Here is a 72,089-nt window from a genome sequence, read left to right as displayed (position 1 = left end):
TTCATTTTCCTCGAAAATATCATTCTTTGGATACAAAATAGATTTTATACTAATTAATCACAAACTATCTTTGTAATTAACCCAATTAAATCTAAAATATACTTCAATAACACATAAATATATGTATAAATATAGCACTATCGTACATATCAAGTGTTTGTGTGATTCTTGGTCTCATTCCCGTTGTTGGTGATTTATTAAGGTGTTCGTATGTAACAACACATTTTAAGTATGTTGTTCTCATGTAGATACTCTTTGTCATGTGTGTATGTGTTTAACATAAAGACTAAGGTTAGAAGAAGTGAACCATTCTACTTAAAATGAAATTAAATCACAATTTTATCATGTGACACTTTACATAATTTGCTAATGTTTTTATCATCATTTAGTTCAAAACGCTTGGGCAATGATGAACTAGAGGATATGAATATCGTTCAAGATATGTCCCTTAGTTGCATATGAAACCACCAAAATTAGCCTAAAACAACTTAGAAGTTCCTTATCTAGTATATGTATTATTTGTTGTTGGTTCCTTTTGTTCTTTTAATTTTGCTTAGTTGTTTGTTTGAATTATCTAGTATATGTATTATTTGTTGTTGGTTCCTTTTGTTCTTTTAATTTTGCTTAGTTGTTTGTTTGAATTATATATATATATATATATATATATATATATATATATATATATATATATATATATATATATATATGTCACACCCCAAAACCATGAACGGCGAAAATGTTCTGGGGCGGAGGACGTCATGTACAGTATCACAACAATGAATAGTAGTAAACAAGCAACAACATCATCCATTGCATTAATAATATAATTTCATACATGTGTGTTCTGTCAAAGTTATAGACACCAAAAATATACATATCAAAATAAAAGACGAGTCTTGAACGAACTCCATCTTCTCAAAAGCCTGGCACCTGTACCTGTCTATTGGTGACCTGAGAATACAAGTTATTTTGAAAGCGAGTATTAGCTTAAAGCTGGTGAGATCATAAGTATATTAATGTATGTGTTTGTATGAAAGCATTTGTAAGATGTTCCGTAAGATGTTTTGTACAATGTTTTGTAAAATGTTTGAACTCTCCTAGAAAACCCTATGTTCCCTACTAACTGTAGCCTTCTACCAAGGCATCTAGTGTCTGTGCGTGTGTCTCTTGTTAGAGTGTGTGTTTTCCCAATTCTGACTATCATTAACCAAAAATATAGTTTTTACATTACCGTGCATCGTGTGAATATTCGCGAAGTGAATGTAATGGGAAAATATTATAGTACCGTAGTATTTGTAATAAGTGACTACCGTTGTACTAACTACCTTAAAACAAAAGGTGTTCAAAGTAACATGTGATCGACATGTATCCTGCTACCGACTCTAGTAAAACGACGATGTAAGACGCTGTAAGAAATGACATTTGGCACCCGTAGACTTGCAAGTCCCACTGTAGCGAGCAACAAGGTGTAGGATAGTCAATCCAGTATAGATCTATACGCAAACTCATACGCTCCCCAATTAAGGAGATTCGGGATACAAAAACGGTCATGGCAGGAAGTGCCATGACCTGTCTAATGGTTCACATAACTGCATGAATGTATATGTAATGAATGTATTATCTGTAAGTGTACTCTTTCTCTGTCTAGCCTGTATGTACTGTATTGTTCTGCATGTGCTAGCTGTAATGTATGTTCTCTCTCTATCTAGCATGTATAGTAATGTACTGACTCATGAATGAACTAACTCATTGTATGTTTCATTGTTCTAGTAATAGTATTAGTATCCTCATGTGCTACCCCTATGGTAACTTACTAGTGATATAACCGGTATGTATGAACATGAAAGTATACCCTTGCTACCCAAGGTATTCAATGGACTGGAAGAACCTTTATGACTATATATGTACACATGATATATAACTAATATTTAAACGACCTTCGGAAGGATACCCGATACCTTACCAGACCACATCCTAACGGGGAAAAGGAAATAAAGCGAGCTGGCCTTCCTAAGCCTTTTAAACATGTCTTATATAACTATACATACATAGGCATGCATTTGATAATAAGTATAATAGAGCTTAAGTAAATGTTTTTGATAAGTATAAGAATTTGTAAAACAGTTTGAACAGTAAGAAAATCACTGGTTTTGTAGTTATTAATAACATGTGATTGATGTAATAACTATAAGTATTCAACTTGTATCCCCCCCCCCCCCCCCATAAAGCATTTAAAAACATTTAAACCATTGATTAAGGGGTATGAACTCACCTGTAGTGAGTGGTACGGATGAACTGAAGATGTAGGATTGCTAGGTGTCAAGTGAAGTCTTGAACACACTCTATGATCCTAGTTAACATATATATATATATATATATATATATATATATATATATATATATATATATATATGTACCCAATTAGTCTTTAAAAAACTAATAAACAAAGTCAAGACACCCTAGGACATGCTAAACACCTTATACAAGTGTTACAAGTCTCAAGGATTGCATCTAAGTGTTGTAGGGAAAGGCTAGTGTGTTTGGGGTTCAAGGAACACTCCATTAGGGAGTTTATGGTTTTGTGGTCATAACCAAAAGGGTTTATGGTCGTAAACCCTTGGGTTTACGGTCGTAAGCTCACCCCCTTTGTGACCATTTGTTGTTTTAAGCTTTAAGAGTCCCTAGAAGCTTTTCTACTTGATGTAGTGACCATGGAAGGAACTAGGGCACCATTTCACTCCTAAATGGATTTTACGGTCCCTTTACCATTTTCCTTTGAGTTTACTACCGTAAACTCATAAGGTTTATGGTATTTGGGGGTTTTCAAGTCCTTAGCTCATCATGGTAATAGTCTAGGTTAGATTCTAGGCATAAGGAATAAATATGGGGCATTTATACCCTTTTTGGGGTGTTTACGGTTTTAGGAGATCCCCAAACCGTAAACACGTATAAATGAGTGTTTTCTTGTTCTTTTATGTGATAAACACTTCAAGGAATGATCTAGGCAAGTCCCTAAGGTATTGTGAAGCACCTAGACACCCTAAAGCACCCTTTGGCACTATACTTGGTGTTTACAGTTTTGGGAGCCTCCCAAAACCGTGAACACCTTGTTCTTGGTGTTCTTGGGACATTTCCTTGATATTAAGATGTATAGCAAGCTTTAAAAGGCTATAGGATAGAAGTACTTACTTTGTCGAAGCTTGAAATGAACTAAAAGTCCAAGAACACTAGTGTGTGTTCTTGGTGTTTTGGAAATCTAATCAAAACATGAAATTTGATGGATTAAAGGATGTATAATTACTAGTTGTTGTGATATAACAACAAATCAAGCCAAGAAGTACTTACGTTTTCGGGAAATCAGGTGAAAACTGGGATGATAGTTGAGAGTGTTTGGAGATTACTCTTTAGGGTGAAAATGAGAAGTGATGTGTTTTGAGGAGTAAACTCATGCTTAAGCATGAGTTTACGGTTTTTAGGGTAGTTTACGGCCCAAACATAAAAGTTTAATTGGTTGGGAACTTCTAAGCTACGAGGTATTCGCGGTTTTGAAATTTCAAGACCCGAGACGACACATTCTTTCACCCGTTCATTTAAAGAATAATTATTATAATAGTCAAACGAACTTTAAATTTGTTAAAAACAAATAGAACTGAAATTGACTTATGATTGACTTTTAAGGTTTGACCAAATGAAAATTTCGAGTTGTCACAATATATATATATATATATATATATATATATATATATATATATATATATATATATATATATATATTGTAACACCCGACTTTTTAACACAAGATACATAAAAAAAATCCATTTATTATTCATAAAAACACATTGGTGTATGCTTACATTAATAATCTAATATTCTAGGGTCCGTTTAGTGTTATTCTCAGAGTGACCGTTGTTTGTGTTGGTGGGATGATGGAAAAAATAGTATTGTGTCACGATCCTACAGGCCCATACTAGGATGAGGACAAGAATGGTGTTGTTTTGTGAGTCTTCCTGGGATGAGGACAAGAACGGTGTTATCCTGTGAGTCTTTAGGCACAATATGTGGAAGGAGTCATGATGGGATTACGGGCCTACGTTAGTATGCAATATGCGGGCGGGACCCGACTAATGCGATTAGATGAGAGTACTATAGCGTACTGATGTGTGGATTATGAGTCTGATGAATCGACACGAGGTTGTGAGTTTCTAGGTGTGAAATATAGGAATATAGTAATAGCCTAGGTGAGAGAATAAGTGGGTTTGGAAAACCCATAAAGGAATTATGCGAGATGTATATAAAGTGTTTTCCAAAACGAATTTTGAGGAAGAAATCTGATTTAAGTGGGTGAGAGTTATAGGCTTGTTTTTTGGATATGTTTTTGGGGGTTTTCAGGAAAAATCAAGAAGAGGGTTTGAGGAAAAATCCTAGCTCTCAACGCGCGCAACGGAGTGTTGCGGTGCGTGTCATGTCATTAAGTAGGGATACGGTGTTATGTGGATTGCAACATAAAGCCGTAATAACCCAAAACCCTAGGTCTCGATCCTCGATCCCTATTTAAGGAATGTGATGTTTAAGGTTTGCTCAATTCACAACCTCCATTCCCCAGATGCAAACCTTAGCCTTGTGAGAGTATTGTTGAGCCATTTTGTGAACTTTTGGGAATACCTGATAATAGGTATTTTAGTAATTTGGTTATAATCTAATTTTAAGATAATGTTTTTAATTTTTATATAGATCAATTATCATTAAATTAAGTATTCTGGTATATATGTGAGTTTATAGGTTTTATAAGAGAATACATGTCATGTGAAGTTTTACAAGGACATAGACGTAATTATAAAAACTTATAAGGGACATAAACGAAATTCTCCCTTAAAAGTAATACACTAAGTCAACTTTTTTTTTTTGCTTTTTTTACTTCACCCATTAAATCATTCTATCCGGATCAAGTAAAAAACAAACAACCATGTATAGTTGTCAAGATTAAGAGCTTAACTCATCAAGACTAATAACTCAAAAAAAATAAAATAAATAAACAACCCATTACTTTTGTGCCAATACATATTCAATCAAATTATAAGCTATAATACAAGTGTTGTATTGAGTTTGTGTTGCATATAATTAAGGTATTAACAAGGTCAAATTGGTAAATTAGACAGATATAACACCTTCTTCTAGAGGATAGTTAGCCATATCTGGAGACAGAAATCTCCTGCAAGCATGCAATACTGATGAGTGAAAGCCCTTTGCATTATCCAGAAACACAAAGTGACCAGCCTGCAAATCATAATCAAATATATAAATACCATAAAAAAATATATTTCTATTAAAATATATAAAAAAAATAATAATAACATCCATTTGTGTCAACACATAAGGAAAATAGAAACCTGTGGGACCCGTATAATTTCACACGGGACATTCATATTCTTCCGTGCTGCCTCCGCCCCCTTGTAATCCATCCAATCCTGGAAACCGTATATAAACGTCGTTGGCACTTTCCACTCTGAAGATCTGCAGCCAAAACAAAATAATAAATGTCATTTTTACCCTCGATTGGTGGTGGCGGGTGTACTAAGCCAAACCAAGAAAAAGGGTAAAATGGTCATTTACATATCATATTCAGACATTTCATTTGGTCTGAAAGAGAAACAAATGTTTCTTTTTTTCTTTTTTCACATTAAGTCTTGTATAGACTATAGATAAAGTGGCTGAATGGATAATGACCATTTTACCCTTGTTTGTGTGTATTAAGTTCATCAAGTCAGAAAGAAACACACACACACACGGACCTTTGTAATAGAGGGCTCCGAGCAAACGCCCCAAATGAAAAAATATGCTTCAAACAGAGCTCTCCACTGGCCTTTGCAGCCAAAGTATGGTACACATAATCTTCAATAAAAACATTAATAATTACTAAATATTAATATATATTTATTCCAAAATATTTTAATATGTCAAAATGGTAATTTGGTCAATTTTCGATTACCTGTGAGTAATGCAGACTCTTGCTCAGCCAACCCTTCACCTTCACCAAATCTTGCACTTGTGTATTTACGGACTAAATTTGGACCAAATGGCCCTAAGCCTCTGAAAATAAAAAATATAAAAAGAAATTAAAGAAGTATCAAGAAAAGAAAATGACAAATAAAAAAAAAAGAAAAAGATATTTACCTCACAACCTTCATTGGAGTAAAATTAGACTCCCATAAATGATTCAAAACAGCTCCTTTCCATGTTGCTTGGAATTTTGTAAGTCTTTCTGATTTATGTTCGGTTTCTGATGTAAATCCAGCGGGTCCCACCAAAATCAGATGTTGTACGTGCTCCGGGTGCTTTTAATATTTTCAATAATCAGTAAAAAAAAAAAGTATATTTTGTTTTTTATTGGTATATATCAGTAAGAAAACTTACTTTGAGAGCATATTTGGATGCAATGTATCCTCCAAACGAGTGCCCAAGCAAAACAAAGTTGCTGAGGTTTTTGGCCTTTCGCCATTCCTCAAAGGAATCAACAAACCAAGCTTCAGTTTCTACAATAGAAAAAAATATCTTACTTAATGACCATTTTACCCTTAATGTAGAAAAAACTTATATGTGGGTGTTTCCATGTAGAAATAATAACTTAATAGAGAAAGTAGGGAAAGAATAACTTATCCGAATAGCTATTCATGGAAAAGAAAAGTAATAGGCTAATAAAAACCTAACCTTCTGTACTTGTGCAAGTGAAATCAGGCCTGCTAGATGCACCCCAACTGCCATACAAGAAACAAAACTGCAATAAATAAGCTAGAAAATTGAAACTATATAGAAGAAAATGAATCCCTACAATAATGTGCAGAATTTGGTCAAAGATTATGTGAAGAACTGACCCTAGCTGATCGATTGCAATCACTCTGAAGTGTTTGGCAAGAGTGTCGAAATTTTTAAAAAAGAAACCTTGAGAAGCTGCATATCCATGCACCATTACAAGAGTAGGAGAATCCTGTTTGCTGTCAAAGGTGATGGTGTTGATGAATCTTGATTCATTGCTAGCAGAACGAAACCACCTGACCTTAGATCCTGGTGGGCCAGATCCGATATCAACCAGCTCTTGAGTATATGGTGTCCTGGTATTGAATCGAGCACAAAGGACAACAGCTACATTACATTACTATCGATACTAAGAACTTGCAGATTCATAAAATGGTTCCTTTTCACAATTCAGATTGTATACTGTTGGATAAATAGAGATACACTTGCACTACTCATGTTTTGTCAGTAAATACTTAACCAAAGAATGTCTGAGATTAGAACTCAAGCTTCCATTGTTGGAGATATGTGAATTTGCAGACTTTTTTTTTGCTTATAAACTGATCTCCCAGTTTACACTCAAGCAAAGGCTGCACACTCGCCAATGGATCTAATTTAATTGAGATACTAACTACTACAATTTAGGTATTCTATTCCAGGACGAGGGATGATTCAGAAGTAAAACATACCAAGAGAAATTTTACAATTTTGATACGTGAATGATAACAATAAAGAGGGAGAATTACTTGACAAGAGATAGAAGGCGTTTTTCAGCGGATATAATGTGATCCGTAGATGTGGGAATCCAACGAAGGGCAGAAGGCCATAGCGATTTCTTCGTTGTTGACGTTGAAGTTACAGTGGCGGCTGTTGCCGTTGCGGTTGCCGGCGCAGATGAGTTCAATTCCTGCGCCATAGCCTTGCCCAGAGAACTCGACTCCGCACGTCTCAGACCAAGTCTAAAGCTCATAAACTGGTTTCTGTTAACTGTTCTCGCTTAACCGATTGGTTTCCGAAACAGGAATTGAAACGAAGATCGGAAAAAGGCAATCTTTCGTCGGAATTGAAATACAAGTGAGGAGGATGGACAGGTTTGCCGGCCGCCCACGTCAATGGCGGTTGAGAGCGATCTGATTTTGACTATAATCTCTAGAAAAGGAAGGGGAAACGAATCCGAACTTCTGCACTAAAATTTTAGTAAAAAGAAAGGCATATTCTTGGAAAAGACGTAAGCGCTTATTCTGATACGAATCAAACTAATTATTATTTTAAGTTACAATAATACAGTATTTTTTTTATAACACAAAAGTATAATATAAAGTGAAATTTATATTATTCATCCAACCATGTTTTTTTTAAGGGCGGAATCAAGCTAGAAGGTGCTAGAAAAGTTACAACATATAGATAACTACCAATTTAAAGAATTAAACATCTATCTATATTTCAATTAATTGAAAAAGATTAATTGAATTTTATCGGCCTTATTCGTTGGGTTGCTCTTGAAACTCTAAAACTCTTGAAAACTAAAGCCGCAAGTCACACTAAATGGTATCTATAAAACATGTAGATGCATTTTGCGATATAGAACCTTCGCTACACATTCGCAAGAATACTTTATTTTCGTGTGATTAATTTAAATTGGTTTCAACCGATGACGAATTTAGGCGTCTCTTGGGGGTGCCGGACCACCGCTCAATTTTCCGCTGCAGTGTATTTTTTTTTTCTATTAAGGTGCAACCACTAAAAAAATATGTGCACTTACCTATGCAAGGTGCAACTACATCAAAAGTTCTTGCATCTGTCACTATTTCAAGCATCTCCATCAAACAGTAACTACTGAGTATATGCAAGAAAATAATTTTCACACATTCTTGGCGTTTCGTTCAATCATTCATAGTTTCGTTCAATCCTTCATAATATAAAGCTTCGTGCGGTTCTACATATAAAGTTATTTAAGGATTAGATATAATATTTCTTTAAGTGTTTGTGTGATTGTTAGTCTTTTTCCACTTGTTGGTGATTTATGAAGTCGTTGTATACAACAACCTATTTCAAATAAGTCATTCTAATATTCTATCTTTGGTTTATTAAAAATAAATATATCATTACTTCCAACATAGATATTGAGAAAAACAAACAATCAACTTAAAAAAATCTCAAAAGGATCACAAATAACATGTTGAGATATATGAAACTTATGATAAGTCAATAAACACGTTCCCGACCACGGAGACATATGCTTGAGAAAGCAAACAAGGAGTTTAGAAAGATCCCAAAATACGGATATGAAATTGTTCAATAGTTAGATATACACACCCCATGACATGAAGATATCACAATAACCACATTCTTAAATGAAATCATTTACAACAATATTGCACAACACTCATCCATAATGCAAATAAGTATTTGAGGCATTATGAGTGTTCAATATAAGATTTCAAGTCTCTGACAATGACAATATCAATAGCTTATCCATTTTTTAAATATATATGGTAGTTAGTTAGAGGTGAAGAGGCATATTGTTATGTAGACTCTGAAAGAGTATATTTTTAGTTATATTATCATTAGACTATCCATTTGACTAGTTATATGTAATGTTATGTAACAATTCATTCTATAACAATCTATCCTATATTGAAATAAAAGGTAACATGTTAATGTAACTACACAACATACTTGTTTATTGCTTAATAATGAACCACAATCAATGGCGGAGTAAGAAATTTTGATATGGGGATACAAACATTGTCAATATATCTTTTATGTAGTTATCATATCTCGAGCATTAAAAAACATTATACAATCTTTTAGTTGGTGGTACAATAACATAGAGCATGCTTACAAATTATTTTCTTATATATAAAACAATTTTTTTCAGGGATGTTGTAGTATCCCCAACGCACCATATAGCTCTGCTGCTGCCACCAATGCATGCATACTAGGGAACAAGAACATCACATTAGCACATACTATATAACAACATATTTGTTATTGTTTTTTGAGCATGTTCTTTTGCAATTTTGTTGCCTAATGGGTAATCTTTGCAACATTATGATTTTTCCATGTTTCCTTATGGGTTTATATTTTCCTTTTTGCTACTTAGGGGCATTCTTGTGGCGTTCTTTTTCAATGGATGAAACCTTGATGACACTTAGTGGGTATTCATTATAGTATTTGTCATTAGCCATAATAATAAAAAGAAATAGGCAAGTTGAGGACTAGAAAACAGCTAACAAAGATATGATAGAGATATGACAGGGAAGAAACACAACAAGAATGACATAAATGAAAGCAATTATTTGTTCCCTTAAGAAGTTAATTCACATAGGAGACAAAAGGGGAACTAAACATTTGGCTAGAGGGGAGTGTATCATTTCTGTCATATATTTTTGCCTCACACATTAGCATCACCTCAATTTTATCATATTTTCATGCTTTCTTGCCACATACAGTGAGTGGTCACCATGACATGTATTAATTAATTATTTAATTTTTTAAATAATTCAATTTAAATAAAAAACTTAAACTTCATTAATTCAAACTAAAAATGCATAACAAGAAAATAAAAAGCTAAAAACTAAAAAAAAAAAAAAAAAAGCATAACATTAAATAAAAGAAACCTAAAAAACAACCCAATATACGCTTAAAAAAATCTAAATGTTATATTTTTTATCCTAATTTTGATTTTAACTGCTAAAGGCAATTCATGCACCTCCCTACTCCCTAATGTAGTGACTTGGGTCTTACACCCTAGTGCAGTGACTTTTCATATGCTCTCTTTATGTAGAGAAATCTAAAAATTTATCTATTCTTGTATTCAGACCCTTAATCTTTGCCCCTGTCGCTTTTTCAACTTATCTGGAAATCTGGATTAACCTGTGTCTTTGCATTTCGTTTCGTCCCTTCCCGATGGGGGAAGGCAATGTAATTTAAATGGTATCATCATCGTGGAGGTCAATTCCAACACAATCATCTAATGTAGTGTAATCGGATTCCAATGTTTTTGACCGTTTTGAACCACCGTTGACCGACATGTTGTTTGGATGTTTTTACTCGTTTTCGATTTTTCATTATCTTTCACAAAATTTGAAAACTCAATAAATTTGAGAATGCTTCTTGTTTTCTTTTTGGTACACTTTTAACGCTTTATTGAAAATAACGTCATCACTTTCTGTGTTATGCTATTGATGTTTCATGTTATACAAACCGTTTAACAACATGACTTCCTTGTTTGTCTTTCCCTATTTCAAGTACACTTGGTCTTTGGTACGATATTGCTTCATTTCTTTGTGGAAACAGTTAAGAACTCGCCTCTAAAAATAATCATGTTTTTTGTCGTTGCCCATTTTCACATCCGCGGATATATATATCGACCCATTAATGTGTTAATGCCATCACTTCTACTGGTTCCCAAGGTTTAGTTAGGGCCTTCCATTTTATTTTAGGTACTTCGTCATGTTGAGTGAACGTATTCGAGTTTGGAATTGCCATAACGATAGATGAATGTTGAATAGATTGGTCGATCAAATGAAAGTATAGTTCCCGGTCTTCTGAATGCCGAATTTGCTCAAAATCCCGAGTACCAGACCCATTTAGAGGGAGTATGGTACCAGTACCGATACCAACCTTGGTACCGGTACTCGATACTAGTACCGAGGGGTAAAATGGTCAAGTTGATTGTTAAGGGGCAAATATCTTTAATAAATGGAAAAATTAGTAGAAAAGGTCAAATAAATGAAAATAGGAATGAAGCACATTGTGATAGTTTGTGTGGTTTGTTCGGAAAATGAAAACGTCTTTTTGTATGCTTTTTTTATATTATTGCTCATTTTGTAGTTATGTTGCTATATTAGAAAATATTTTTTTGCTTTTATAGTTTTGTATGCTTTTGTATTTGTAGTTTTGTATGCTTCTTTAGACAAAAGCAACATATCCTTAAAACTTTAGAAGACATGAGAATTGAGATATTAATATGCCAAGGTTTTGATTTTTTGGAAAAATTTGCTCATTTTCATAATTCATATATATAACTCATAATAGAATTCCTTTTAGAACATTACTCAATGTCATAAGGATATAATGCATGCGTATCAAATGTGTTTACATTGAAATCTTAACAACATAGTATGGATATTATGGTATATAAGAATATACAAATTTAATGGTGCGTATGCTTACAATCTAGGAACACTGTTAACAAGGGCGATCGCTTTATTGTTTCTTTAAGGCATTCAAAGCATGGCATGTGTTACACATGAATTTTATATTTTAATTATTCATACAATTTGAGGCGTATTTATACTTTTGGACTATGTGTAATGTGGAAAAACGATGCCAACTACCAAGAACAATCTAAGTGAAGTAAAAATTCTCACAAATATATTGAATCTTTTTTAGGTTGCTTATTCCATGGTTCTCATCAACATTATTTGGGGTCCTCTGACTGAAATAATACCATACCAAAACATTATGAATATCTTTTTCAAAATCAAGCAAATCAAATACAACGAAAGCATACATATCCCAACATGTTGTTTGCAAATAAATAAATAATACGAGTAATGAGAGTATGAGACATCTTTATTATAGTGAAAACCCACAATCTACCCTACACCCTACCCCCTCAACACACATATCATCACCATTTACCACCCACAAATTATGAAAAAACGACATAACTACAGCTTCAACTCTCCTCAAAATGAAAGATCAAAAAAACACATAAGTTATAGCTGTAGAACACACGATTATGCCACTGAATGAATACCTTCTAATCTGCTCTGGATTGACCAGCACGAGAAGAAAGAATGATGCCAACAATGAGACCATACAGAGCAAGAGCTTCAGCAAAAATGAGGATCAGGATCATCCCAACAAATAGTTTTGGTTGTTGTGCATTGGCTCTGAAGAAACAAATTAAAGTTAGCAACAGTTCAAGAAACTATAGATGAATGAAGGGTTGTAGTCTTGTTGCAGTTGCAATGTATGAAAACAAGAACTTGAACAAAAAATCAAAATCTTGGAACTTGAACTGTATATAACGGTAAAGATTTTAGGTTATGAGACACTGAATTAATCTTAATGGATTCATGATAAAGCATATTCATGTTATCTTACAGATTACCATGTGCATACTGATCTGAAATGTGGAAAATATAGGTTTGAAGTAACAGAGATGTAGAGAATGAGAGAGTGAAGGAAAATTACCTAACACCAGCATCACCGACGATTCCGATAGCCATACCAGCAGAAAGACCAGCAAGGCCACAAGCAAGACCGGAGGAAAGATGAGCATACCCATCGAAAAGGTAATAGGATTTAGCCTTAGGGTTAATTCCAGTACTGATAATCACAGCGATAATCAAACCGTAAATACCCAACACTCCAGCCATAACAACTGGCACAATAGACTTCATCACGAGCTCTGGCCTCATCACTCCCATAGACGCCACTCCAACACCGCTCTTCGCCGTCCCGTACGCCGCCCCCATACCTACATAACAAAGTCAAATGATATAAAAAAGGAGCACTTGAATCGTGGATCGATGTTTTTGATTTCGAATGTCAACGTTATAGCTTAGAACGCCAAAGATCGATGTTAATAGATCGGCGTTAAACAGGATCATCACGTGTGTAGATTGATATCGGTTAATTAGATCGAATTTGGAATTCAGTGGATCTAGAAAAGCGATAAAACTTACAGGAGAAGACTAACGCGGCCGCGGCACCGAGAAAGCCGAAGAACGGAGCCGTTTCATCGCCGGAGAATGTTGAAGACATGATCGGTTGATTACGATCAAGTTTAGGGTTTATATTTTGCAGAGAAATTGATCGGATCTGAGGATCGAGAGAGGGAGAGAAAGAGCGAAAGGGGAGATGACGTTATATATGTTAGTTGAATTGTATGGCCCTGTTTAGTCGTGGACGGGTTATGCCTCGGAGTGTGATTCATGTTCGAGTGTATCGGAAAATTTAAATAATTTAATTACTATAAAAGAAATGGCCAAATTTCCAAAATATACTAAAATCACTTATATATGTCCAAATTTCACAATACGTCTAAAAACTCATATTTTTATTTAAAAAAAATAATAACAATAATAAACAAATAAATACTCTTTTTGGTTTATTTTACATTTGTATTTGAACCCAAACTTTATAATATGCTTACACAAAACATATTTATTTATTTCATAAATACTCAACTCATTTATAGAGTATTTCGATACATCTTAAAAGGTCATATTTGCATAGAAATCAAAGTTTGAGTTATTTACTTCATTCATATGCCAAAATCTTATGTTATTATTTCATTATATATATAACTCATTTTTATACAAAAAATACTTTTACATAACTCACAGAAACCATTGAAATCATTCAAACATACAAAACCAAAATATGATGCTTTAAGCTTCACTATTTTAACCCAACTCAAAACCATTTAATTTTTATACAAGAAATATTTTATAAACCGACTTGAAGTCATAAAATCAAGTAATCATAGGTTGTATGTACATTTTTCTTAATCTAGGGTTGAACAACGTTTTTCGTGTATTATAGTGTTATATTTAGTCTTTTTGTGACACATGCATGCATGGATTGTTTTATGGAATACTAAGAACATATATTATACATTTGAAAGTCCGTAGGATATACTTTGTATGAATTTATATATACATAAAAACTTAAAAACTTGGGCTACATGATACTTTTTTCCTTTTCCTCTTTTGCCACGGAAGTTTTCATCCTCATTTTAAGGGCACAATGTCAAATCCCTTTTCTCCTTCTTTTGCGTTTTATCTGCATTTATTACCAACTTCACCTTCAAATCACATAAACACCGCCTCTCTCACCACACCCCGTTTAATACAGTCGATGTCTCTCTACAATCAATTTTATTTCATGGAGTCGACAATCCAACCGGATACGATGTTGGAGTCGCTGAAGGACGGAGACGTTTTATTGGTGGCGGCGGTCCGATGTCAGTTTCTGTTCCATTGTCTTATTCCTCCATCGACTTTTCTCAAACAGAGAAGTTAATATGTTTTCTTCTCCTCATCTTTTGCTTCTTACCTCCTCACCGCCCTTTTTGACCAATGATATTTGTTGTCATTTTTTAATTTCTTTTAATCTTCTTTCGTTACTCCCCCATCCTCTTCACCTGTTGCGTTCTTATGGATTCCAATTTCCCACAGCTTCCAACGTTTTTTTTTATCAACTTGCCTGCTTTCTATCTCAAACAATCGAATCCAAAGAGAAATAGAGAAGAAGAAGCAAGTATCCCTTCATGTTATCCCGATAAGTAGATTTTCGTTGCTTTATGCTCTAACCTCTGAAGCCTGAGATGCAAGCTTTCATCCATGAGGTAAATTTTTTTACTTTAATTTTATTGATGCTCTACTTGCTTATATATAGGTTTCGATTTCAATATATTGATTGATTACGAAATTCTTTGGTTGATTAGGAGTGCAACCCACTTGATATGGAGATTTGAAGGAGAGTTTCACTATGCATCCCAACTGGTCGATGAAATGGTTGAACCAGGGTATGTTGATTGTTGATGGAAACATGTGATTATTTATGACTGAATGATTTTTATGGTAACTAACATGTGTTCTTGAAGATGTTTCATTTGATGGGTGGTTTTATTTCTTCAAGTAACAGTTACTATGCTACCCCTTTAATCTGTATACGTAATTTCTTTTATAGATCAAGATTTCTAATCTCTTGTGAATTATGAACTTATATGATTGTTAAAATGACTTTTTAAATATAGAATTAGTATTAAGTATTAAGTAACAAATATAATTATAACAAGTTATTTTACAAGTATTTCTCAAACTATTTCTCAAAATATGTTGGTATTTCTCGAGGACCGGTTCCGATATCGAAGACCCGACAAAAACCGGTAATTCATTACATATGTGATTATTAGCATAAAATCTACTTCTATCTTGTGATTACGCATAATCAGATTTGCAATTGGATTAAACCCTTCTGATTTCACCAAGATTTCTTGATTTTTATAAAAAAAAAAAAAAATGAAGGCATCAGTGGAGTACCATTCATAGGTTTTGAAGCAATATATTGAAAAATTGTATTGGGGCGCTGGTAAACGTGTGATGTTACTTGGTCATAGCAAGGCTGGTGTGGATGTTGCAGCTGCATTATCACATTATTGGTGTGATCTTAAAGATAAAGTTGCAGGATTGACGCTTGTGCAGAGTCCTTATGGTGGAACCCCAATTGCATATGATATCATGCGTGAAAGCGAAATTGCTGATAAAGAAACTAGAAGAATCATGGAACTCATAGTCTGCAGGATCATCAAGGTAAATCTTACTTTTTTTTATTTTTTTTATTTTACTTTATATGAGTAAATGACCATTTTACCCACCGTTTTTTTCATAGGGGGACATAAAGTCATATGCTAGATGTTCTATTTATTTTCTCTTTTCCCAATTTTCTCATTCGTCAGTTTTTTAACTTTTTTTCAATTACATATTCTTGGATCTACTGTATAGTTTTCTTGATGGTGCTATCGACGGTGCAAAATATGAAGATGAATGTCGGACAATTCTTGGCACGTGGTCGTTTCCCGTCTTCACATTAGACAAACTGATAGACAAGCTTACAAAATTCGTAACATACTTTTTTTTTTTTACAAAATAAATTTGTATTTTCAAATCTACCCTTGGAGCTATAAATTGACAATGCCTTTGACAACTGCTGGCTATTGCAACAGATGAGGTTAATAAGAAGCTTCTTCATCTTTATACGTATGAAAATTTGAGAAAAGACAAGGTTTTCATATAGTCAATGGGCTTGAGTTCAGGATAGCCGCCTTTACATATAAGGTTAAGAAATTACATATTTACCCTTTTATCATCATTATAAATGAATTGATACTAATACTATGAAAAATTACTGATATCCAAACATGTTAAAACAATTCAAGTAAAGTATTTACTATGTGAAATGTCTCAACTATAATGGGACATACAGGGGTATTTTTGACATTTGGGCATGGTGTTTGTGACAGGTGTACTATGTTATGGGTACACTAATCATAAGAAATTATAATGTATTTTGTTTGTATGATTTCTTTCAGGAAAGTCGAACACTTTTGTTCTTGGACCAGGTACTTGAGAATATTTGTAATTCTACTTGCATATATGATCAAGTATTGTGATACTGCCCATACTGGTGGATCAAGGTAATTTCTTAATCTTTTTTTATTAAATTTACACATTTAAAACATATTTTTTCATGAATTTTAATGTTCCTCAAAAGGCAACTCATATTTATGTTTGTTTATGTCTACACTTATGACTATTAAAATCAAAGTAATCATTTAAAGAAAACTGCTGCGGAATTTGTTCTCAAAACAAAATGTGATAAGAATTTATCAAAGCATTTCTTTAAAGAAATGTATTTTTCATTAAATAACAAAATCTCGGGATGTCATGTTCCGATACAGATCAAAAACATAAACAGTATAAAATAGACCTTACAACAGTTATTTATAACTACTGATCTATAATCCAAAATTTCTCGTCAAGTCCACCAACTTTTACTCTTGTGCCATTACCTGTAATGGAAAGAAAACTGAGTGGGTCAGGCTTGGGAGCCTGGTGAGCATAAAGGGTTTTCAACCCACAATAATATAATTATTATATTCAATCATCAAACAATCAACCCAATTATCTATCCCCATTATCTTCTTCATTTATTAAGGTTTTATCCTAAGAATCGACTATTCTTCCTTCATTTGTTCCTAAGGATTAACCTAAGGAATTGACACAAAGTCCATTGGTGCCCGAGGTTCCTATAACAAACACTAAATCCATAGCTGCCAAGGTTCATCTATACAGTAAATCCATAGCCACCAAGATTCATCTACATTGTACTAAATCCATAGCTACCATCGTTTTATTATGAGACACTAAATCTATAGCTGCCAGGGTTTTTAGAGTACACCGGTGAACATCAAGTCCACAACACCTACAAGTTGCAAGCTTGCTAGTATTCCACTGGATTGTCTAGAATCGTACGTGGTTGTCATCCCTACTCTACTGAATGACGGGTCCATCGTTTGGGTAAAGGTTTCACTCATTTTTCACCTGTCACCATCATCTCATGATCTATATCATCTTTTGTCTCGTCCTCAAACTAATCTTTAATCACACACCAACTATTTCATCTACCAATGTTCTACCCAACATATTTGTAGATATAAATTACATATATAGTTTAAATCATATACATACATGTATAAAACATTCATTCAACATCCATCTCAAATAAACAAACAATATATAAACACATAACACGTATTTCATAACAAATACTTCATATCTATGTGTTAGAATAAAGTAGCTACACACTCACTCATAACATAAATGTAATACATTCAACCAATACTTGTATTAAAATCATGTTTATGAAAGGGACTATACACTCACTTGATAAGACGATTATCGAACAACACTACGGCTCTCCAAGTAGTAACTCTTCGGTGAAACCGAGATATCTTCACACACCGGACTTCTCGCGGGCAGAGTTTCGGCTAGAAAACTCTTTTCTTCGCGGGATCTTTAGAGCGTCGGGACTCACTTTGGGTCTCGAGATGATATCGGGGCTTCGAGGGTACTTCTTTGCACGTAAATCGATGTAATATGGGTGAGAGAAGGGTGAATTAGCAACCTTGATCGGCTGCTCCTTCAAATCTATTTATAGGGCTGATTTCTCGATTTTCACGTCGTGGGCTTGATCGTCACTGCATGCGTCATCGCAAGTTGCGTTTGTCAAGCTCCAGAAGTCATAAATACTGAGTTCACATCATGAACACTGTGTTCACGTCGTGAACTCTGACACAATGTTGGGGTTCCCGCCTCGGACTTCATAAATTCATAACTTTTGCATACGAGCTCTGTTTTTTACGTTCTTTTTTTCCACACGTAGGTAAAAAAAAGATCTACAACTTTCGTTTAGACTTCGTCGGCTAATTTTGAATTTAATTTTTATTATATTATTTTTAGTAGGCCAAGACAGGAAAACTCCGTTATAAACTCATAACTTCTTAATCCGACGTCCGTTTTCGTCTGTCTTTTTACCGTTTAACTACTATCGATGAGATCTTCAATTCTCATTTAGATTGTTTCGGCTAGAAATCCATCGATCTCATATTCGAACTTCGGGCTGTATACTGCTAAGCTGAAACTTAGAAAAATCATAACTCCCTCATACGAAGTCAGATTTGGACGTTCTTTTTATGTACGCTCTCAGTTTAACGTATTCTACGACTTTCATTTAGATTGCTAATGCCAAATATCACTCTAACGTAAATTCACTATTTACGTCGCGCTGTGTCATGCCGGTTCTGTCGCGAAACTTCGACAGGTCATAACTTTTTCGTTATAACTCGGATTTCGGCATTTTTTATATGTACAGAATCCTTGTAACATATACTAAAAATTAGTTCAGATTACTCCTTCTAAATAATCTTCCATCAAAAAGTAATTTTTGACGCTCATCGTCTCTAAATTGACTAGCCCTGATCTACGGGCGTTACATCGACCTACCTTGCTAGGCATATCTGGGTGCCCGACCTACCCTCTAGTATATTTCAACCGATTACGGGGACTATTTCACCCTTACCATTACCACATAATAGCATATCTATAAGCACAAAAATCATAACATGCAATGACATACCAGACAACTATCACGAAGACAATCGTCTCTACCATAAACAAATACCAATGGGCCGACTTTAGTGCCTTCGACCCACTCCTACAGGAAGGTAACTCACCTCGTGAAGTTGAATGTAGAATCTCACGGTAATAAATCTCTACCTGTAATTTCGATGACTCCTCGAGCTCTTATGACCACAATAACACTTAAGCAAAAACTAATAATTCTTCTTAGGGTAAAATGACCATTTTATCCCTTATCTAATTGGGCAATTGCCTGGGGCCCAACACTATAACATGAAAGGCCCCAAATCTAAATAGTCTTCCCAACCCTCAAGCGGCACACCAATCGCCTAATTTTATGAATTAGGCCCAACTCCTCAAATGGGCCTTATTGAAAGCCCATTAAATCGTTAGCCCACAATAAGCAATTTCGAGTGGCCCACTATGGCCCAAGAGGCCCAATACTTTAAATCTCAGTTCTAGGCCTAGAGACTCTACTCCACAGTGGGCCATGAGGCCCAACAACCCAGGCCCAAAAATCCATATACGCCACTCTACATACGTATGCGTGACGTACTTGACATGTATGCCCAACGTACACTGGCATTGACCAAAAGCGGGAAGTTGACCCAGTACGCGCAGCGTACCAAGGTATACGCGCGGTGTACTGGCCAACTTCCTTGGGTCCCCATTTAAGACTTAATCCATTAAGTCCCTACGTCTAGAACATAGATCCCAGTCCTTTAAGACATCCCAATCCATAAAGTCACAAACTTTATGGCTTTACATGCATGGATGGGGGTCAAAACATGATTTTAGTCCTTAAACAAACTTTATGACCATCAAACACTTGCACGGTTGTGGCTTAACCATCAAGGTCCGATTGTTATGACTCTAAATGCTTCCAAGAGCCCAAAAGGACAACTCTTAGGTCTGGAACTATCAAGATACAAGAAACCTTAACACTAGAGTCTAAAAGTGACATAAAACACCCCAAAATCAAATCTAAGCATGCAATGGTCAAGTGTCACACCCCCGAACCGAACGGCGGGAACGTCTGAGGGCTCCTATGACTTAATTGAATACCATCACCATGATTATACATGAATCATAACATCATTCATCACCATGCATTGAAATATTACAACTGATATTGTTTACATTCAGTATATTGTTTTAAACATTACAATTCCATAACATAAACCGTTTGATAATTAATCTAAACAAAACACCATGACATAACTTGATACATATTCTTCTGTTTACCTGTTACCTGAGAATACAAGTTATTTTGAAAACGTCAACATATGAAATGTTGGTGAGTTCATAAGTAATATTATGGAAAAATGATTTTTCGTGAAGTTGAAACACCCAGAAAATCCGATATTTTTTGAAAAGAGTATTTGTTTATAAAAAGTGTGAAGATCCGTAAATATGCTTGTCGATTTTGAAAACATGTATAATTGTTGAACTTTGTATACATCACACAGGTGAAAATGTTGAACTTTCCGGGAAAACCCGATGTTTTCCCAATACGCAAATTACATGACTTGTTTACTGTTATACCGATACGGCGAATGTTTTTGATTACCCAGGTGACATTTTGTGAGTTGTTACAATCACGCATTAATGAAAATGACTAGTTTGTAACTACAAATTACGAATGATCCTTGAGGCGTCGTCCATACTACTCACGTAATCCAACCACCCTGACTTCTCTTGTTTAACGTCACAAATCTGATTACTCGAGTTCTCGTAAGCCCAACAACCGAGGAGAAAGGAGGGTAAGAAGCCTCCTCTATTTCCACAAGTTATTCAAGGCTATCGGGAATGCGAAAGGCACTTGGCCCGACTCGCATTTGACTTCTCGACTTTGCTAGCAGTACTAATGGACCATTAGGGCCCAATAGCACAATAGAGCTATTGAAAGTCCTTTTACATGAAACTAGGTCATAGAAGGCCCGTTAACATGTAAGCGCGTTCCCTTCGGGCCCAAAGATCATGTTATTGGGCTAGCAAGGCCCAACAAGCACGATTTGAAACTTTCAAGCCCAAAGATTGAATGTTGACTCATCGTAGGTATCACGTGTTTATTGAAATCCTATGAATTATTGATTTTTGTTTGGTTATTGATTCGAGACCGAATCAATTCATTTGTAACGATATTGGGTGTTGAGAGTGTATTTGTTCGTAGGCTTCGTCGGTAGTCGTGGATCTTGTATTTGTCTTAATTAATTAATTCATTTAAAAGTAAGATTTTTACTTTTTCACAACCTTTCTTTTATAAAAAAATAGCACTTTTAGTCCTTTATATAAAAGAATTTCATTTTAGTCCTTAAAACATTATTTTGATACTTTTGTGTCATAAACTTATAGAAAAGACATTTTTAGCCCAAATTTATTTTTGTGAACAGCTTTAGTCCTTCCAGAATAATGTTTTCTCGGTTGAAACCCTCAATTTCGCAACTTTGACAGTTTTGGCCCAAAGTAGAAAATTTTTACATTTTTGATCCTTTTTGAATTTGAAAAGCATTTTTGACCATTGGAATAGTTTTGTTTCACTTCAAATCCCCTGTTTTACAGAAATTTGCATTTCCAGCTCCTTAAATTTAGAAATTTCGCACTTTGAAGCTTATTGGGCCGAAAAGCCCAAATTTAGCCCATTAACTTCAAAATTTACATTTTATGCCCCTCAAAATGTTGATGTTCAGAAAAATTATTTTAAAAACTCTTTGGACCCTTTTTATCCTCCAGAATTTATAATTTGTCAGTTTGAACCCCAAGTTTTGTATTTTTGACAATTTAAGCCCTAAAATGAGTTTTATGTTCAAGTATGTACATCCTAACCATATAAAACTATTTTTCTTGACTTGATTAGTGTAAAATAGTTTAAGTTATGTTTATTTCCTTCCTCATGTTTTAGATCTCGGTTTTTACACACTTTTTGGATAACATATTCATCACAAACACAAGATATCACACACATACATGCATCAAATCATACATAGCATACATTTACACATAGATCTACACATTTACTTGTATTATCCCCCATAAAAACTCATAAAAACCGAAAATAAGGGGGTATGAAACTCACCTTGGGTGTGGTTTCGGTTTTGGAAGGAAAAGATGAGAAGAATTCGATCCTAGCAACCTTTCTTGGAAGATCTCGAACTTGGATGCTTCTAAGGTGCTAGATCATAAGTTTGAATGAATTAAGAGATGATTCTTAAATGAAATGAAGTAGCTAGATTATGGATCTAAGCAATATCTTACCTTAGATGATGATTTTTATGGAAGAAATCCCTTGAACACCTCTTAGATCTCGAAAATATGGAGAAGAAGTGAGAGAGTTTCTTGAGAGAATTGTGAGTGAAATTTGTGTGTGTGTGTGTGTGCTTGGATTCGGCTGAGAGCAAGAGAAAGAGGAGAGAAGTGAGGTTCTTGAATTGATTTGCATGAAAACATGAGATGGTGCATGGGAATCCTATGGACAAATATGAGGTGGCATACGAAAGTCAACTCTCCTTCTTTGGTTGGGCTTGGGCCGAGATTTGGAGAGAAAAAGATGAGGATTGGGCCTTGTATGCTTAAGCCCATTTCATGGTTATGTTAAGTGATGTTTGGCCCCAATTAATTATAAATGTGATTTTTGTGACCTATTAAGGCTAAATTAGGTTAATTATGGCCCAATATGGTTCATTTAAATAATTTATTTCATTCTAGGCCCAATATGACCCAAAATATTGAAATAAATGGAAGTGGGTCCAATTAGAGCCCATTCAAGAGTTCTATGCCCAAGATAGTCCAATTGGAAGCTTATTGGTCCATTGGGCCCAATAATGAAATCCTAATCCATAATGGACTTAAACAAGGATTTCTAAGGTTTTCCAATTGCTTGTTGACTATTTGCAATGCTTGTATGAAGTGTTTGACTGAAATTTTGTTGTCATAGAGTAAGCATCATACATGCTTTCATGTTTTTGATTCATAATTGACATAAGTGTTGTGGTTACAAGGCACAAAATTTCTAGTTGTGACATCAAGTTTGAAGCTTGATACCTCAAATGAGTCAGAAATGAGACCAAACTTCTGGATCTACAAGTCCTTTCAAAGCTCTTGCTCCTTCTTCAAACTCATTCTTCTTCAAAATCAACAAAGTTATACCAAAAACTCAAAGTAAGCTCCAAAATATGAATAAGAGGGTTAGGGTTTGAGTTGTGCACTGAGAGGGCAAGGGAGGCTGAGAGGATAAGGGATCTGAAGATTATAAGTTGCTTAAATAGGATGCAAACCCTAAATTTTAGTGTTTTAGAGGCTGCATGCATACGCTGCGCATACCCTTTCGTACGCTGGGCATACATGCATGGCATCCGTGTCCTTATCCCTTGAGTACGCTGAGCATACATGGCATGGTACGCCCCACGTATGACACATCTCGGCCTAATCACAAGGACCCAATGGTCCAAGCCCAACCTAATTAAATTCATTAACCTTAGATAAATATGAATAATACCTTATAAGTTCCGGACATTACACTTGTTGACAACGTTTGGAGTCAGGTTGTCCACACGAAAGCCATATTGGTGCATTATCTCATCAAAAAAGTCCGTCATCGGCAGCCTCAGACTAGCCACGGAGATCGGAATAGGGACCCCGACGTTCCCTTTCAGCGGGCGAGAAATTATTGCCCCCTTTCGAGGATACTCCACGCCGTGCTTGGGAAGAAAACCAAATCGTTCTTGAAGAGAGGCGAACTCGCTTGAAGAAGGAATGATTTCGGTATTCAAAACAACCATGGTCCTTCGAAGAAGTAGAAACATGAGAGAAAAGGAAAAGAAGCAGCATAAGTGAAAAGAACCGGAAAAGGAAGTTTGACTAAAATGTGGAAGTTTTAAATGCAAGTGGGAAGCCCAACCGGTTACAATGATGAAAACCACCTGTGAAAACACCTCTGTCACGTCAGCAGTCGTTAAAAGCCATCCACACTGAAGGCGTGTCCAGATCCAAGCTAGAACAACTCAACTACCATAAGCCAACGTTGACGTCTACTAGCATAAGAGACTTGTTGACGTATCCCATCAGGAATACGTCAGGTGTAACAGAACCGTGAATTTGATGGACGGCCTGGGAAAAAGTCGGTGTACGCCTAACGCCACATCCTCGCCCTAGCCCTTCGCAACCTCGTGTTCGTTCCTTGGCGCCCAAGCGCTAGAACCAGCGTCAAGACAAAATAGTACCAGTCGTCCTCCAGAGCGATATGTGTAACGGTCAGGACGCTGATCCCCTGACAAGTGTGTACCAATAACAAACAGCCACTCACGGAGCACGATCTACCAATCAAAAGCCGCATGTCCCTGCCAGACTTGAAAAAAGTAGAAGATATGATCGGGGTTTTGTTTCCCCAACTCCAGGTATAAAAAGGCCCATTCTCCTCCAAGAGAAGGGACTGCAAAAAAAAGTATAGTATTGATATAAAATATATTTAAAAAAAAATAAGATAAAAAGTGAAGGGAAATGAAAGATGAGTATTTTTTGAATTTTAAAATGTGATGAAAAACTAAGTTAGCGCTGATGTGACGTAGAAAAAGTAAAAGATGAAAGATGAATATATCTTTCAGTCTTAAAGAACTATCATTTGATTACAACATCGACCCATGTATATTTAGAATGTTTCCTATTAATTAGGGGTTTTATAGTTTGATTATAACTTTTTGTAAGACTGTTATATAAAACTATTATATCATATTTTATTTACTAGGTGTAAACTCATGTATTACATGTGTTCATTTAAAAAAAAATTAAATATGAAATTCTAAACATTTGAGAAGTTTGAATTTATAAGAAAATTAGAAAAATGTTGAATTAAAATTAAAATATTTTTTCTCTTTTAAATTTAAACAAATAATTTAGATAAATAAACAAAAGAAACTAATTGAGTTTTAATTTAGAAATTTTGCAAATAGAAAAAAAATCAATTAATGAAAGTGATAAGCATTTATTATTACATTTATTGTAATAAATACATTTAATTAATTATTATATGAAATTTAATAAAAATGAAAACAACCACAAAATACCACGTGGAAAAAATTTAGTTGAAAATAATCACAAAATACCATGTTACAAAAATACTTTCATTTATTAGATTAGATTCCTACATCTTTTGATCCTTTTGTCTTATCTCTCATTAGAGTTTTTTTAGCAACTTAGTTCAATAAATATTGGATGTTCATACTGGTTTTTCTGTTACAGGTTTCCACTTTATATCGTGTTATTCTTGTAGTTGTTAAATTATGTTTCTTCCATATCGATCCTTAATTTTATAATGTTTTTACCTAATTTGTAGTTGATATCTAGAAAGATCATATTTTTGAACATTATCACTCAAGAACTTTGAAAGTTGACGTTTGCGCTTTGGTGGGATATTTATGCTCCTTCGGCTTCGTTAAATGATCTGATTGATGGTTTCTAAGTTAACACGACTAGGGGTGTTTACGGTCCGGTTTTTTCGGTTTTTATGTCAAACCAAAGCCAAACCGTTAGCAACGGTTTTTGTCAATCGAAAACCAAAGTCAAACCATTGAAAATTAAAAAAGAACCAAACCAAACCGTTACTAACGGTTTGGCTCCGGTTTGGGTTTTTACACTCATTTAAGTCGGGCCCATTAGACTAGGATTTTTCAAATAAAATTAAGAACGAACCAAATTGAATCATTGACAATTGACATAAAAGATAAACATTGATGGACTAAAAGAAACAACAACCTTAGTCACGATTTATCACTAAAATAAAACTATTAAACCTTTATACAAAGACTTATTTAAAATATCACACATGATAATATGATATAAATACCTGAAGGTTTAATAAAAAAAACATATAATCGAAATATGACATGGTTACATTAGGAAACTAGAAAAAAATGAATTTAGACGCAACAAATGAATAAAAAGAAACTTGTTATTTTTCTATCAAAATGACATTGTTTTAATGGTTATATATATATATATATATATATATACATATATATATATATATATATATATATATATATATATATATATATATATATATATACACTACGGTCCGGTTTTATACGGTTTAAAAATTTTCAAACCATAAGCCGAACCATTCATTACGATTTCGAAAATTTGAAGCCGCAAACCAAACCGTAAAAAAAATATAAACCGCAAAACCAAACCGATGACCGGTTTGGCCGGTTTTACGGTTTCAAACCAAACCATGCACACCCCTAAACACGACTACTAGAAAGGCTTTTGGTGTAGTGATAGGATGTTCTTTCTCGTCTATTTGGGTGTATAGCAATATGAAGATGTTTGGAGAAGTTAAGCCTAATCCGAGTGAATTTTTTGATTGTGTAATTTGCAAATGTGTAATGTGGCCAGTCTATGGGCTCTTATGTGGGTTTTCCATAGAGAAGTGGAATTGTGTGTTTTGTTGGATCGATTGGGCCGGTCAAAAACTCAACTTTTGTAGTAAACTGCATGTGATTTTGCTCTCTGGTTTGTTACTAGAGCTGTTCTATATAGTGTCGCTGTTCAAACATAAAAAAAGACCTTCGGTCTTCAAGGAAAAATATATAACTAATTAACAACACAAAGTTGAATAACAAGTTTGAACTTGATATTAAAATAAAATAAACAAAATGGAAGCCATCTACGATTGGTTAAAATCATAGAATTCCGAAAAGGATAATTCTTTTTTAACACATTCAACCTTCTTGTGAAATACTCAACCTTTGATAGGTCACACAAACCAAACTTACAAATGACTACAAGGACGTCTCAAGTTGAATAATGATTTAATATAATTTTGGATAAAAAAATTATAATTTTCTATTAAAGGTTAAAATGTTATTTATATATATTTTTTATAAAGTAAAAAAATTAAACATAATTCAAAAAACATTTACATGACTCATAGATCAAATCACAGCGAGTCGCCGCTGCGTACTTTGCTGCCTTACAATCTTTATCTCAAAACTGAGTATGAACACATTCTTAGTAAAAAAAGATCTATTATATTTGCTATTTGACCGGTCAAAGCCACGAGATATGTATTACTAGGTTTGTCTCATATCTATAATCTATATAAAGAGATATGGTATAGATACAAAAACTTCACAAACGAATGTAATAATGGCTTCCTTTCTAATCATTATATCAGCAGCCCTCCCTCTATTCCTCATCTTCATTCTTTCAAAATTTAGAAACCCTAGATCAAAACTTCCACCAGCCCCACGTGGACTTCCCATAATCGGAAATTTGCACCAGCTCGACACCTCCAACCTCCCCGACCATCTATGGCAACTATCCAAACGCTACGGCCCACTCATGTCCCTGCGCCTGGGTTCTGTCCAAACGCTCGTTGTTTCTTCAGCACGAATGGCCAAAGAGGTCTTGAAAACAAATGATGCGATCTTTTGTAGTAGGCCTGTTCTTACAGGCCAAAAGAAGATCACGTATGGCTACAAAGGTTTGATTTTGACGCCTTACAATGATTACTGGAGAGAAATGAGAAAGATTTGCACTCTTCATCTATTCACTTCCAGAAGGGTGCTTTCGTTTCGTGGTGATCGTGAAGAAGAAGTCATGTTCATGATCAACAAAATAAAATCCCAAATCGTCACTTCTTCTTCTTCTTCATCAGAAGTAGTGGTGAATTTGAACGAGAGTGTGATGACTGTTACAAGTATGATAATTTGTAGAATGGCTTTCGGTAAGAGAGATGGACCAGAAATGAGTCGGTTTCATGGGCTTCTTTTGGAGTGTCAAGCGGTGTTGGTGCACTTCTATTTTAGGGATTATTTTCCATTGATGGGATGGATTGATCATCTCAACGGGAGCATGGCTAGGCTTGAGAAGAATTTCAAAGATATGGATGCGTTCTACCAAGAACTTGTGGATGAGCATGTTAATTCCGAGAATAGGCCCAAGAACATGCAACACGATATCATTGACATCTTGCTTCAGCTCAAGAATGACAACTCTTTTTCACTCGATCTCACTTTTGATCACATCAAAGCAATAGTCATGGTGGGTGTAATTAAAGTGGTACTTGACTTCTATCTTTATCTTGTTTGCATGCATCCATGAAACTCAGTTTCAGATTCTTTCTTTTGCAGGATATCTTCTTGGCAGGTACGGAAACGAGTGCATCTGTAGTTGTATGGGCGATGACTTTACTCATTAAGAACCCGAAAGCTTTAAAAAGGGTTCAAGAAGAGGTCAGAAATGCAGTAGGCAAAAAAGGAAAGATCGATGAAGATGACTTACCAAAACTCGACTACTTAAAGGCGGTAATAAAAGAGTCACTTAGATTATACCCGGCTACACCGCTCTTGGTCCCGCGAGAAACAAGTGATATATGTGTTTTAAACGGATACGAGATTCCTAAGAAGACTCTGGTTTATGTGAATTCATGGGCCATTGGGCGAGATCCGGAATATTGGGAAAAACCAGAAGAGTTTGAGCCAGAGAGGTTTTTGGGTAGTAGCTATGATTACAAAGGGACGGAGTTTGAGTTTATCCCATTTGGTTCGGGTCGAAGAGGATGCCCGGGAATGTCAATCGGAGCTACCACCATGGAATTGATCCTTTCGAATCTTCTTTACACTTTTGACTGGAAATTACCAGATGGGATGAAGGGAGAGGATGTAGACACCATGACAACTCCTGGGCTCGTTCTCCACAAGAAAAATGTACTTTATCTTGTTGCAGTTGATAATAAAATAGATCCAAATAATTAGGTTTCATAAGGAATAAATATATTTGTTTTAAAATATCGTTCCTTTAGTTCTACAACAAAGTGAAAAGATTTAATTTCTCAAGTGAAAAAGGATGTTTGTTAAAACTGTTTTAACCGTTTATGTGTTTTAGGTCACTAATTGCTTTCGTACATATACCTGTGTTATTTTTAATTTCCAACAAAAAGAAAAGTGGTTTAGCATATGCTATAGTAGTAATGGATCACTTTTTAGGAAGCACATGGTCTTAGAAGACATTTATACATTTATCAATCATATGTACTATGCACAGTAAAATTATAGGTGACTTTTCAACATGTTTATTATATGCGCTGTACATCCAAAAGAGTCGAAATTTTAAAGCACCTTTAATTCTTATGTTTCTATCATTGCATACATGTTACTAGATTTTAGTAAGAAAAATTTTATAATTATTTTAGCCATGTCATTTTATTTTGTTATTTTAATTTTTAGAGTTAATTACATAAGAGGTTCTATATATTAGGTTTGTTATGGATTAAAGTTCATCTATTTTGTTTTCTTCATAACACTACTTATATAAATTTTTTTCAATTTGACTTTTAAATTTTTTTATTTTTTTGATTTAGCTATTTACATTTTTCATTTTTTCTGATTTGACCCATATATTTTTTGTTTTTTAGGATTAAATATCTAACCATTTTTTTCCTTAAAACACTGCTACATCTTTATTATCTCAGAAGATTTTTTGCATTCGTTTTTATAATTCCATGACAGATGCTCCCATTTTCATGATATTTTTGGAGTAAATTTAGAGAGATGGTGTTGTAAATTCATTGTTTGACGATAACATTAATTCTTTTCAACGTGGCTCCATCGAAGGATATATCGTTTCATCATTGTGGTCAAGAACATTGTAGGCGGTAATAAAAGAGTCGCTTAGATTATACCATGTTGCACCTCTGTTGATCTTCCACGAGAAACGATGGATGCATATTTTTTAAACGTTTACAAGATTCTTAAGAAGACTGGTTTATGTGAATTCATGGACTATTGGGTGAGACCTTGAATGTTGGGAGAAATGATAAGAGTTTAAGCCATATAGGTTTTTGGATGGTAGCTATCAAGATTACAAAAGGACATAGAGTTTATCCTATTTGTTTTGGGTTGAAGAGGGTCTCCAAGAAGGGCAATCAGAGCTATCACTCTGGAATTGACCCTTTTGAATCTCCTAATTTACACTTTTGACTGGAAATTGCCAGGTGGGATGGTAGATTATGTCGACACCATGACAACTCATGGGCTCGTTCTCCACAAGAAAAATACGTTGTGTCTTGTTGCAGTTGATAACAAAATAGATCTAAATAATTAGGTTTCACAGGGATATTCGTTGTTTTGACCAGGTTTATGTGTTTTAGGTCACTAATTGCTTTTGTACATGTATCTCTATGTGTCACACCCCAAAACCGGAACGGCGGAAACGTTCTGGGGTGGATGACGTCATGTCAAGTATCACAACACATGCATTATAATAATCAAAGTACAACAAAACATTGCATTAATAGTAATAGTTTTACATAGTTTACATTACAATACATCAAGTAATACACGTAAATATATAGGTGCAGCTTGGCACAAAATAGTCTTCAACAGAAGCTCCTGGATTGTACCTGTCTAATGCTGACCTGAGAATACAAGTTATTTGAAAAGCGAGTATCAGCATTTTTACAAATGCTGGTGAGTTCATAAGTATTTAGTGTCATTTTATTCAAATAACTTAATAAAAGTGGTAGTTTTAGAGTGTCCATTACATTAGTGTCTTTTCCAGAAAATTCTATATTTTCTTTAATAAAAGCAGTCTTCTACCAAGACTGGACAGAGTTATGTGGTAAAAAGTAGTTTTCCCTTAAATACTTTCATTATCAAAATACGGGATTTGCTTTTTAAGAAAGTCGGAGAATATCAGGGAAAATAACATATATCTCAGCAGTGAGGACTGCTGACTAAGGCAAAAGAATCACAGACTCCAGGAGAGTATCGAATGAACGATATGCCTGGCTCAGTCTTACAAGAGGAGACACAGACCCCAACCAGTATCAAATGAAAGATACAGCTAGCAAGGTCTAAAACAGAGAATACAGACCCCAGACAGTATCAAATGAAAGATACAACTAGCAAGGTCTAAAACAGAGAATACAGACCCCAGCCAATATCAAATGAAAGATACAACTAGCAAGGTCTAAAAACAGAGAATACAGACCCCAGCTAGTATCAAATGAAAGATACAGCTAGCAAGGTCTAAAACAGAGAATACAGACCCCAGACAATATCAAATGAAAGATACAGCTAGCAAGGTCTAAAACAGAGAATACAGACCCCAGATAGTATCAAATGAAAGATAGAGCTAGCAAGGTCTAAAACAGAGAATACAGACCCCAGCCAGTATCAAATGAAAGATACAACTAGCAAGGTCTAAAAACAGAGAATACAGACCCCAACCAGTATCAAATGAAAGATACAGCTAGCAAGGTCTAAAAACAGTGTGACTCTGAGAGTGGGTTTCCAACATACAGTGTAAAATACAGTGTAATATACCATTACCTTAAGACCATGAATTATAAGGTAACCTGGGATACTCGTAACCATACTAACCGACAATAGAGTACTTGACGCCCTACAAGCGTCTATGTAAAATATGACATTTGTCACCCCTTGGCTTGGTAGGTCGTGGACTGTAGTTAGCAGTCAGGGTGCGGGGGTGTCAATCCCGTATAGATCTATACACACAATGTCCGCTCTCCTTACAGGAGACTCTGGTTACCAACTAGACGACGGAGAAGACTGTGTCCCGAAGATGCATACCAAATAGTGGGTAGTGGGTTTTCAAAATAAGCACTGGACTAGTAGTAGAGACTCATAACTGAACTGACTAGAGTAAACCTATATGTCTATGCTTGTATACATAATATATATCTAATGATCAAATGACCTTCGGACGGACATCCGATCCCACCAGACCACATCTCAACGAAGAAAAGGAAATAGGGCGAACAAGCCTTCCTAAGTCCTTCAATCATTATTTATATGCATCTATACCAGCATAGGCATACATCTAACTACGATTGAGTATGTAATAAGTGGAAACATGTCATGAAGTATAATCAAATCATGTGGAATAACCAAATCGTGAAGTATAAGTGTACAGTGTGGAATAACCGAATTGTGAAGTATAAGCGTACAGTGTGGAATAACCGTATCGTGAAGTATAAGCGTACAGTGTGGAATAACCGAATCGTGATGTATAACCGTACAGTGTGGAATAACGAAGTAGAAGTGACAACAAGTGAAGTAAGAGTGTCTAACAGGCATAAGCGACTACAAGTATAAGCAAAATAGAGGCGATAACAGATATAAATGCATCACGAAGTGAAAGTGTTAATAAGTAGGAGTTTACACTAAGAGGGAGTATCAAAACATGGAAGAAAAGCCTTTATTCTTGAGAAAATCACGACAGGGTATTCTTTTGTAAAATAAGTTTGAAAACCTTTAGAATCCTTTGGAAACTTTTCTTAAACCAGTTTAAAATGAACTTTGATAAAACAGTATAAGTAAGAGTTTTGAACAAGTGAAAACCTTTTGGAAAACCTTTTATAGTATCCTACTTGGTAAAACAGTTTACAGTGTGGTAAATCATTGTGCATGCGGGTTATCAATCACATGTGATTGATATGATAACTGACATGTTTAACTTGTATTCCCCCCTATAAAACATGTAAAAACATTTAAAAGGTTCATTCAGGGGTATGAACTCACCTGGTGTAAGTGGATATGACGAAGGTGCCGATTGGGTGCTCGGTGTCAAGTAAGGACTTGGACACACTTAGTGACCTATTTAACATATGATAACATATGTTCACATACAATTAGTACATTTAATACTAATCAAACAAGTATACGCACCCTAAAGAGCGGAAAACACTTTGGTTAAGTGTTTGGGGTGTCCCGGGTAACATTTAAAGGTGTGAATGACTTAGGAATGGAGTTTACTCTCCAAGAGTAAACTCTCCATATGGTGTTTACGGCCCAGGGACAACTCCCCATGAGTTTACGGTCGTAAACTCATGGTGAGGGGTTTCTAGGATGTTTTAAGGCTTTATCTTGATCGTGGAATTTTGCTAGGTCCAAATCTAACTTGTATGAGTGGGTTTAAGGTGTTTATAGGGACTATATGGGAGTTTACGGCCCATGAACCACCCCTATGGGAGTTCACGGCCGTGAACTCCTATCCCTTGATTTTATGGAAGTTTAAGGTCCTTATTTCACTTATAGTAATTTGTAATAAAAGTCTAGGGCAATTTGGGGGACAAAAACTATCTTTTGATAAGGTTTGGGGGTGTTTACGGCCTAAGCACTTGCTTGGGCCGTAAACTCCAATTTACTCAACATTCTTTTGTGTTTGAATGTTCCAAACCCGAATTAGCAAGTCCCTAATTTATGTCTTAAGCATAGGGGTGGTTTGGGAGTGTTTTTGGGGCATTTTTGCAAGTATAAGAGGTGTTCACGGCCTAAGCATGTGCTTGGGCCGTAAACTCTCTTTTATGCCCTAAAATCTTGTGTTTTGATGTTTAAACACTCCAAGATAAATTCCCTAGCTAGTATCCAAGCTCAATTAAGGAAGAATCGGGACTTTTGGCCACTTTTGGGGTGTTTACGGCCTAAGGAGGCTCTTAGGCCGTAAACTCCTTTTTCTTGTCTCAATCATGTGATTTTTGAGCTATAAAAACAATAATGCATGTTTAGAACAAGTTAGGGTTGAAGACCTTACAATTTGGAGGCGGAAATTCGCGGTTTTGAGTCGAAAACGGGATTTTATGAGAGAGAGTATAGAGAGAGAGAGCGAAAAGGTTGAAATGGGGGTTACTCCCCCTTATATAGGGGTTTGAGTTGAAGCTCAGTGGAAATCTACCCGATACTGTCGTTTAACGGGGCTTTTGGTCGCACCCGATTTAGTGGTCGTAACAAAATTTAACTTTTTTCCCAAATTGACATGGAAATGTAATTTAAGTGTTTTCATCTATTTTATTACGACTATAACGACATAAAATATAAATAAATAAAATATTTATTTATTTGGCGACCTCTAATTTACGGAATTTTTATAAAATGGAGTATTCCGTTAACGGCAACATAGTAATGTAACGGGATAAACTTTGGGTTGTGAAACTATGTTCCTTTAAATTTCCAATAAAAAAAGTGGTGTAGCATAACACTATAGGAGTAATGGCTTTACAAAACATTTACTTTACTAACATTTATCACAAAACAATGAATAGTAAAATTAATAATATTAATAGTAAAATTAATAATATTATTTTATTAAATGTATCAACGTCTTTTTGTTGCCTTTTCAACATTTCAACATGTTAATTTATCGCATGTTCTATACATTCAAAAGAGTCCAATCTTTTAAACCACCTACAACACTATGTTTCTATCATTACATAAGTTTTATTAGTTTTTAAAATATTTTTTTTTGTAATTATTTTAGCGTACATAATGACATGTTGTCATATTTTTTAGGATTAATTACATAAAATGTCTTAGAGCATTATTGCTGTATGAAAAATTTTCAACAAACCATGGAATTTGTGAAGGGCCGCTTCCCAAAAAGCTTTTTTCTTCCTACTATTTCTTTGAATGTTATTTTTTTATGTCCCACAATATACTTCCGTTACCACAAATTCTCATTTGATGTCCACCATTGTGGACTATCCTGATTGACTTTGGTTTTCCCTTTCGCTTTTGTTTTCCCATTATCTTTCCCTTTCGCTTTTGTTTTCCCATTATCTAGTAACAAATTATCCTGATGGTTGTGTGGCTGGTGGTTGTTGGGTAGTAGTTGGTTGAATGGTTATTAGTTTTTGGAAGTTTGGTATAAGTTTTTGTTGGAAGAAATTGTATTAGAAGTGAGGTGGAAGAGAAATAAGTTTGTTGGTATGGTATTTGCGATGACATTTAGGTGTTTAATAGGTTAATATAACTCTTGAATTGAGCGAATCTCATAAAAGAGGTTGTGTTTGGATGTGAGTTTGGGTTTGGTGGAGGGTTGTTTAGGTTTTGATCAAATTTTGATTTTTGAGACCATGTAATTATATAAAATAGAGAGAAAGAAAAGAATGATTTAAAAATGAGTGAGGTGATATGTATTTATGGGTAGTTTTTTTAAATCCTACGGTTTAACCCAGCGGTCATATGATCGTTTCCTTTTTTCCTTGCGTTGAGTGACGTTGAAACCTCCACATTCAGCCACGACACGTACGGTATAGCAAAGGCGATGTTCCCATTACCTCAACGGTGTGGAGGAAGGCCAACTTAGCCTCCTCTACGGTGTTTCATCCAACACCCATAACCCTAAGGCAATGAATGGTGTCATGGTTGCCAGCATGTCATGTCACGTCACTTCACATTTTTGTTATTCACATCATAGCTAAATCATTTTTGTCACACTATAAGTTCAACATTTCATTTATGTGGGATGGGTTAAGATGAGTTTTTTTTTAAACAACATATTTTATGAAAAACAAACATTTCATTAAGTTATAAATAAAAGCTTTGGGTGATGAAATAAATCACTTAAAACTCGACTTAAAAAATATATATGCACTTTATAAAAGATAGCATGTGAGTGAAACATGAAGGCTTAGATCATGAAATAAATCATGCAACCTTGACATTTGACATGTACCTAGTGTATTACTAAAAATATGTCTACTTGAGGTGAGGAAAAAGAGACTTGTACAAGATCGGCTTGTATTTAAGAGCTTGATCAAGAAAAGAGACATAGTGCATGGCTAGAGAATAAACAAATCATTACAACAACCCATCCCCTCTTTTTCTTGTTGAAATTCAGACTTGATATTTAAACAATATAATAATTAATATTATGTACTAAGGACGAATTATTTAGAATAGATAAATAAACGAATGGACAAATAATATTTATGATTAAATAATCTAACGTTTTCACAAACAACCAACAATTAATACAGATGATTAAACATTGATATGTTCCAAGATAACAAATCCAATATTGTTATCAAGTTTCGTCTAGAAAACAGATTGATCATTCACGATCAGATCTAACTATAAGAAAGAAGTAGAAGCAGACTGTCTTGTTATTGGACGAATATAAATGCGAGACAATAAAGGTAAACCGACCTAATGACGATTGATCTTGATCATAAGAAAAAAAATTACACAGATCAGACTACTGTCCTTAAAGGATTTTACTTCGCTTCTATTAGCTGTAAGCAACAAAGTAAAACCTCGAGATTTTATGTAGATTTATCGGTTTTCCAACAGCAATGGAAAACGATAAACACAAAGTGAGTACTCAGAAACCAGGAAGAACTCCCAGAGAGAGAAATAGTGAGAGAGAGAGAGAGAGAGAGACCGAGAGCTATGAATTTTCGAGTGTGGAATATGGCTCCTAGGGAGCTGTATTTATAGGTGTCGAAACCCTAGAAGGCAGTAAAAAACCCTTATAGTTCGGCCCCTAAAAACTTTAGGACGACGCCTTGCTTTCCAAGAAATCTGTTTTCTGAGCCTTCCAGATATTCCGGTGCAATTCGCGGCACGAGCCCATAGTCGCGACACGATTTCCACAAAACGGATTTGGTGCAACTCGACTAGACTAGGTGTCGTGGCAGTGGAGCGATTAGCAACACAAAATAGCGGCGACGACGACGTTATCGGCCGAAGATAGCGGCGACATAGGCGGATACGATCCGCTTCCCTTCATTACCGATCGAACGAGTCGAAAGGCCCCGACTCGACGAGTAGGTTTTGTAGAGTGCAACCCTAATTTTTAGGGGTTTGCACCCAATTTAAAGGATTTATGGCTCATTTGTAGCCTCCCCCATCGTCCCTGCAATCCAAAAAGAAACCCTAGCCGCATAGTTGAGCTTCCTTGAGTGTGTGTGAGCCTTAGAGAGTGAAACATGTACCCTTGTGAAGGATTTTAGAGCTAGAAGAGGAAGGAGCAAGGAGAGAAATAGTAGATCTGACATCTACTCTGTATTGGCCATCATTTTGAGGTATAAAGTCGTTACCTTGATCTCTAGTTGCTTAGATCCCTTTTCTTGGAAAGTAAATGGCCATTTTTGGTGCAAAATGGTGTGAACTCGGATATGGACTTATCACAAGGCTATAGTTCCAGATCTGGACCTCTCTAGGTTCCCAATGACATAAAGTTGCTCACTTTATGTAGCTTAGCCTCTCTCCATGCACAAAAACCTTTTAGGAAGCTTAGTCTTGATGTTATAGCCTTAGGAGGCCTTGCAAGCACGTAAAGTTTGCAACTTTACGTGGTATCTGCACTGGGAGAGGTTGGATCTGAAGTTTGGGACCCTGGACCCCTTTGGCAAAGGATTGAACACAAAAGACTGAAGGAACTCGTCGAGTCCATGAGTCCACTTGACAAGCCAAGTAGGGTTTACCTGTTTTTGAGATTCGGGGGTGATTTCGGTGAAGAATTAGAGTTTTTGGTCTGCATGGGTTTTCGGTCTTCTGGACATTGAGGAACTCAATTAGTTACATGTTGGGTTTTGAGCATTCTAACACTCCTAAGTGTACATGCAACCCTAAATACCTTGGATCTATGTTTTCTCTATTATACATGAAAATATGAATATTCCAAAGTATTACCCTAACTAGCATACAATCTTTTCATACTTGGGTAATAAAATGGATCGAATACATACCTTGTTGATGTAGCTTGACTCCATGAAGCTCGAGAGCCTAGTTCCCCAAGTGTGACACCTCAAATGGTTCACACAACATCACCAACACATGTAATAACAATGAGAAGAAGACACCTGAACTCTAGAAATCGGCTTGCCCTCTTGTGTATATACTAGCGCAAATTTCACCAACTAATGGGGTCTTTATATAGTGTGGCTATTAGGGTTACACCATGTAACTCATGGCTTTACCCATTCCTTATGCTCCATGGGGTTTAACCTCCATGGAGTATCCATGTGTCACCACATGGGTTAAACCCAATATAAGGAATCTTGGATCATAAGCCTACATATATAAGAATGAATGATTTACATAATCAATCCCCATATATTTGAGTATTCTCTTTTTGATCACTAAATTTAAGTCCAAATTTATTCTTGATTAATACTAATTAAATAACATGATTTCATATTAATATATTAGAACTTATAATATATTAATATGTCACAAATGTCCTCTTCTCACAAACGGTATATCCAAATATTCTAATGCCACGCAACCCAAATGGACCATGCCGAGTCGGGTCAAGTACATACCAAATATAGTTATGGACTTAGACACTAATCCAACAGACTCCCACTTGGATAAGTCTAAAACTATTATTGCGTATGACTTCAAGAACCAACTGGCAATCGTAGCTGTCAAAAGCCGTTGTCGAACTCTGATCTTGTAGATGAACTCTGACCTTTGTCAATGACTTGTCCATTAGATAAGGGATTATATATTCCTCCATTCTAGATATCATATGGACTGAGACATGGATTAAAATCATTTTCTCTGTCTATTTGTTGTTTCCCGATTTCCGATTCATGATGACTGACCGATTGAACAGATCCAGTCCTGGCTTGGCCAAGCACTCACATGTATCATCATTAAATCATCGAGGGGCCCATAGATATCGCTTTTATCCCGAAGGTAAAAGGAATGGATAAACTTCGACTCATATGGCTTGTTCTACTACTTGTTGAATCATACACAAATGCACGTTTTATAACATCGAGTTACCAATGTGGTTTCGTGAAATCAATGTATAACCAACTCATAGTAACAACTCATATCTCTAGGTTTGAAGAATATACGATATTATCGTCTCATGATCACTCGTGATAAAATCCATGAAGTGATTCCAATGAGCGTGGGTTGAATCCAATACTCAGAACTTATGAGCACTCATGAGTGTTGTAGCACCACTTTGTCCAACATCTTAGACCTCTACAAGCCAACCCATGACAGTCTTGATTCATATTTACTTCCAACATATGACCGACTATGGATGGTTTGAATAACTTAGTCATTTAGTAAGAACGACCTAGTTATTCCGGAAGTCAAAACATGCAAAGTGAAACATAAGAATAATCGAATCCAATATGGTCTCAGAACTTGTGAATATAAATAACACATCTTTTATTTATCACCATATTGATTACCCATCATTCATTGCATACTGTTTCAAACTATCAACTTTATACTTGAGTTAAAACAATAGTTGTCCCATGCTCCAAGCATGTACACTATGTTTTTCTAAACAATAGCTTTGCCATACACCAAGTAAGCACTCTATGTTTGTCTATGATCTTTATTTTGTGAAGTAGATCGATTGAACATAACTTCAATGATTCTCTTTTCACACTCCCAAAGCCTTATTGAAAATGTAAGAATTCCAAATTCCTATCATTTACCGAAATCTATTAGATTTTAAACTTATATGCATGATCCTCTTGTAATGATTATGCACAAAGTCACAAAGACTTGTCAACAGACATTACAGAGTATTCCAATGGAGATCAACTCCATGTAAAAATCCTTCTTGCATTAAAGTTTTTCTAATCTTACACAAATTGAATAACTTCCACCTATGGAAACATTTCCATATTCCCATTTTGACTATCATTTCTGAACAAGAGGTGCCTCTTTTCAGAGTATGTCAAAATGGTCCTTCCAAATTTAACACTATACTTCCAACTGTCCCTGAGCAACCAATCTTTGGTAAACCGTAGATTGTCCTCGACAATTGCTTAATCATTTTAGTCATATCCAATTCTAGATTTTCCCCCCTTAATGCCCAGAGCATTTGGAAAATTTAGAAATGATGAATATTATAGCACATGCAATCGATACTATATCCGAAGCATATGGGACACGATTCATGATGTCTCACATAAAGACATGATACTAGACCAGTCTTTTTGCTACAATATTTCTATGTCTATTTGCCAAGTTCTCATAATTCAGATTATGAAAAGGGATGCCGTAATCATAATCGAATTTTAGAACGCAAATAATGGACCCATATATTAAGTTTCCTTATGTTGAGCCACTCCAACATAAAATTCATATATATATATATATATATATATATATATATATATATATATATATATATATCCTTGACTAAAAACAATTAGAACCTCAATCTAAGCTTTTAGAATTGAAATGAAGTATAATTCCCTCTCCCTTAATTATAGCAAAATAACTTTTCAACCCCTGCAACTTCACGAATTGAAACTTTTGTTTTCTATAATTAACATTGCTAACTTGCGACACTTATCATAATTATCATGTTCCCACTAACATGAAAATTATTAGCATAACACTTATGCTTCCACTAGCTTTGACATGTACTTCGAAATCAGCTAAACTTCTAGAAATCAATACTTTATTGACTTTCTTACCAAAGTTCATATTTCTGATACGAGATTGCTTTGATAATACTTTATCAAAATCATACACCTTATCTTAGATAGCTCACAGATGTGTCTAAACAATTTTAGAACTATGAAAAAGGGATGTCGTAATCATAGTCTCAATTGTTTATACCTTTACCATTCCTCACAAGTCCATGTTAGTGTGCCGGTTAACCACACATGCTCCACTAACGACTTTGAGAATGAAAAGATCACAATTTCTATCTTACTTAAAATCTACTTGGTGGAAGCGTTTCCTCACCATCATTTTCATGAATCGGAGAGAAACCTTATGACCCTTAGATTTTATGGTGTATGTGTTCTTATCCACATGAATTTGTCAAGACCGCAATCACAAGACTAGGTTAGTGACAAATCCAAACTCATATGGATTGAACTTGTGCAATATTAAATTCTCGCACCTGGCAGTATAGGGCCTGCCATTGCTTCCAAGTAGTTATGCAACCAATTGAGAACATGTAGAACTCAAATGTATAGCCAACTTTACTGGAATGGGCACAAAAATGTCAATATGTCAACATGATAGATTATAAACCTCGCGTTGTGTGCAAGTGATAAACTACATGTTTTTATTCTTGATTAGATCTTGAAAATCTTTTCAGGATCTTTAAGACTCCCACTGTCCTCTTGACATATAAGACTATCTTGCCAAATATTCAAGAGATAGTGCAGATTCTTTATCAAGACAGACACTTCACACACTTGGCCTAAGTTGGTCTTTGTTTAATCCAAAACATCACAACTTACCAATTTCAAATGTACAAGAGTAGGACACTTTTACTCTTATATTTGACAAGTGTTTTAAACCTTTCTTTAAGATATGTCACTCAAGTTACAATCTTGGAGTATAACTCTAAGAATTGTTTTTCGGAACGAGGTATGAATCATCTTCCTGATTTGACCACTTCAACAATTCATAGCTCCTCTTCTTAGTTATCAGAATGCACTTAGAGGACGAATTGTGATAAGGTCTCTTAATCATTAAGATGATCATATAACATGATACTAAAGTACTCTCCCATCTTTTCAATTTTGAGAAACTTTTATCTTTCTGCCTAATTTGATTCTTCTCATTCGTTCTGCCATACATCGAAATTTTTTCCAATATATCAGAATTACACTTAAACTTGTAAGTGTAACCATATTTACTAAACTTTAGTAAATCATGACGAATAGTCTTATAGATCTTTTGTGGTGGACTTGATCAGTGCACAAGAATGTGTACTCTATCCCTTAGCCCTTCACTTGACTCAAATATACATGTGAACAAGGAATTAGTCTTAATTTTCCAAAGTTGAAAGTTATCATTCATCATACTGTCTAACTTGTATGATTCCAAGTTTCTATCCAACTGAAAACTTGGGTGATGAGAAGCTTTCCTTATTTGGTAAATCTAGACACTACCACAAACGAAAGAATCAAATTTACATTTCCATTATTGCTAGAAACATACAAACATCAAGTTTTCATAAATGTCATTGCAAGGAGATACCAAATAATGTAAAACAAACTTTTATTTATTTATAAAACGCGGAAAAACTTTTCCTTGCTATGCAGCTTTAAATGAAAACTATGTTATTACATGTTTCCTAGCAATCTATCATAACTCTTAAGAGTAGCTCAAGAATCCGATCTTCAATCAAGCGATAGAAATCCATCTTCGTGATCAGATTCAGCATACTCTTTCTTTAACTTTCTGTCACTTCTCCTTTGATTCTTATAACATCAACATGTGACCTAATAACATCATGTAATAAGAATCTCAAAATAGAAACTTAATCGAGTTAGATAGTGGACTTTACCTGAAGTAGAGTCAAACTTATTGACTTTACCAGCCTTATGAACTTTCAGGTAAGTTTGACAGCTTCGCAACCAATGCCCCTTCCTCTGGCAAGAGAAAAATATGGACTCTTTGGAAATGGTACATGGGACTATCGCAGACTTGCCTTTCTCTTTACCATTTGGTCAACTGAGTTGACTATGGTCAATCCCTTTCCTTGGGAAGAGAAGGCTTTTACTGGGTATCCAATGCAACCATTGTCAATGCCCATTGAATGTTTGGAAAGTTGATTTACTAATCAAATTTGCTTTACCAAAGCTCTAAATCATTGCTGATTCAGCAGTACCAAGCAAATAGATAAGATCATTAAGGGTCATGTCATAGTCTATTTCATAGTAGTCCCAAAGGTAACTCACTATGTGACTTAGAAAGTGATTGAACATCCAAATTTCTTAAGACTTTGACACGCAACTCTCCCGGCTTGTCAATATGAGACTTCATCTCCAAGACGTGAGCACACATAGACCTTGCTTGCCGTTAGGGCTTGAGTGACCTTGAACTTGTGGGTAAGGGAGAATAATTGGAGGAGGTGAAGTTTCAAGAGACTTTTTCAAGAGGCTTGGGAAGATCATAGATGTCTGAACTAGACATCTTTTGGGAGATATTCAAGATATTTGATCTAAAGTCCTTAATATTACACCCAATATGAAATATTAAGGCAAAGACCCAACACAATATTTTATAACTTGGAAGAGGGATGCCATAATCCAAGCTATAGAATTTTTGAAGGTAGGTGAATGACGAGTCACCAATTTCCACCATGAAAACGAAATAAATTATTAGGTTTTTTGTAACACCCAGAGATTCAGGTGCATTTCTTTCACCCTTATTCTTTGTCAATGGGTCATGATTAGTCCTTGAGTGGAGGGAAACTAGCAAGTGAGTACGTTGGGCGTACCAGAGGGGTACGCTGCGCGTACTCATGCGCTTAGTTTGGACGCGGAGTCGCCAAGGTACGCTGAGCGTACCCAGAGTTACGTCGGGCGTACCCGGCCCAGGTGCAAAAACCCTAATCCGTCTTGTGCACTATTTAAAGGGTGCTAAGGCTCATTTCTCAGCCTCCATATCAGTGAGTGAAAACCTAAGAGAGAGCCTCCCATCGTCCTTAGTGTGTGTGAGTGCTGTTGGAGCTAATTGTGCTTTGGTGACTTAGTGAAGAAGAAGGAAAGGAGCTCTTGGAAGCTAAAGCTTGAGGTGCCATTTTGGATCTGAGATCTACAGAGAAAGGGGCTACACTTAGAGGTATAAAGTTCAAAACTTTCCTCTTCTTTTGGTTGTTGTTGCATGTGCCATTTCTAGGGTTAAAAACCCCAAAGGTGGAGACTTTATGAGTGTAAGGTGCTCCATGGTCCGAGATCTGTCCCTTTTCAGTGGTATTAGTGATTTAGAACCATAAAGTTTCCATCTTGGTTGTTAGTTTGAGGTCATGCTTGAGTAATAAGCCTTCTAGAGTTAGAGGATGGAATATTATGGGAGTTGGTGGCTTGTTCAGCCATGCAAAGGCTTAAAGTCATCAACTTTATGGATTAAGAGGCTTAGATGTGGTCAGATCTAGAAATTGGACGTGGGTCTTAACTGTTTAAGACCTCAAGAGCTAAGGGGTTGAAGCTGGGGAGTACGCCGGGCGTAATCCCAGTACACGCCGCGTACTGGGTGGCATTCCCCGATTTTGAGATGCAGCCGGGTACGCTCAGCATACACATCTGGTACGCGCAGCGTAACCTGGAAAGTTGACTTTTGGTTGACTTTTAGGGTATGGTCTATTGTGGGGCCTTTTGAGTTATGAGAGGGGTAAAATGGTCTTTTACCCTTCTGAGAGTATCATAAGAGGACATAGTCTAGCCTTTGAGAGTTATATTAAATAAGGTATTTATTTCATATGATTAGGCGGAGGCTAGGCCAGCGTTTACCGAGTCAGAGATTTACCGAGATACCAGATGTAACGTCCCAAAAATACCGACTAAAAATTTCATTTTTAAATTAGGCTAATACGTAAAAACATCATTACAAAACATTCATAACAATACTCCATGTTTGAAAACCGGTAATAACATAGTAATATTTCAGAGTACATCCCAGAAAATCCATAGTGCGGAAAACAAGAATGTGTGTGATATGCCGCTACCGTGCCGGCTCCTTTCCCTTAGCTGAAGAGGTACCTGAAACCCAAACTGAAAACTGTAAGCACGAAGCTTAGTGAGTTCCCCCACTGTACCACATACCATATAATCACATAACATACATAAATTGTCAGGCATATCTGGGTGCCCGACCTATCCCTTCGGTCCTCTCGACCGGACACTGCCTAGCATATCTAGGTGTTGGCCTCCGCTTCGGTCCTCTCGACCAGATACTGCCTAGCATATCTGGGTGTTGGCCTCCCCTTCGGTCCTCTCGACCGGATACTGCCTAGCATATCTGGGTGTTGGCCTCCCCTTCGGTCCTCTCGACCGCATACTGGGGAACTATTTCTCCCCTCTACTACTACCACATAACATGTATCACAATATCAGAATCTATCTAACATGGCTGGGTATGACTACCCCTTCGGCCCTACCGACCGGATATCTTGGGGACTATCTCCCCCTACTGTTACTAGCACATAAACACAACACAGGTAGTAGTAATCCCTTAGATGAACATCACAGAGACAATCATCTACATACAACTCCTACTGGTAGGCCGGCATTGTGGCCGTAGACCCACCGCTACTGGAAGGTAACTCACCTTGGCGTAGCTGCTGATCTGTGCGGGAATTGACTGTCTGTTGCTGCTCCGGAATTCCTCCGGCTATAATTCCCAAAAAACACTCAATCAATCACTGTTAACTGTCCTTTGGGTAAAATGACCATTTTACCCCTGACTAAGTCATAAGCCAAGGTCAGAGTCAATTTTCAGTTGACCTGACTCACCGAGTTGGCTCTCCAACTCGCCGAGTCTCTATCCAATCGATTGTCCTGTATCCCGTCTCAACTTGTCGAGTTAGGCGTTGACTCGAAGAGTTCTCCTTCTAAACTGATGTCCAAGTCCTTCATCCTACTCGCCGAGTTGTATAAACAACTCGCCGAGTTCATCTTCATCCGATGAACACTTTATGCTGCGACTCGCCGAGTTGTATGAACAACTCGTCGAGTCCGTTCTTGATCTAAGAAGATTGTCTTGAACTCGCCGAGTCATGGCATTGACTCGCCGAGTTCCTTCATGGATGAGTTCGGCTTCCAACTCACCGAGTCCACCCCGGACTCACTACACTACTCGCCATAACGAAAAGGGGGAAAACTCGGGGACTCACGTCTTGACTCGCCGAGTCCGATGAACGAATCGTCGAGTCGTTACCATGCAATTACTATATGGTCGATTCTGCTTGAATCCAGCTCATGCCATACATAGATCTGTGATCCTGGGGCTTGATTTACACGTAAAGTTTCCAACTTTACGTGTAAATAGGCAACCATGAGGGTTTTAGGGTCCAAAATGCACCAAAAGGGGTAGATCTAGGGCTTTCATGTAATATGGTTCCAAAAAGACAGTAGATCTGAGCTCCTGGAGCTCAACCATGCCTAGATCTAAAGGTTAATCAACTTATTACGAACCCTCAAACATACACAAGCTTGGAAATGGTTCAAGAAGGACTTTAATGGAGCTATAAGGGACAATAAGCATGAAAACAAAGGGGAAAACGAGTTATACCTTAAGGAACACACTGAGATAGCTCAAAGATGCTTGACCTCCTCCTCTTCTTCTTGATCTACTCTTCTTCCCACTCCAAAACTTCAAGAGGACACACCAAAATCTTCAAACTCACAAGGAAACAAGGCTTGGACGAGATATAGGGCTCTGAGGGTGAATGGGGGCAAGGTTGGGGCGGAATGAGGGTTTAAATAGGGTGCAAACCCCTGAAACTTAGGGTTTCATCAAACAGCGGTGACTCGCCGAGTCTAGAATACGGACTCGCCGATTCACCAACTTAAAACGTGCCCCGGGTCCCGTCTCTACTCGGCGAGTCGGGCCTACAACTCGCCGAGTACAAGGCTAAAAATGCAAACACTTATACAAATCTCCACATACCAGGAATCAGGTGCTTCAAATCTCCCCCCACTTATTTTAGACTTCGTCCTTGAAGTCTGCTGCTCGATCCCGAAACAGCTCAGGGTAATGCTCCATCATTTCTTCCACCGGCTCCCAAGTCCACTCTGAACCCTTTCGGTGCTGCCATTGCACCTTCACTAATTTCACCTTCTTGTTCCTCAGATCCTTCGACTTCCGATCGAGGGTTGCGACTGGACGCTCAATGTAATTCAGGTTGTCATCAACCTGGATATCCTCTAACGGCACCACTGCTGAATCATCCACCAAGCACTTCCGCAACTGGGAGACATAGAAAGTGCTGTGGATCTGGTTGAGTTCGGCTGGCAGATCCAGCCTATACGCCACCTTGCCCACCCGGGCTAGAACCCTGAACGGTCCGATGAATCTCGGGCCCAACTTGCCCCGCTTCCTGAATCGAATGACGCCTTTCCAAGGCGACACCTTCAGGAGAACCATATCCCCGACCTGGAACTCCAGGTTGGATCGACGCTTGTCAGTGTAACTTTTCTGCCGACTCTGCGCAGTCTGAAGCCTGCTCCGAACCTGCTGGATTTTCTCGGTCGTCTTGAGCACCACCTCGGTGCTCCCCATGACCCTCTGGCCAACTTCACCCCAGCATATCGGGGTCCTGCACCTCCGACCGTACAACATCTCGAATGGGGGACGGTCAATACTCGCGTGGTAGCTGTTGTTGTATGAGAACTCAGCCAAGGGAAGATAGGTATCCCAGCTACCACCGAAATCTAACATGCATGCCCACAACATATCCTCCAAAGTCTGGATGGTCCGCTCGCTCTAACCATCCGTCTGCGGGTGGAAGGCGGTGCTAAAATGCAAACGAGTGCCCATCTCATCATGAAATCTCTTCCAAAACCTGGAAGTAAAATGCACATCCCTGTCCAAGATAACCGATACCGGCACCCCGTGCCGCGCCACGATCTCCCTGATATAGATGTCGGCCAATTTCTTGGACGATATGCTCTCCTGAATCGGAATAAAATGGGCGCTCTTGGTCAATCGATCCACGACGACCCAGATCGAATCTACTCCACGCGCAGTCCTGGGAAGATTTGTGATAAAATCCATCGTGATATCCTCCCATTTCCACAACGGGATGTCCAACGGCTGCATCTTGCCATGCGGTCTCTGATGTTTGGTCTTGACCTTCCTGCAGGTCAAGCACCGCTCCACGTACCAAGCCACATCCCGCTTCATGCAGGGCCACCAATAATCTAGACGAAGATCCCTATACATCTTCGTCGCCCCTGTATGAATAGAGAATCGGGATTTGTGCGCCTCCCCCATCAAGATCTGGCGTACGCCTCCGTGATACGGCACCCACACCCTACGGTGTAGTGTCATTAACCCCCGACTATCATAATCGAAGGAGGTGACTTGACCCACTATTCGCTCACTCTTCCGATGCTCCTCCTTCAAAGCCTCCTGTTGAGCCTCCCGAATTTGCTCCAACAGGGGAGTCACCACAGTCATCCTCATGCAAATATCCCTGATCGGTGCCGCCTTGCAGCTAAGCGCATCGGCCACCACATTGGCCTTCCCCGGATGGTAAAGGATCTCGCAATCATAGTCCTTCACCACGTCCAACCACCGACACTGCCTCATGTTCAGATTCGGCTGATCCATGAGGTACCTCAAACTCTTGTGGTCCATGTAGATGGTACACCGGACTCCATAGAGGTAGTGTCGCCAAATCTTGAGGGCGAAAACAACTGCCCCCAACTCCAAATCATGTGTCGGGTAGTTCGCCTCATGAGGCTTGAGCTGCCTCGAAGCGTAAGCAATGACATGCCCCCTTTGCATCAGTACCGCGCCCAACCCTGAAATGGACGCGTCACAGTAAACCACAAAATCCTCTACGCCCTCTGGCAGGGCTAAGATTGGCGCCTCGCACAATCTCTGCCTCAGCGTCTCGAACGCTGCCTGCTGCTCAGGCCCCCATCAAAAGACCACGGCTTTCCTAGTCAACCGTGTCAGGGATACAACTATCTTGGAGAAATCCCGAATGAATCTCCGATAATAACCTACCAATCCTAGGAAACTCCGAATCTCGGATGGAGACTTCAGAACCTCCCACCTCATCACGGCTTCCACCTTGGCCGGGTCTACTGAAATCCCGTTCTGGTTGACGAGGTGTCCAAGGAACTGCACCTCGCGCAACCAAAACTCACATTCGGAGAACTTGGCGTACAAGCTCTCCCTCCTCAGGGTCTCCAAAACCTCTCTCAGATGCTCCTCGTGCTCCTCCTGTGTCTTGGAATAAACCAAGATATCGTCAATGAAAACTATCACAGACCGATCCAGCATCGGCCTGCACACGCAGTTCATGAGGTCCATGAACGCGGCAAGAGTATTGGTGAGCCCAAACGGCATCACCACGAACTCATAATGGCCATAACGCGTCCGAAACGCTGTCTTATGTATATCCACCTCTCTAACCCTCATCTGATGATAGCCTGAATGCAAATCGATCTTGGAGAACCAAGATGCTCCCTGCAACTGATCAAAGAGGTCATCAATCCTCAGGAGTGGGTAACGGTTCTTCACCGTTACCTTGTTCAGCTCCCAATAATCTATACACATCCGATGCGACCCGTCCTTCTTCTTTACAAATAGAATCGGGGCTCCCCAGGGTGAACTGCTTGGTCTAATGAATCCCTTGTCTAGCAGCTCCTGCAGCTGCGTAGACAACTCCTGCATCTCAGGAGGAGCCAACCGATACGGTTCCTTGGCTATCGGAGCCGCATCAGGAACGAGGTCAATTCTAAACTCCACCTGTCGCTCCGGAGGTATCCCAGGAAGCTCCTCTGGGAAGACATCTGCGAAATATCGCACCACCGGGACCTCGCTCACTGTCGCCTTACCCGCCTCTCGGGTATCCACCACGTACGCGACATATCCTGTGCATCCCTACTGAAGGTAGCGTCTAGCCCTCGCTGCTGAACATACTGCGGGTCCACACTACGACCTCTCGCCATGAATCACCAACTCTCCCCCACCTGGGGTCCTGACTCGCACTAGCTGCTGCGCGCAATCTATCACCGCCCCATTAGGGCTCAACCAATCCATGCCTATAATCACCTTGTTCCCACCCAACGGAATGGGAACCAAGTCTTCCAAGTAGCACTCCTCGAATAACCTCAGAACACAATCTCTGAACACTGATGACGCTCGCACCGATCGATCGTCGGCAATCTCCACCTCCAGGGGGCAATCCAACATGCCCGAAGACTCAGAAAACTTCTTGCTAAGCGCAAGAGAAACAAATGATCGAGTAGCACCCGAGTCGAACAACACCTGAACTGGGATACCATTCACATGGAACGATCCTAACACATATATACATATACCGAGAACATATCAATATCATAACATCATATAAATAAATGAGAGGGAAAGAATCATACCCGTCACCACATCGGGTGCTGCGCGTGCCTCCTCGGCGGTCAGCTGAAATGCCCGGCTCCTCACCACTGGAGCCTCTGCCTTGCCCTGCCGTCCATCTGTGATCCGCAGGGTCGCTGGAGCTGGCGCCTTCACCGGCACTGTAACTGCCAACTGGGGGCAATTGGCCTTCTTGTGGCCCCTCTGGTTGCAGTGGAAACACAGCAACTCAGACGTCGGAATAATTGCTGCCGGTGCAGTACAATCCCTGCTATAGTGCCCGGACTTGCCGCACTTATAACAACCTGATGATCCCAACCTGCACGCCCCTTCGTGCGCCTTGCCGCATTTCTTGCAGCGACCCCGTCCCTGTTGGCCCTTCGGCCCCAAATCTGATCCCTTGGGCTTCTTCCCTGAAGCCCCTCCTGACTGTCACTCCTCTGCCTTCCGTTTTCGGATGTGCTCCAAATCTATCTCCCTCTCCCTCGCCCTGGCAATCATAGAGTCCAAGGTGGGGCAAGCTGAAAAACTAACGTGCTCCCGAATATCAGCTCGGAGCATGTCATGATAGCGGGTCCTCCTCATGTCCTCATCACCCGCATATTGGGGCACCAATAACGCTCTTTCCCGGAACTTGGCGGTAATCTCCGCCACAGTCTCCGTTGTCTGCCTCATGTCCAAAAACTCCCTGGCCAGCTGCTGAAGCTCGACAGCCGGCGCAAACTCTGCCCTGAATCTTGTCACAAAAGCCAACCAGGTCATAGCCTCGATCGTTGGGGCTCCCAACGAGTCACCCACTGACTCCCACCAATCTCGAGCTCGGTCTCGCAAACACCATGTTGCATACCTCACCTTCGACCCCTCGGGGAAAAAGCTAGTCAACTGTGCAAAATCGATGTCTGCAATCCATCGTCTGGCGGCTATGGGGTATTTCACCCCGTGGAAATCCGGCGCACCACTTCCCCTGAAGTCCTTAAAGGACAATGTGCGAGATCCCGACTGGCCAGATGCCATGTCGCTCCTGAATGCCCGGAGGCGATCTTCCATCAACTCGATGATCCCTTCCTTGATCGACCCGAAGATAATGGGAGTCGACTCAAGGATACCCCTGGTGATCTCTGACACGATGAACTCGCGTAGTCCCTCATCTACTGGCTCGGAACCTCATCCCGAACCTGACCCCTCTCCTGAACCGCCATCTATCGGCCTCGATCGTAGTACCACCATCCTGCAATACATTAATAACCATCGTTAGTGATACTGATACTTCTTGAGGGATCATAACTAATTCAAGTTCCCTGGTCTTATCTTGGCCTCCCTTGGTTCGGGTACGAATCCTCTGCTTTCAGTAGTACAGGCCCATACTACCTTCCACATCTATCCGTACCTTCTTCAAGGACTGCTTTGACTCCACCAGATCCCTTCCACTACTACTGATCACCGTTATACTCATCCTAGTCTTGCCCTAGGGAAATCTCAGGCTCCACCCTACCAGGTCCTCAGCTGCTGAAGGCCTCTTAGTAATGCTAATTAACCATTACCTGAATACCATCACATGTGGTGAGGCTCGGATAATCCTTCGAGTAACAGACTCGTCCCTACAACGGTTAGACTCAAACGAGAGCTGCGCAATAGGGCCAAATCCAGCACTCTAAGATTATTCAACCCTGATCACATGTGACGTGACGTATTCACCTAATGGCTAACTCCCACCACTTAGAGTCCCACAAAGCACAAAGCAAGCAGCATTCGAACTAAGGGAACAATCTCAAGCAAATAAGCTCTCATAGAGAGAAACTGATCTAGCATACAGAGCTAAACTCACACTATCAGGCATAACCTAACTGGCTATCCTACTACTGTCTACTCAATTCTAGCATGCAATTTTCATACATTGAAGCACATAAAGCAGGCACATAAGGCATCACTCCTAGATCCTTAGTCCTATTCTAGCATGCTGTTCTACTGAAACTGATAAACACAACATAAGCTTGTATGGGTACCTTGGGAAATACTTACTTGAGCTCGGCCGGTCGCGCACATCACACACTTCTTTCCTTCTTAAAACACTTTACTTAACCTTTTAGAAAACATTTTCTTTTTCAAAATCTTTTAATCCCTCGATTTGAGTTCAGACACCCCCGAAGGTGTGTCCGAATCCCTCAAATCTGGCTCTGATACCAACTTGTAACGTCCCAAAAATACCGACTAAAAATTTCATTTTTAAATTAGGCTAATACGTAAAAACATCATTACAAAACATTCAAAAAAACTCTTCAAGTTCCATAACTTGAGGACAAGTTATGGAAGACTTTAAATTATTAAAAGAATGTGACTCTTTCTTATTCATAACTTATGGAAAACTTTATGAGTTTTATGAAACTTAAATGTGACTTTTCATATAACATTAGGACAAGTTACAAAAACACATTTTAGAATCAACTCTTAGATTAATTTGGATTAAAAACAACAATTTCACATAATTTTCCTATTAATCTAAGCAAATCATAAGAACAAGATAATTCAGTCAAACTTTTTCAAGTAATTAGCCTAACCATTAAACTAATACAAAACATGAATCTATTAATAATTACCTTTGAAATTGGAATAGCATGAACATTACCACATCAAAAACAAGTTTATAAGTTCAAAAACAGCTTAGGGTAATGTTTCTAGTCCAATTCCAGCCAAAAAACTCGAAAATATGATGTATGGGGTTCCAACTCGTCGAGTGCACGAACTAACTCGGCGAGTTGGATGCATTTAGCCTTGGACTCGTCGACTCCCTTTATGGACTCGGCGAGTCTGCTGAGCAAACAACAACAAAATTCGATTTTTCAGCCAATTTTGCAAGTATAACGAGAAAACAAGCCTAGGCTCTGATACCACTATTGGGTTTTGAGCATTCTAACACTCCTAAGTGTACATGCAACCCTAAATACCTTGGATCTATGTTTTCTCTATTATACATGCAAATATGAATACTCCAAGGTATTACCCTAACTAGCATACAATCTTTTCATACTTAGGTAATAAAATGAATATAATACATACCTTGTTGATGTAGCTTGACTCCATGAAGCTCGAGAGCCTAGTGCCCCAAGTGTGACACCTCAAATGGTTCACACAACATCACCAACACATGGAATAACCATGAGAAGAAGACACACGAACTCTAGAAATCGACTTGCCCTCTTGTGTATATACTAGTGCCAATTTCACCAACCAATGGGGTCTTTATATAGTGTGGCTATTAGGGTTACACCATATAACCAATGGGGTCTTTATAAAAGCAACTCTTATCCCACCCCATCGATCCTCACAACGCCACGATCTAAACTCTCGTATCTAAACTTTTCCTCTTTATCTGATCCCTACTCACGGATCTAAACTAATCTCTCCACCTGATCCATACTCTCGGACCTAAAACTAACCTCTTGGTCTAATCCATACTCCCGGATCTAAACTAATCTCTTGGTTTGATCCATACTCCCGGATCTAAACTAATCTCTTGGTTTGATCCATACTCCCGGATCTAAAACTGTGTCCAATCCATACTCCCGGACTAAGGACAATTAACTATGTCTTAATCCATACTCCCGGATTAATAACAAGTTTACCTATTGCTCTAATCGATACTCCCGGATCTAAAATTGTGCCCAATCCATACTCCCGGACTAGGGACAATTTACTATACCTAAATCCTGTTCTGATCCATACTCCCGGATCTAAACTGTGCCCAATCCATACTCCCGGACTAGGGACATTTTACTATGTCTTAATCCATACTCCCGGATTAATAACAAGTTTATCTCTTTTCCTATTCCATATTTTCGGATCTAAATCCAATCTCTTGATCTAATTCATACTCACGGATCTAAAACTAACCTCTTGATCTGATCCATACTCACGGATCTCATCTACCCATGTCCTACCCAACATATTCGTAAATATAAAATATATATACAGTTTAGCTCATTAAAGCCTATATAGTTCATCCATTCCATACTCATCTCAAATAAACAAACAATATATAAACACATAGCACATATTTCATAACAAATACTTAATATTTATGTGTTAGAAGAAAGTGACCACACACTCACACATATAAACATCTTTATATTATACACATAGCACGTATTTCATAGCAAATACTTAATATTTATGTGTTAGAAGAAAGTGACCACACACTCACTTGATTAGAAGATGATCGGACAACACTACGGCTCTTCAAGTAGATATTCTTTTGTGAAACCGGGATCACTTCACACACCGGGTTTCTTGCGGGCAGAGATTCGGCTCGGAAACTCTTTTCTTCTCGGGATCTTCGGACTTCGGGACTTGCTTCGGGTCTTGGGGTGATACCAGGGATTCGGGGGGTTAAAATTGCACGTAAAATGATGTAATATGGGAAAGAGATGAGAGAATGAGCAACCAAACTCGGCTGGCCCTTCAAATCTATTTATAGGGCAAAACTGGCCCTTGCCACGTCGTGGCACCTTTTTCCACATCGTGGGCTTGGTCGTCACTGCATGCGTCATCGCAAGTTGCGTCTAGGGGACTCTCGGAGGTGTCAGAAGACTTGCCACGTCGTGGTATCTGACAGTTTTGGGGTTTCGCGCCCCGAACTTCAGAAATTCATAACTTTCGCATACGAACTCCGTTTTTGACGTTCTTTATATCAACGCGTAGGTGAGATTATGATCTACAACTCTTGTTTAGATTCCATTGGCTAATTTTGAGTTTATTTTTAATATATTATAAATATATTACTTATATATTATCTTTAGTAGGTCGGGATAGGAAAACTCCGTTCGAAATTCATAACTCCTTCATCTGAACTCCGTTTTCGTCTGTCTTTTTATCGTTGGACTACTATCGAAGACATCTTCGAATCTCATTTAAATCGCTAAGGATAGATATCTATCTACCTTAAATTAACTATTTACATCGCGCTGGGTCGTACCGGTTATGTCGCGAAACTTCGACAGGTCATAACTTCTTCGTTATCACTCGGATTTTGGCGTTCTTTATACGCACGGAGACCTTGTGACATATACTACAACTTGGTTAAGATTAATTCTTCTAAATAATCTTCCATCAAAAAGTCATTTTTGATGTTTATCGTCTCTAAATTGACTAGCCCGGATCTACGGGCGTTACAGTTTTCTCTTGCTCTCGGCCGAGGATAGAAAAGAGAGAGAAGAGAGAGTGTTGAAGTGACCATGAATGGGAACATGAGAAGAATGGATGGATACCCCATGTACAATTGTGAGGTGGCACCAAAAGTCAACTCCTCCCCTTTCTTTTGTAGTTGGGCCGAGAGAGAGAGAGTAGGAAGAATAGAATGTTTGGGCCTTTTGTGTTTAAATCTATATTGGGGAGCCCAAGTTAATGATTTTCGGCCCATTGGCCCTTTTAGAGTAATTCACGGCCCAAAATTCATCAAAGTATGAGTTTTATGGCCCATTAGGACTATTTAGTTTTGTTATGGCCCAATAAGGTCCATTAGGGTATATTATTTCATTCTAGACCCAATATGGCCCAAAATGTTAAAATAAATGAAAGTGGGTCCAAATTAGATCCCATCCAAAGTAGTCAAATTGGATGTTTATTGGTCCATTAGGCCCAATAAGGAAATCCTAGTCCAAAATGGACTTAAACCGGGATTTTTAGGGTTTCCAACCTTTTGTTGACTATTTGAATGTTTGCATGGAGTGTTTGATGGAATTTTGTTGTTACTAGATGAGCATCATACATGCTTTTAAAGTTTTAATCACCATGTTATCATTGTTCAATGTTTACAAGGCATCAAAATTCCTAGTTGTAACATATAGCCTCTACCTCAATGTCTCGAACGTTGCCTACTGCTCAGGCCCCCAGTGAAAGACCACAACTTTCTTCGTAAACCGAGTCAAGTGTATGGCTATCTTGGAGAAGTCCTGAATGAATCTCCGATAATAGCCTGCAGTCCCAGGAAACTCTGAATCTCATATGGAGACTTTTAAACCTCCCGTCTCATCATGGCCTCTACGTTGGCCGGGTCTAATAGAATATTGTTCTAGTTGACAAGGTGCCCAATAAACTGCACCTCACGCAACCAAAACTCACACTTAGAGAACTTGGCGTATAAGCTCTCCCTCCTCAGGGTATCCAAAATCTATCGCAAGTGCTCCTCATGTTGCTCCTGTGTTGGAGTAAACCAAGATATCATCAATGAAAACTATCAGGGACCGATCCAACATCGGTTTGCATACGCGGTTCATGAGGCCCATGAACGCGGCAGGAGCATTGGTGAGCCCGAAGGGCATCACCACGAACTCGTAGTGGCCACAACGATGCCGGAAAGCACTCTTTTGTACGTCTTCGTCTCTGACCCTCATCTGATGGTAGCCTGACCGCAAGTCTATCTTGGAAAACAAGATGCCCCCTGAAGTTGGTTGAAGAGATCATCAATCATCGGGAGTGGGTAATGGTTCTTCACCGTTATCTTGTTCAGCTCCCGGTAATCTATACACATTTGATGCGACCCGTCCTTCTTCTTCACAAACAGGATCGGGGCTCCCTAAGGCGAACTACTCGGCCTGATAAATCCTTTGTCTAGAAGCTCCTGCAGCTGCGTAGACAACTCCTGCATGTCGGGAGGAGCTAACCGATATGGTGCCTTGGCTATCGGAGCCGCACCAAGGACTAGGTCGATCCTGAACTCTACCTGTCTCTCCGGAGGTATCCAAAGCAGCTCCTCTGGGAATACATCCAGGTACTCTCGCACTACTGGTACATCACTCACCGTCTCCTTACCCGCCTCCCGGGTATCCATGACACAGGCGACATACCCTGAGCATCTCTGCTGGAGATAACGTCTAGCTCTCGCTGCTGAACATAAAGTTGGTCCACGTTGTGGCCTCTCGCCCTGAATCACCAGCTCTCCCCCACTTGGCAGTGGCGGAACCTGTATATGGCTAGGGGGGCCGTGGCCCCCCTGATTTTTTTACTCCTTAATACCTTTATTATAGTATGTGTGATGAGTTTTATTTTTTTACTTTATGGCCCCTTCTTTTATTATACGATTAAGTAAATTCAGAAAAATATAAATCAATCTTATTTGCTTATTATCTTGAAACTAATAAAATAAAAGATAACCAACTAAATTAAAGAAATTTACTGAAAAAAATCAAAACCAAATCTTAATTTTGAAAGATACTAACCGTTTGGAAACTAAAACTATACATATAAACCCAAAAACTATTCTAATTTACAATCTATTAATGTAATCTTTCATTAAATATTAAACCCTAAACTAGAGATTATCACTAAGGCCGTAAAAATTACTCACCGGCTCCTCAAATCTTCTCGAGTTCTTAGCAGCGAACATCGTCACTACCGCCGGAGTGCTCGTCATTCCTACTATCATCTCTTTGTTGAACTTTGTGCTCCAAATTGGTAAAGTTTTTTCTCTTTCTCACCCTCTTCTCTTTCTCTATTTTTTTTCTTTTTGTTTCTCTTTAAAAGAATGTGATTAGTAAAGATGTTGGAATGTGAAAAAGATGTAAAAAAAGTAATTGAAAAACCTCTCATTGTAAAGCTAAAGGCTGCAATATATTTATTTATTGTTATTTGTTATTTATTAATTTACGAGTTTTTATTAAATCAAGAACGTATTTGTGAAGACGGAAAATATAGAAAAGTAGAGTTTATTTTGTTTGTTATGAATGTATATGTTAAATGTTTTATATTTACTAGTTATTAGTTAGTTTTGTAATTTGTTAATTGTCGTTAGAGTACAATTATAAATTTTGTAAAACATTTCAAGTAAATAACACAAAAGATTGATAAGAAATGTAATAATATTTCATATTGAGTTTCTTATTTACAACTTTGAATAATAATAAACTTGTTTATACATTTATGCTTTGAGGTTTTAGTTTCGGCCCCCTCGGTCTTAGTACTCGTGTTCCGCCCCTGCCACTTGGGGTCCTGACTTGGACCAACTGTTGCGCGCAATCGATCACTGCTCCGTTGGGGCTCAACCAATTCATACATATAATAACCTTGTTCCCGCACAACAGAATGGGAACCAAGTCTACTAGGTAGCGCTCCTCATATAGCCTCATAACACAATCTCTAAATACCTTTGATGCTCGTACCGATCGGTCGTCGGCAATCTCGACCTCTAGAGGGCAATCCATCATGCCCAAAGACTCAGGGAACCTCTTGTTAAGGGCAAAAGAGACAAATGATTAGGTAGCCCCCGAATCAAAAAAACACCTGAACTGGGATACCGTTCACATGGAACGATCCTAAACATCACAAAACATAAACATGAATATCTTAAATGACATAAAATAAGAGCTAGGGAGAAGAAAACAAAAAACATACCCATCACCACATCGGGTGCGACACACGCCTCCTCAGCGGTCAACTGGAAGGCTCGACTCCTCATCATCAAAGTATCTGTCTTGCCCTACCAGCCATCAGTAATCCGCAGGGTCGCTGGGGATGGCACCGCCACTAGCGTTGTTGCTGCTGCTGCTGTCAATCTTGGGCAATTGGCTTTTTTAAGGCCCTTCTGATTGCAATGGAAGCGAATCAGGTCTAATGTCTAGAATGTGGGGGTGGGCGCAATACAATCCTTGCTAAAGTGCTCGGTCTTGCCGCACTTGTAGCAACCCGATGATTCCAATCTACAAACTCCCTCATGCGGCCTGCCGCATTTCCTGCAGCGACTCTGGCTCGGATGGCCCTTCGACCTAGTGTAGGATCCCTTGGATTTCTTCCCCGAAACTCCACTGACCTGCCCCTCGTCTGTCTTCCTCTTCTTGAGGTGCTCAATGCCAATCTCCCTCTCCCTCGCCCTCTCAATCATATCATCCAATGTCGAGCATGCCGAGTAGCTGACATATTTTTGAATGTTGGCTCTCAACATGTCATGATATCGGGTCTTCCGCATATCCTCATCAACCGTATATTGTGGCACCATCAAAGCCCTCTTTTTGAACTTGACAGTAATCTCCACCACCGTCTCTATCATCTGTCTCATGTCAAGGAACTCCTTGGTCAGCTGCTGGAGCTCCACAGCCGGCACGAACTCTGCCCTAAACTGGGCCACAAAGTTTGACCATGTCATAGCCTCAATGGATGAGGCTCCCAAAGAGTCACTAACTGACTCCCACCAATCTTTGGCTCTATCTCTCAAACATCCCGCAACGTACTAGACCTTCGACCCCTCAGGGCAGAAGCTCGTCAACTTGGCAGACTCCATGTCTGCAATCCATCTCCTGGAAACAATAGGGTCCTTCACCCTATGGAAATCCAGCACACCACATCCCCTAAAGTCCCTTGTTTTAGTTAATTCTAGTCATTAGTTTAATTACCGTTCCCTATGTTCGATACCCTGCTTATTCAACTATACCACCAATTGACAGGTCCACTGCTTTTGTGTGTCTAAATTATATCTTAAAAGTAGGACTAAAACTAGTGCATTTCTATATACATCATGTTTCTAGGACACATGTCATCTTCATTGTTGAATATTCGGGTCTTAAATATATAAAAAGTGACTTAAGTGTAAAGAATGACTATGAAGAGAGTTTCTACTTTTCTAGAAGTGACCAAATTAAGTTCAAGCTGTTCTACAACACATAACTTAAATGCCAACATGGTTAAACAATTGCAAAGAACGTTATAAGAGCCATAATAGTTATATAAACATGTTACACACAATCAATAGGACTTTTTTTATTTGTTGTAAGGAGCATGTTTATAAGCCACATAATGTATATAATGCAGCTCTATTTGGGAATAACAACCGCTAGTAAGCCTTTATTTTCTGAGGTATCGTTTTATTGTGAGAGAATTTTCGGTAGGCTGCTATTTTATAGTAAACATTTTACACCCAAGATCTGGAAAATCAGCAATGAGTTAGCATGTGGCCTAGAAATGTGTTTCTTGCTACAAATCAACAAAGTCATCATAAGTTTTATCGAATATAAATGGTATCTTTATGATTGTAATTATGATATTTATTGAAGAGAATCATAAAAACAAATCCAAAAACGATATATAAATTATCAGTATTGTGTTTTTTAATAAACAAATATGAGTTTTTTTTAGGAAAATGGATGTTGATGGTATCTTTATTTTAAGTTTTTTTAATAAATAAATATGAGTTTTCTTCAAATTAATTTAGTATATATAAAAAATTTAAGAAAAGTTCTTAAACTTCATTCCTATTAACGAAAAAGTCATATCTGATTGTTTATTTATACTTTAGCTCTAAAAACCGTCATTAACCAGACACAAGAGTTATTTTGAAAATGTTTACGAATATTTTAGGCGTAACTGTAATAAAAAAATCAATGATGACTTGCATTAATAAAGCCAAACTTCATGAACTTTTCTATAGATTTCCCTTAACATCAAGGATTTTACAAATTTGTTTTAATGTTTCACTCATTGTATTGTGATCGTTATGTATTGTGATCATTAGATTAAATGAATTTCATGCTTTGTGGTTTACTTGAAAAAAAGTTATCTCTTATCCATTGCATTAAATTTCGCTATGTCGTCCTTAAGTGCTCGTCAATCCATTGCTTTCTGCTTGTTTAAACTTTGTATAAAATTGGTTGAAAGTAAGGTGTTCTTTGTTTTTTTGAAGCAAAAATGTCTACAGTCTACATCTGCAAGCCTTTACGGCAGAAGAGGTGGACCAAATGTCTACAGTTTACAATAAGAAGACTGTTTGTTTTTAACGTCTGCAGCTGTTTAAATAAATTGATTTTTCAAACTTAATTTCATATCATAAACTAGATTATGACCCGCGTTAAACGCGGGAAACATAAATTAAATACATATTACATTAATAGGTGGCATTGTCTTAGGTGAAATTTTAATAAAAAATGTTAGTTAGATTCATTTTTAGACTTTTTGAACCAAACTTATTAAATAAAAATATTTAATATTTATATTAGAGCAATTTGATTTTTAATACAGTAATTTTTAACATAAATGATCCATGTGATTTTTGTTTTATCACAACATGATGTGACTTCTTGATTAAAACATGTTGTATAGTAGCTTTATAAATTGACTTTGTCCGGTGTACCAACCTCCATGGAGGCTCACATCACTATTTTCATATTGGCCCTGTAAAACCAAAAGCAACAATAAGTTGTTATAAAGTATTTTTTCCTTATAAGAATTAAAATATGATTTTTCAAGCTACACTCAATCACATATACATATCTTCTGATCAAATAAATTATTACAAGAAAAAAAACATGTTATGAACAAAAACATAATATTAGTTTCATAATTTGCCAAATTTTAACACTAATAAAAAAAATAATGAATTTTCGCAAATCATGCATTTTGGTCACTGCATCCAACTAATAAATGAATTTCAGTTTAGAGGATTGATTCAAGAAGTGCATCCATGACTTCTTGTAGCCAAATTTGGGGAAATGCTAAGACCTACCAATATATGAATGAACGATCTATGAGGCTACAACTGGTTTCTGGAAGGCAATAGAAATTCAAAATCGTTAGCACATATCTTTCCTACCTGCTTCAATTATTAAATTTAGATCAAACTTGTCAAAATCAAATTAAAAAAAACTCAGATATATAACCTATCAATCAAACAACATATTTTTCATAGAAATAAATATAACAAATCCATAATTTATACTTTATATAATATTCTTAAATTATATCTTACCTTTTCATCTTTAATGGTTACTAACACCTCTTTCTGCCTTATTGTTGTGACACGCATGTATATCAAAAATATGAGAAAGAACTTTAGAGAATGAATGTTGATAGAGTGATCCTTCATTGAAAACACAGCTTATTCATAGAGCCGCTAGGATTCTTCTATAGACTGCTAGAAGATCTCTATAGTGACAACCGGTGTGACTTCTATGAGAACGCACCATTTATAGTAACATTTTTGATTAATGTAAGTGAAAAATCATTTGGAATACTTACCAATTGTAATTGTTTCTACTTGAATGTGAACATTAACATTCTTGTAGAGAAATAGAACTTCAAATGAATTCTACATAGCCAAATCCACAAACATGACAACACAAAAAGAAGCCTAAATTGATATATAACCAATTAGGTTTTTTTGAACAATTTTTTCAATTTATCAAAATTTTATTTTATTACAAACCTATATGAGTAATCAATAATCTTAAGCAAGTGAAAGAAGTAATATTATTAGTAAAAAAATACAATATTGTGAATAATTTGCATGTTTTCTTATTGTTCCGAGGTACACAACCACTTGGACATGTATTATTATTTTATTAATTACTGCATTAATTGCATTATAGAATATGAAATTTAACAATTGTTCAAATTCATTTACACTTGATTTATTAATAGAAAATTGACAAATTTATAGTCATAAAAAGTATGCTTAATTCAACAATTTTTTTTATCAAAATTAGTAGAAAATCGAGTTTCTTAAAGAAACAAATCAAATACACAAAAACGATATAAATAAAAAACAAAGAATTGAGCAAAGAACATTTGAAGATCATGTCAGAAAGGTATGACCAATATGATCTTTTTGGCACTTTTCAATATAGTCATGGTTAATGTTTTCTCATCTTCAAGATGATAACTACAAGTGAGTAGAGAAAACAATTTTATAAGCATAAAAATAGGCTTAATTCAACAAATTTGTTATCAAAGTTAATGAAAAATATTTTTTTCGATATACTCAATTATTAAGTATGTAGGATATTACCACTAAGGTATTTAGAGTTTTGCATCATCCTCAAGCTTCAATACAAACATCAACTAATGATCATCACTTTCAAGTAAAATTCTCTGCAATTTAAACTTAAATATAGTAAATATAATCAATAACATTATAAAAAAGGGTAAGTTTAAGAATAAATACATACAATTATTGAGTTAGATAGTTGGAAATCGGGCAATTATAATTTAACATGTATCAAACCGATTATTACTTTCAAAACTTGAGGTATTTACTATATTAATAAGATTTAAATTCAAGATGACTGTTTTTCCCTTGATGAATTTTGGTACCATCGATCTACACTGAGAAAGAAATAAAATAATTATGAAGATATATCATGTTGATTTGCAAACATATAGGATGGTCAGTGCATAAATTACAGCTTTAAATTTGAAGAGGATTTAAATTTTGAATTTTGAATTTTATTTTAGGGATAGAGGAAATCTGTGAAGGTTTGAGCGGAAACATTAATGGACAACGTGTTTAACCAAACATTGGTCAATATGACATAAGCAATTTGATCTAAGGATGGAAAATGTATAAGTGAAACACAATCAAAAGTCTTTATTGCTTTAGATGATGGAATAAAGTTTCTCTTTTAGACATAGATATCAATCTTCTATTTTGTAAATGTAAACGTCTTAATCTTCGTCTCTCTCTAGCATCATTGTAATGAGTTTTATTATTTAAATCTATAAAATTGTATGATATCATTAATATCTAAAAATAATAATATTTTAATGGTAAATATTACTAATAGATTTATAAATAATTTCATAAGAAATATAAATAATTGTGTTAGAACAGTTTAAAGATTTATAAAAGTTTACAATTTCTTAAAAAGTAGTAGTTTTCTAATATTTATATTGAGGTTGTAATTAATAAAATTGTAACAATGTTGAAATATTCACATTCAAACGAAATAATAGAGTAAAATATGATTAAATTTCTAAATTCATCTGAGTTTACACCTAAAAGGAAAATAGATGAATAATTCAACATTTCATAAAACCTAAAATATATTCAAATGATCAAAATTCTAACCCAAAAACGAATAGTATGAAATAAAGTCATAAAAAATCAAACCCCAAAACCAAATAGTATGTAAACAAAATATAAAATAAATAATAGTCAAATCACTCAACTAATCAAAACAAAATCATGAAAATCATATATTATTTATCTTGCTTTGGATTTAATAGTTTTAGCTTGCCTTCTCTAGAAGTACGATTTGTTATTGATGTTGATGGTCGTTTGTTTGAGGACATGGTTGTTAGATTATCAACATCGTAAACATCTTACAGGTTGCGTATTAATTCTTCATGTCCATACATCTTTTTAAAGGATGTCCACTTAGTTAGTGGACTTGTTGTAGTGTTTTTATTAAGATTCGAAGCGGGTGTGGCGTTATCACCGGTAAACGAAACAACATCCTAAATGTAGAAAATAAATTCATATGTCAATCTAAAAGTTAATAATTAATATTTTAAAGTTTTTAAAATATTAGATTTAGTTATATTATATTTAAAACCTTCTAATTTAATGTGTCTTGAGATCCGATTTCTGCGAATAAAACATTAAACGAATCGGATGTTGGCGCTTACATTTATAGTACATAGAAATATGTTAGTTGGTCAACTGAAATATAAAAAACGAAATTTAATAAGTGTAATGTTTGTAGTATTCTTCGTAAAAGAATGTTTCTTATTCGATGTTAAATTTTTTTTCCAATTCAACAATGATTGTATTATCATCAGTGAAGTTTGAGATTGCATAACCATCAACTTTGTTCTTCAAATTATAATGTGAAATTTGAATTTGAACACCAACTTTATATTGAAAACTACATTCAAAGCAAATGGATAAATCTCCATATTACCCTCCTAAAAATTAAAAAAAATGGTTATAAAAATAGATAGACAAAAGGTAAAAAAATGAAGTTAATATCGATAACCTCATTAAACTTTTGAAACAACTCTTGTGCGGTTTTTTCCATAAGTTTCTTTGTGTCACGATTAAATAACGTAAGTGACACCACACCGATAAAGTCTTGTACTCGAATGTCGATTTTGAAACTAAATCCATTGATATAAACAAATACAGTAATATAAAATTAGAAAATTTAACTAAAGAGTAAAATAATATGTATACAAGAATTATTGAAAAACTTAGAATAAGATATATGTATTTGTTCATGTAAGTTGAAGTGTAACAATAAAAAACTTTTTCATCTTGCTTTTGGTCCGTTCCACGAGTTTTTCCATCATACGTTAAAATGACTTTCATGGCATTCTCTTGACAAACATAGGTCAGCATATTAAAAAAATTAATATAAAGGATATAATTGTGTTTCTATAACTAAACGAATGAAACTAATATACTTAGAGTAGATTGATTAATTTTTTTCATGACCCCTCAACAGGAATACAGTAATAACAAGTAACAAGAACAAAGTAAATACAAGAAATTGTAGAAGAAGAAGGAGAACAAGGTAAAGAAATAACCTAGCAAAAAGAATTATATAATAAGACTGTTAAAAAAGAGCACTGTAAATCATAGGGTTCAATCCAAAATCGTAAGAAGAACAACTTCAATATAATCGTATATATAGGTTGATTTTCAATAAGGAAATCATTATCTTCCAAAAAAAATGGGATCCTAAAATATTATCTTAGAGATTTTCAGTTATTTATCTGGAAAAAATGATATCATTTATATTGAATCAAAATTTCAAATTAATTGACTTGCTTAATTAATGAGTTTTAAATTCAAAACCATTATCTCAAATTGATGTATTTTACGTGGGATATACCTGGAAATAAATTATAAATAATATTGACTTTATTTTTTACTCTTAAATATTTTGATAATTTAATAGGATTGGATTAGATTTTATAGGTTAATGACCAAATTACTTATATGCTTATTTAATGAGTTTTTTCAAAAAAAAAAAAAAAAACTAAACGGGTTTGAATTTTGAAGCCAGAACCTATAAATAAAGGAGTTAAATTAGGAACAATATTAATTAGAGAAACTAATATCTCGTATATAAATAGAATGATATGTTGTAATTGATAATGTAATTATTGAATTTAAAGATTATATAATTAAATGTTATTGTGTTTGAATTTTATTTGAAAAGATGATGTCAGCAATCTAATCTAATGGTGGAAAACATAGGATTGAAATGCAATCAAGGGTCCTAATTGCTTCATTGGTGAATTAAAGGTTCTCTTTTAATAATATTTAGAGGGTTTTCTTTTAATAATATTTAGAGATGTTTGTAGTATTCTTCCTAAAAGAATGTTTCATGTTTGATGTTAATTTTTTTTCCAATTCAACAATGATTGTATTATCAACAGTGAAGTTTGAGATTGCATAACCATCGATTTTTTCTTCAAATTATAATGTGATATTTGAATTTGAACACCAACTTTTTTTTATCGAAAAGTACATTCAAAGAAAATTGATAAATCTCCATATTACCCTCCTAAAAATTTAAAAAAAATGGTTATAAAAATAGATAGACAAAAGGTAAAAAAATTATTTTTATATAAATGAAGTTAATATCGATAACCTCATTAAACTTTTGAAACAACTCTTATGCTGTTTTTTCCATAAGTTTCTTTGTGTCACGATTAAATAACGTAAGTGACACCACACCGGTAAAGTCTTGTACTCGAATGTCGATTTTGAAACTAAATCCATTGATATAAACAAATACAGTAATATAAAATTAGAAAATTTAACTAAAGAGTAAAATAAAATGTATAAAAGAATTATTGAAAAACTTAGAATAAGATATATATATATATATATATATATATATATATATATGTGTGTGTGTGTGTGTGTGTGTATTTATTCATGCAAGTTGAAGTGTAACAATAAAAAACTTCTTCATATTGCTTTTGGTCAATTCCACGAGTTTTGTCATGATACGTTAAAACGACTTTTATGGTTTTCTCTTGACAAACATAGGTCAGCATATTACAAAAATTAATATAAAGGATATAATTTTGTTTCTATAATTAAATGAATGAAACTAATATACTTAAAGTATATTGATAATTTTTTTCATGACCTCTCAACAGGAATACAGTAATAACAAGTAATAAGAACAAAGTAAATACAAGAAATTGTAAAAGAATAAGGAGAACAGGGTAAAGAAATAACCTATAAAAAAGAATTATAGAATAAGACCGTTAAAGAAGAACACTGTAAATCATAGGATTCAATCCAAAATCGTAAGAAGAACAACTTCAATGTAATCGTATATATAGGTTGTTTTTCAATAAGGAAATCATTATCTTCCAAAAAAATGGGATCCTAAAATATTATCTTGGAAATTTCAGTTATTCATCTACAAAAAATGATATCATTTATATTGAATCAAAATTTCAAATTAGTTGACTTGTTTAATTAATGAGTTTTAAATTCAAAACCATTATCTCAAATTGATTTATTTTACGTGGGATATACCGGGAGATAAATTATAAATAATATTGATTTTATTTTTTACTCTTAAATATTTTGCTAATTTAATAGGATTAGATTAGATTTTATAGGTTAATGACCAAATTATTGATATGCTTATTTAATGAGTTTTTTCAAAAAAAAAAAAAATTTAATAAAAATTAAACGGGTTTGAATTTTGAAGCCAGAACCTATAAATAAGGGAGTTAAATTATGAACAATATTAATTAGAGAAACTGATATCTCGTATATAAATAGAATGATATGTTGTAATTGATAATATAATTATTGAATTTAAAGATTCTATAATTAAATGTAATTGTGTTTGAGTTTTATTTGAAGAAGATGATGTTAGCAATCTAATCTAATGGTGGAAAACATAAGATTGAAATGCAATCAAGGGTTCTGATTGCTTCATTGGTGAATTAAGGGTTCTCTTTAAATAATATTTAGAGACATTAAAAATGTATTTTCGGCAAAAAAAAAAAAACTACACGGTGGCCCATGTTTTTTTTTGTTTAGGTTAAAATAAGGTCTGAAGACCTTTTGAAGACAGTGGTGTATATCTGCGTTAGGAAGACCTCATGCAGACGTTTTTTGATCTGCGCACTTTCAAAAAACAAATACTCTGCGAGGGTATATGTCTGCGCGTTGTCTGCACGGCGTAGACAAAAATAGTTGCGCAGATCTTCACAAAGAAAACAAACAGCCCCTAAGTGTCAAATTAGCGGGCAAATATTTCTATAGCTAAATGAATTTTGTTGTCGCTAATTTTGTCAATAAAAATGAACTCAACAAATGTTTTTTACTTGCTTATTTATTTAAACAATTATAATTAACCAAGTAAAAAACAATTATAGCTACGATGCTATGTTTTTGTATTTTGTGTATGCAAAAACTAAATTTGCTATTTCATGAAAACATATTCCAAACACTTTGTGTTTTGAAACAATTTTTGTTCAAAACACATCTAAATCTTGAATTATTAAACTAAGTTAAAGCAATCTCATTGTTCTCAAAAGTATTTGGCTAAATATAACCACATTAATAAAATGTAGAACACCAACACTATTTCATTTTTTCTTTTAACTTTCTTTTAACAAAATTTGACCACAAAGATTAAGAGAGTTATTCAAGTCAAACAAATACATCACAACACTGGTAAAACGGTTTTAGTTAATTTGATGTCAAACAAATACATCACAGCATTGGTAAAACGGTTTGCGTTAATTTGATGATATATAGCTTTTCTCTCAAGACGATGAGAAACACAATTTTCTAGAAAAGGAGGTAGAATTTTTGTAGACGAATATCACAAAAAAATAAATAAATTAATAAATAAAAAATCGTCATCATAAGATAATAAGTTGAAGCATGATGACATAAATGTGAAACACACCTTTCATGCTTTGAACACAATAATTCATTAAAATTTAAAATTTCACAAGGATATACTTTTTTATTTAATATGCACAAGAACGCATAGTAAAGCACTAAAGTGTTTCAGTTATTCTTTTTTATATATAGAAGCAAATTTCCTTAACAAATATGATACGCTCACAAAAAGTATTGCGAAACATCAAAATATGTAATCAAGGATTGTGTAGGGACTAATATAGCATGATTTCAAAAATTATTATTACTTAATTAGTCAATATCTCAAATTATTATTACTTAATTAGACTATTTTAAAATTTAGTTTCTTTGTCTATCTTAAAGCTTTATAAAACCTGTTACCAATAAAGTATCAGATATAATCTTTACATAATATAACTAAAATCGGATTGCATAAATTCAATGTTATGTTAATTCTCATATTCATGAATTCAGATATAACATGAACCATTTTTATAGTTGGAAAATCAATAATTGATCTAAATCCAAATGAACCATTTTTATAGCTGCCAACACCTCCCATTAATTTCCGGTATCTCCACCTGCACCCCACCTCCGATCACCAATAGGATCACAAAACACATTCAAAATTCATGATTATTTCCACCTCCCACGTATACTATCACCTCCTCTTCGGCCTTCTCCTCCTCCACTATGCCCCACCGGCGTGCCCTGCCGCCGCCAGCTACTGGACCCTCCTCCTCCCAACCATTGGCATCTCCGCCATGCACATGCAGCTCCTTCCTAACGACCGTATCGTAATCTTTGATCGCACAGACTTTGGCTCCTCAAATATCTCCCTCCCCGCCGGAAAATGCCGCTTTGACCAAAACGACATGGTGTTGAAGCTCGACTGCACCGCACACTCAGTTGAATACGACGTCTCCTCCAACACCCTTCGCCCCCTCATGGTTCTCACTGATGTTTGGTGTTCCTCCGGAGCTCTAGACTCCAATGGCAGCTTAGTCCAGATTGGCGGATATAATGATGGTGATCATGCCGTAAGAGTTTATAGATCTTGTGATAAGTGCGATTGGGAAGAGATGCCATCTGGGTTGATTCAAAGAAGATGGTACGCCACCAGTCATATATTACCAGACGGCCGACAGATTGTTATTGGTGGTCGCCGGCAATTTAACTACGAATTCTTCCCGAAAACCTCACCGTCGGAGAAAGCTCAAAGCTTGCCGTTTCTAGTTCAAACATATGATCGGTGGATTGAGAATAACTTATACCCATTTGTATTTCTTCATACCGATGGAAATTTGTTCATCTTTGCGAATACCCATGCGATTTTATTTAATTACACCGATAACAAAGTTGTCAAGACTTACCCGGAAATACCTGGTGGCGACCCGAGGAACTACCCCAGCTCCGGCTCTGCAGTACTACTTCCAATGCGGATAGTACAAGATATTGTAGCTGTGGTTGAAGTTTTGGTGTGCGGTGGTGCACCGAAAGGAGCTTATACTAATGCTAAACATGGGAAATTCGATGGAGCATTGGATACATGTGGGAGAATTATGATATCCGACCCGAATCCTCAATGGGTCATGGAGACCATGCCTATGGGCCGGGTCATGGGTGACATGTTGTTGCTTCCAAACGGTGACGTTTTGGTCATCAATGGTGGATCAAGTGGGACCGCGGGTTGGGAACATGGGCGAAACCCAGTTCTTGAACCGGTAATATACAAACCTGACAACTCAATCGGGTACCGTTTTGAGGTGCAAAACCCGAGCATTATACCAAGAATGTACCATTCGACTGCGGTTTTGGTTCGAGATGGTCGGGTTATTGTAGGTGGTAGTAATCCTCATGAAAAATATACTTTCACAAATGTGCTTTATCCTACTGAATTAAGGTTGGAGGCATTTTCCCCTTCTTATCTAGATCCAAGTTCATCCGGACTTCGTCCGGAAATACTTGCGTCTGTTTTCCGTACACAGTTTGAGTATGGGGAACAGATGGTTATACAGTTCACAGTCCATGACCAGGTGGACATGAACTTAGTCTTGGTGACAATGGTGGCACCATCGTTTAACACACATTCATTTTCCATGAATCAAAGGTTGTTGGTTCTTGGTGGAGGAAACACCACGAAGATCATCGGAACATCCTACTATGAGGTGGTTGTGACGGCACCACCTACCGGCAATGTATCACCGGTGGGTTATTACCTTCTTTTTGTGGTACACCAAGGCATCCCAAGTGAAGGCATTTGGGTTCACTTGGAGTGACAAAACATTCGTAAGGTTAATTGTTAAGATAACTCTAAGGCTTACGTTAAACTAATAAATTTTTTGAAATGAGAAAATGTAAGTAAATACTATACATATTGTTTCATTCAGACATTTTTAAATGTTTTAAGACGGTTTAATCATTAACTTTGAATTTTATTTTATATTATTGTTTATTTTAATTTCATTGTTACGAAATTATATACATTTTGTTGATGTGGCATTGATTGAACCTTGTACCTTTGGCATGTCATGTTTATTAGAATGATTTTTATTCTTCTTTTAAATGCGAGTTAGTACATGCATAGAATATAACTTAGAACTTCCTTGTTAATAATTTTATCTCACATTTTATTAGCCAAATGGCTAGCCTCAACTCTAGAATAATTTTATTCAATAACCAAATTTCAGTTTTACTCTATTAATTATTTTAAAATTGTTGACAACATTAAATTTACCATGTCATTGAAACTATGGTTTATAATCGCTCAACAATCTTCAATGGTTCGATATGATTGTTCTTCAACAATAAATTAGTTTTATTAAAAGCCAGTTACTCAAAGAAAGTTAAGCATTAACAAATTCCAGTTAGGGATTCGTTAAACCTGGTGTCCTATAGAAAGCGTATTTTTTGACACCAATTCTTTGTCCGCCTCTACCAACTTGGTTACTATAAAATCAAACAATCAATCATTTTCCTGTCTGTAATGACATGTTGGTTAGATTGAAATCTTTTAATAAATAATATTTTCCAATATACAATAGAAAAATTTATATATCTATATTAATTGTAAATCGACAATGTAACATTTTGCATAAATTACTCGGTTATACCAGATGATTTCTAACTCACTTGTATCATTCGAAGTATTTCGGAAATAGATTAGAGTATGTATACATTGTCATTATATTAAAAAAATATATAGTTAACTATGGTTAAGAAAACAAACATAAAATTAACTATGGCTGATTTACATTTTAACAACCATAACTCACTCTAATTAACTACCTCTAACCACTAACAATAAAAATGTGTAATTTTACAAAGTGTTTTTTTCCCGTGTAGTTTCTCAAATTGAAGGCAAGCACACTCCAATAATTCTGAAAAGAAAATAACAACACT

General features: G+C 36.4%; 4 protein-coding genes across 4 annotated transcripts; 2 read left to right on the top strand and 2 right to left on the bottom strand.

Moving 5' to 3' along the window:
- Positions 1–5,020: 5,020 nt before the first annotated feature.
- Positions 5,021–8,009, bottom strand: LOC111879699 (probable 1-acylglycerol-3-phosphate O-acyltransferase). The gene is made up of 9 exons (XM_023876160.3): positions 7,536–8,009; positions 6,870–7,106; positions 6,706–6,752; positions 6,412–6,530; positions 6,172–6,332; positions 5,987–6,087; positions 5,790–5,889; positions 5,388–5,511; positions 5,021–5,274 (listed from the first exon to the last, which is right to left on the bottom strand). Exons 1-9 carry the CDS (start codon positions 7,757–7,759, stop codon positions 5,149–5,151), a joined length of 1,239 nt encoding a protein of 412 aa, XP_023731928.1. The 5' UTR covers positions 7,760–8,009; the 3' UTR covers positions 5,021–5,148.
- Positions 8,010–12,311: 4,302 nt separating this feature from the next.
- Positions 12,312–13,701, bottom strand: LOC111879698 (V-type proton ATPase 16 kDa proteolipid subunit). The gene is made up of 3 exons (XM_023876159.3): positions 13,494–13,701; positions 13,000–13,285; positions 12,312–12,695 (listed from the first exon to the last, which is right to left on the bottom strand). The coding sequence occupies exons 1-3, from the start codon at positions 13,570–13,572 to the stop codon at positions 12,563–12,565; spliced, it is 498 nt and encodes a 165-aa protein (XP_023731927.1). The 5' UTR covers positions 13,573–13,701; the 3' UTR covers positions 12,312–12,562.
- Positions 13,702–27,618: 13,917 nt separating this feature from the next.
- On the top strand, positions 27,619–29,355 carry LOC111879707 (6,7,8-trihydroxycoumarin synthase). The gene is made up of 2 exons (XM_023876165.3): positions 27,619–28,553; positions 28,643–29,355. The coding sequence occupies exons 1-2, from the start codon at positions 27,657–27,659 to the stop codon at positions 29,264–29,266; spliced, it is 1,521 nt and encodes a 506-aa protein (XP_023731933.1). The 5' UTR covers positions 27,619–27,656; the 3' UTR covers positions 29,267–29,355.
- A 39,724-nt stretch (positions 29,356–69,079) lies between these two features.
- Positions 69,080–71,110, top strand: LOC111879711 (aldehyde oxidase GLOX1). The gene has a single exon (XM_023876168.2). The coding sequence runs from the start codon at positions 69,320–69,322 to the stop codon at positions 70,964–70,966; it is 1,647 nt and encodes a 548-aa protein (XP_023731936.1). The 5' UTR covers positions 69,080–69,319; the 3' UTR covers positions 70,967–71,110.
- Positions 71,111–72,089: the final 979 nt, after the last annotated feature.

The sequence above is a fragment of the Lactuca sativa genome, chromosome 5 (assembly GCF_002870075.4).
Source record: "Lactuca sativa cultivar Salinas chromosome 5, Lsat_Salinas_v11, whole genome shotgun sequence".
Lineage (NCBI taxonomy): Eukaryota > Viridiplantae > Streptophyta > Magnoliopsida > Asterales > Asteraceae > Lactuca > Lactuca sativa.
Note: the sequence above shows the minus strand (reverse complement) of the source record. Positions and strands in the feature narration are given on the sequence as shown.

What these genes read in the sequence shown, in the direction of transcription:
- LOC111879711 (XM_023876168.2), top strand. Translation starts at nt 69,320, where the DNA reads ATGATTATTTCCACCTCCCACGTATACTATCACCTCCTCTTCGGCCTT.
- LOC111879698 (XM_023876159.3), bottom strand. Translation starts at nt 13,572, where the DNA reads ATGTCTTCAACATTCTCCGGCGATGAAACGGCTCCGTTCTTCGGCTTT. An exon ending in GGCCGCGTTAGTCTTCTCCT is followed by an intron (nt 13,286 to 13,493) that starts GTAAGTTTTATC and finishes TTTGTTATGTAG; the next exon opens with GTATGGGGGCGGCGTACGGG. An exon ending in GTCGGTGATGCTGGTGTTAG is followed by an intron (nt 12,696 to 12,999) that starts GTAATTTTCCTT and finishes TTGTTTCTTCAG; the next exon opens with AGCCAATGCACAACAACCAA.
- LOC111879707 (XM_023876165.3), top strand. Translation starts at nt 27,657, where the DNA reads ATGGCTTCCTTTCTAATCATTATATCAGCAGCCCTCCCTCTATTCCTC. An exon ending in ACATCAAAGCAATAGTCATG is followed by an intron (nt 28,554 to 28,642) that starts GTGGGTGTAATT and finishes TTTCTTTTGCAG; the next exon opens with GATATCTTCTTGGCAGGTAC.
- LOC111879699 (XM_023876160.3), bottom strand. Translation starts at nt 7,759, where the DNA reads ATGAGCTTTAGACTTGGTCTGAGACGTGCGGAGTCGAGTTCTCTGGGC. An exon ending in ACTCCAATGAAGGTTGTGAG is followed by an intron (nt 6,088 to 6,171) that starts GTAAATATCTTT and finishes TTTTATTTTCAG; the next exon opens with AGGCTTAGGGCCATTTGGTC. An exon ending in AAATTATACGGGTCCCACAG is followed by an intron (nt 5,275 to 5,387) that starts GTTTCTATTTTC and finishes TATGATTTGCAG; the next exon opens with GCTGGTCACTTTGTGTTTCT.